Source organism: Camellia sinensis, chromosome 4 (assembly GCF_055761805.1).
Source record: "Camellia sinensis isolate YWXY chromosome 4, ASM5576180v1, whole genome shotgun sequence".
NCBI classification, from domain to species: Eukaryota; Viridiplantae; Streptophyta; class Magnoliopsida; order Ericales; family Theaceae; genus Camellia; species Camellia sinensis.
In genome coordinates this window covers 124,279,585-124,351,673 of record NC_138964.1, presented here as the reverse complement: position 1 = coordinate 124,351,673, position 72,089 = coordinate 124,279,585, and the positions used below count along the sequence as shown (strand labels likewise).

The 72,089-nt window shown below is 37.6% G+C and overlaps 1 protein-coding gene, 1 long non-coding RNA gene and 1 pseudogene across 2 annotated transcripts; 2 read left to right on the top strand and 1 right to left on the bottom strand.

Moving 5' to 3' along the window:
- The first annotated feature begins 23,073 nt into the window (after nt 1-23,073).
- Nucleotides 23,074-23,523, top strand: LOC145824023 (uncharacterized). Its single transcript, XM_082923605.1, has one exon. The coding sequence runs from the start codon at nt 23,074-23,076 to the stop codon at nt 23,521-23,523; it is 450 nt and encodes a 149-aa protein (XP_082779731.1).
- A 1,314-nt stretch (nt 23,524-24,837) lies between these two features.
- LOC145823422 (uncharacterized) lies at nt 24,838-25,473 on the bottom strand. Its single transcript, XR_014365710.1, has 3 exons — nt 25,394-25,473; nt 25,163-25,290; nt 24,838-25,071 (listed from the first exon to the last, which is right to left on the bottom strand). It is a non-coding gene; the product is annotated as an uncharacterized LOC145823422 (long non-coding RNA).
- Nucleotides 25,474-33,118: 7,645 nt separating this feature from the next.
- On the top strand, nt 33,119-44,904 carry LOC145824022 (putative UPF0481 protein At3g02645 pseudogene; annotated as a pseudogene).
- The last annotated feature ends 27,185 nt before the right edge of the window (nt 44,905-72,089 follow it).

The window sequence follows — 72,089 nt, the reverse complement described above, 5'->3', positions numbered from 1 at the left end:
ATGGGTTATTTAGATTGGGCTCCATACTGTTATTGATTTGATTCTTTTGAGAGTTTATTTTAGAGTTTTTAATGATTGTGTAATGCAGAGAAATTTCCTTTCGTTCAGATCAATGTTCCAAGTAAAATTGATTTTGTGTGCATGAGCTCCATACTGTTATTGATTTGATTCTTTTGGGAGTTTATTTTAGAGTTTTTAATGATTGTGTAATGCAAAGTGAAAAATCTAAAAATTCCGGAGATATTGATTTGTGATTATGTATCAATTTTAAGCAGTAAATAACAATCCCAAACAAATAATCAAGACAAATCGACATGACGATTGTAATGTGGAAAAACCATAATTGGAGCGCCTCCAATTGTGATAGAAAAACCACAGGCCAAAACTACAAAACAATTCATTAAGAAGACACAAAGGAATTACACAAGTGTACTCTCAATTACCTACCGAATCCACGCCCGAATCGAACCGACCCTTATGTGCCTCTTCCAGCCCCGTCTTTACCTCGGAATTGTCTTTCCCAACATTGAATCCATAATGCCGATTTCGAATCCACAACGATGAGCCACTTTGAAATCTAACAAAGCTTCAGGCCCAAATTCTCCGAAATCCACCAAAGAACAACTCTCTCTTTTGTATTGAATAAATAAAATAAATAAACCCTTTGATATAATCCACTCAATTCATGATGTAAACTCTCACAAATATTAGAAAAAACAAGTAAAGAAACTTTAGAAGAAAACCCTAATATCCAAAAAAAAAAGATCTAGAAGTCGTACCCTAAAACTTGACTGAACCGCAACTTTTATAACAAACAGATTTGCGATCTCCGCTCGAGCGCAAGAATGAGCGCTCGAGCGGAGTGACTAAAATGCGTGTGACTAAGCAAGGTCTACGTTTGAGCACATGAATGGCAGCTCGAGCAGAAAAAAACAACTCCCAATACTTTTGCAAGCAAATGAAACTTCTGAAACATCTCTACAAGGCACAAATCGGGTTGGATTCGTATCTAAAAACTCATAACCTCACTGAAATAAAAGTTGAATAAAATTATAACTAAAAAGAGTTTTATCAAACAGGATTGTCAATAACAAAAACCTAACACAGAGGAATTTCCTTTCATTCAGATCAATGTTCCAAGTAAAATTGTTTTTAATGATTATTTTAATGAGCAAACACTTTGGGTGTTTTTCAAGTTTTGTTTAAGTTGTTTTAAACTCTTAAGTCATCTGTTTTTAGTTCTTTCTTTCTTTCTTTCTTTCTTTATTTATTTTTTTTAAGTTTATGTATTTATTTTTTGGGGGTTCTAATTTTTAAGTTGTTGCTTATAACTTTTCCTTTTTGGTTCTAATTTTTGGGCTAGTTATAGGATTATGAAAAAGTTGGGGCACTTGCAAGGTCAATTACGAAGATGGAATAGTGAAGTGTTTGGTAATGTGGATGAAAATTTGAAAAAAGCTGAGGATGAATTGCATGAGTGGGACCTAATGGCTGAGTCCAGAGAATTGCAGGAGTTTGAGAAAAGTCGCAGAAGAGAGGTGCTAAGTTCAGTTTGGGACCTGAAGAGAAAAAAAGAAAACATGTGGCAGCAAAAATCCAAGTTGCTTTGGGCTGAAAATGGTGATAAGAATTCAAGGTTTTTTCACATGGTGGCTAGCAGAAGACAGAGGAAAAATTTACTTGATTCTGTGGCAGTAAATGGGTCTTTGGTGGTTCAGCTGGACTTGGTTAACCAGGTAGTGGTGGATTTTTTCAAGAAGTTGTTTTCAGAGGAGTGGGAGAGTAGGCCTACATTAGTTGGTATAAGTACTAAAATAAGTGAAAAAGCAGTAGCTATGTTGGAATCTAAATTTACAGAGGAAGAAATCTGGGTTGCTGTGAAAGAATGTGATGGGAATAAGGCTCCTAGGCCGAACGGGTTCAATCTAGCTTGTTTCCAAAGGTGTTGGTCCATAGTGAAGGATGAGGTTATTCAGGTGTTGAAGGAATTCCACTTAAATGGGAAGCTGGCTAGAGGTGTAAATAGTTCGTTTATTTCACTCATTTCAAAAAAGGACTACCCTGTTGGGTTGGTTGATTTAAGGCCTATAAGTTTGGTCAACTCAGTGTATAAAATTCTTGCGAAGGTTTTATCTAGACGATTGAGGCAGGTTCTTCCACAGATTATTAGTGAAGCGCAGTCCGGTTTTTTGAGTGGTCAATGTATTTTCGATGAAATTTTAATTGCTAATGAGGTGGTGCACTAGTGGAAAAAATCCAAGAAGAAAGGAGTTGTTCTTAAATTAGATTTCGAGAAGGCATATGACTCAGTGAATTGGGGGTTCTTGTGTTCCATGATGTTCAATTTTGGTTTTGGTGAAAAGTGGGTGGGTTGGATAAAGGCATGTATATCATTAGCTAGAGTGTCTGTGTTAGTTAATGGGTTCCCAACTTCAGAATTTTCGCCCCACAAAGGTCTAAGGCAAGGTGATCCTCTCTCACCTTTTCTCTTCAACTTGGTGGCGGAAGGTCTGAATATCTTATTAGAAAGAGCAAAAGAGTTTGGTCTCATCAAAGGAGCTTCAGTGGGTCACAGTCAGTTTAAGGTGTCTCATCTTCAGTTTGCGGACGATACAATTATTTTTTGTGAGGCAAGTTGGGAGGAAATCCTTACAATGAAGAGAATATTGAGATACTTTGAAGTAATGTCTGGGCTTAAGATTAATTTTCATAAGAGTAAAGTTTGTGGGATTGGTGTTGAAGATGAATTGGTGCAGGCATTTTCCAAAAAACTGAATTGTTTAACTCAAAAATTGCCCTTGAATTACCTTGGTATGCCTCTAGGTGCAAATCCCAGGTGTAAGAGAATGTAGTAGCCAGTAGTTGACCAATTCAAGTGTAACGCCCTCAAAATAGTAACATTAAACCCATCAGATAAGACATGCATTTACATATAAACCAACCATATTCCTTTATTTCATTGAGTTTCATTACATAAGTATTACATGTTAACATCAAAACAAAATGCCCTACGGGCTTACAGCTTTCCAAGTTAACACTTGGTTTCAACAAAAGAGTACTAACTCGTTTACACATTAAGCCCTTGGCTTGAAGTTACATGTAATACATCAAAAGTAAAACAACTACACTATGTCCGCCTCTAGCCTCCCAAGCTATGTCCTTGGAGGTGGCATGCTTCCTGCACCTGAAAATGATATTCCCATATAGGGTGAGCCACAGCCCAGTAGAAATACACTAAACCAACCATGGACAATGACTAAAACATTAGCAATTGATAGTTGGTCAACACTGATACAATCACATAAATAACTTATTTATGTCAACGACTTACAAGTCCCAATTACTTTTCATTTTCCCTTTAACAACAGATAAGCATGCTAGCTCTATCATCATTTCCACAGATATGTATAAAAACTATATCTCACATTCAGATAAGCATAAAAACTATATCCACATTCTCAACAGATATGTATAACAACAATATCCTCAGATAAGCATATAAGCTGTATCCACATTCTACAACAGATATGTATATCAACAATATCCACAGATAAGCATACAAGCTGTATCCACACTTCACAAAGATAAGCATATGAGCTCTATCTTCACTTCTCTAGACAAGCATATGAGCTGTGTCTACGGAGTTCATCCCCTATCTCCTCCCAATACCTATCCGGTTTAGAGGTACATCCCCTATCTTCCCCTAAACCGCGGAGTACATCCCCTATCTCCTCCTCTACATATAACGTATATAAACACATTGGTTCTATATACAATCACACAATACACACAATTAATGTATTCTATCAACCGTCAAGTTCCATGACACATTCCATTGATTAGTTTCCGTTTACCTAATCATCATGCATTGTCTACAACAATCTCGACTATCCTCCACCGATAGCCCAAAGCAATTATTTCTCAAACAGAAAATAAATGCACAAATGGATATTCAATCAACATTTCATTTCCTCATTTCTCACCAATTAATTATCCCAATTAATTATACAATGTAATTAGGCCATTTTCCATAATTACCATTTCAACCCTTAGGTTCCATTTTCATCAATGATTCAACAATCATTCCATTTTTCTATGCCAAACATGCATCTAGGTTTATTATGAATAAAACCCCAACTTTTGTAAAATTACACAAAAGTCCCAAACTTTCACAAAATTACCAAACCAAGCCCAACATCTCAAAATACCAAAATTTAAAGACAAAACCCATAGAGAGGAGTAGGTTATCCCTACCTCAAATTCGGAGTCCCAAAGGAGAAGACGACAAAACCCAACGTGCTCCAAAACCCGAGATTTTCAGATTAAAATGAAGCCCTCGACGATCAACAACTTTTTTGTAAAGGCCAAAGGTGAGTAAATCACTCCTACTAGATCAAAACCTAGAGAGAAGGTAGAGTCTAGAGTGAGAGGCTCAACAATGGTGATTTTGGAAAAGTAAGAGAGAGAAGAGAAAGTGAAAAAGTGATTTGAAAAGTCACAATTTCGGGACTTTAACCCGGTCTCCGCTCGAGCGTAAAACACCCCGCTCGAGCGGCCACTCACAGACTTCCGCTCGAGCGGCCAACCTCCCGCTCGAGCGCAGAATGCACTCGCCCAGCACTTTTGCAGAACCAGGCCTCCGCTCGAGCTTCCAACCATACGCTCGAGCGGCACTCAGACAACCCCGCTCGAGCGGCCAATACCACGCTCGAGCGTACAACGCTGCACAGGAAAATACTGAATGGGTGTATTACCCGCTCGAGCGCCAACACCTCCGCTCGAGCGTACAGGCCAAAAATCTGGGCAACTAGTTTTGGTTTCTAAACTCAACCAACCTGAAACAAAACCGCCCAACACATCCTATAACTCAAATACGAAGTAAAAGGATGTAAACAAAATAATAAACAACTACCAACATCCACGGACACATGTCCGGATCACGGTATAACAAGGGTAAACCCGGGATCGCTATAACCTCCCCCCCTTAAAGAATTTCGCCCCCGAAATTAAGCACAAGTTTTCAAAACAAGTTTTCCTTCATTTTAGACAATGTTACAATTTAACATTCAACAATTCGACCCATTACCGGTCATCCCATCCCTTTAACAAGAGACATATCACAATATGTAAACAGCATATGTATTTTGAACATGCATTAACATTATGCACTATCTTTCCAATTTCAACAATATATTCAACACATATAGTGTCACATTCAACTTCCATATGAGGCAAGTTCCAAACATACTTCCAATAATCAAAACATTTTCAATGTTTCACAACTTAAGACATATATAAAAGCTCTTAAGTTCAACAAAAAGTAAAATTTAAATACAAAATTACATATCAACAAACAAGTCCGGATATTTCTCACGGACTCCCGACTCACGTTCCCAAGTGGCTTCCTCCACTCCGTGATGTTTCCACAAGACTTTCACCAAAGGAATGGTCTTGCCACGCAGGACCTGATCCCGCCTATCCAAGACCCGTACCGGTCTCTCCTCATACGAGGCATCCTCATCTACCTCTAAATCAGTCCAATCCAACACATGTGATGGATCAGGCTCATACTTCCGAAGCATACTCACATGAAACACGTCATGCACTCCGGACAACTGCGGTGGTAAGGCTAATCGATAAGCAACCTCACCAATCCTCTCAAGGATCTCAAAAGGACCAATAAACCGAGGGGATAACTTCCCACTCTTCCCAAACCTCATCAGGCCTCGTCTAGGTGATATCTTCAGAAAGACATGATCACCTACCTCAAACGCCAAAGGCCTCCTCCTACGGTCGGCATAACTCTTTTGTCGACTCTGGGCTGTAACAAGCCTCTTACGGATAAGCTCAACTTTCTCCGTCGTCTCCCTAACTAACTCTGGACCCAACAAAGGTGCATCACCCACCTCGGCCCAACACACTGGAGACCTACACGGTCGGCCATATAAGGCCTCAAACGGTGCCATACCGATGCTAGACTGAAAACTGTTGTTGTAGGCAAACTCTACCAATGGCAAGTGCCTCTCCCACGTCCCACTGAAGTCCAGGACACAACCCCGAAGCATATCCTCGAGGATCTGAATAGTACGCTCGGACTGCCCGTCAGTCTGAGGATGATAAGCCGTACTAAAGGTCAACTTAGTGCCCAAGGCACTCTGCAAACTCTGCCACAACCTAGCAGTAAAACGAGGATCTCTATCTGAGACGATCGTCACTGGGACCCCGTGCAATCTCACTACGTCCCGAATATACAGGTCGGCAAGATGATCTACCGAATCTCTCACGCGCATAGGAATAAAGTGCGCCGACTTAGTCAACCGGTCTACAACCACCCAAATAGCATCACTACCCCGCTGAGTCCTCGGAAGACCCACAACGAAGTCCATAGTGACATGCTCCCACTTCCACTCGGCAATAGGCAAGGGTTGCAACAAACCCGCTGGCCTCTGATGTTCGGCCTTCACTTGCTGGCAAGTAAGGCACTTCGATACGAAAACAGCCACATCTCTCTTCATACCCCGCCACCAAAACTGGCGACCCAAATCCTGATACATCTTAGTACCTCCCGGATGCACCGCAAGGCGCGAATGGTGAAACTCTCGGAGTACTTCCTCTCGGCAAGACTCCGGTACAAACAAACGGTTTCGGTATCTCACACTCAGGTCGGGATACACCGTCAAACCCTTCTCAACTTTCCCACTGGAGATCTTCTCTCGGAGGGATTCTACCTCAAGGTCACCTCTCTGTGCCTCTAACACTCTAATCACAAGTGTAGGCTGCGCAACAACAGAAAACAAGGCCGTAGCCTCGACAGATTCGCCCAGTAGCAAATCAAACTCGCCAAGTGCTCCCAACATCTCCCATTCCCGGATGGCTATACAAGCTACATCACTAATGGTTTTCCTACTAAGGGCATCGGCCACAACATTGGCCTTTCCCGGATGATAATGCAACTCAAAATCATAATCCTCGATGAACTCCATCTATCTCCTCTGCCTCAAATTCAAGTCTTTCTATGTAAACAGATACTTCAAACTCTTATGATCCGAGAATACCTTGAACTTCTCACCATAAAGGTAGTGCCTCCAGATTTTCAAGGCAAAGATCACTGCTGCTAACTCTAGGTCGTGTGTGGGATAATTCTTCTCGTGTATTTTCAACTGACGTGAGCCATAAGCTACCACTTTCCCCTCTTGCATCAACACACAACCCAAACCCTCTCGTGAGGCATCACAATAAACCGCATAACCCAACCCTCTCTCCGGAATAATCAACACCGGAGCGGTGGTCAATCTAACTTTCAGCTCTTGGAACGACTTTTCACAAGTCTCACACCACACAAACTTGACTCCCTTCCGAGTCAGCCTAGTCAACGGTGACGCTAACCTGGAGAAATCTTTCACAAACCGACGGTAATACCCAGCTAATCCCAGAAAACTGCGGATCTCAAACACATTCTTAGGCTGTGCCCAATCTTGCACTGCCTCAACCTTGGATGTATCAACAGACACCCCTTCCCCAGATACCACGTGGCCTAAGAATTTGACTTCCCTCAGCCAGAACTCACACTTTCCAAACTTGGCATACAGCCTATGGACTCTAAGTAACTCAAGCACCACTCTCAAGTGTGCCTCGTGCTCCTCCTCAGAAGGCGAATAGATAAGAATGTCGTCCACGAAGACGACCACAAATCGGTCTAAGAACTCCCGGAAAATCCGGTTCATCAAGTCCATAAAGACTGCCGGTGCATTGGTAAGCCCAAATGGCATCACCAGAAACTCATAATGGCCATACCGCGTACGGAATGCCGTTTTCGGAATATCCTCATCCCTGACCCTCAACTGGTGGTAACCCGATCTCAAGTCTATTTTAGAGAAACAACGGGAACCCTTCAACTGGTCAAACAAATCATCTATACGAGGCATAGGGTACTTATTCTTAACCGTAGCCCGATTCAACTTCCGATAGTCAATACACAATCTCAAGGCACCATCTTTCTTTTTAACAAAGAGGGCCGGTGCTCCCCACGGTGAAACACTAGGGCGAACAAAACCCTTATCGAGCAATTCCTGGAGCTGAACTTTCAACTCAACCAACTCTGCTGGAGCAAAACGGTAAGGTGCCATAGAAATCGGCGCTGTACCAGGCACTAAATCAATAGAGAACTCTATCTCTCGGTGAGGTGGCAAACTAACAAGATCTTCGGGAAAGACATCCGAATACTCACAAACCACCCTTGGCAATACAACCTGGGTCTCACCACTCTCACCACTCTCAAAGCTGGCAAATAGACTACTAAGCTCACTTCGCCCTCGCGAATCATACCCCGGTGGCAAAACACTACCAACCCGGTCTCCCAAGAAATGGAACCACTCCCCGCTCAAGGTACATAACGTGACCCTCTGGCGGTAGCAATCAATAACAGCCCGGTATGACGATAACCAGTCCATACCCAAAATAACATCAAAACCCTTCATGGGCATGACAACAAACGGAAAAGGAAGCCTATAATCGGCGACCTCTATATCACATCCTCTAACACCCTATTTCAGGATCAACTCACCACCCAAAGGCGATACCACACAAATAGGAGATGCCAACTGTGCTAACTCCAATTCCAAAACAGATGCAAATGCAGCAGATACAAAAGAATGAGATGCACCCGTGTCTATCAACACATTAGCAACTGAGTTGCAAAACAGAAAAGTACCTCTCACTACTGATGGAGCCGGTACTAAATCCTGCGCGGTAACAGCATACACGCGCCCCGTAGGCCCCTGGTCTACCTGCTCACCTCTCGGAGCAAAAGACTGCTGCACAGACTGGGATGACGAAACTCCCGGATTGGCCCTCGAGGCCTGCACAGACTGAGCTGGCTGAAAACCCTGCGTCTGCCTAGAACCAGACGCTCCTGAAGTGGCACTCAACTGTGGGCAAAACCTCTTCATGTGCCCAGGTTGTCCACACTGATAACAAGTCAAGAGCTGCCCCCTGCCCAAACTCTGACTTTGCGGTCTAGCTGAAGAAGAAACAGCTTTCTGACCCCCACCCTTCTGCGGGCAAACAGAAACCTTGTGACCCAGCTGGCCACACTTGTAACAAGTGAATTCTCCCTGACTGCACCCTGAGCCAACACTCGGCACTGGAAAGGTCGATCGAGAGACTGCACCCTGAGACTGCTGAGGGTTATAACCCTTCTGTCTCCTGCCATCACCCTGACTATCCTGGCTCCTCTTGGAGCCTCTCTGACCCTCATCCTCCTCCTGCATCATAAGCTCCATATGAGCTGTAGCGTCCACTAGGTGTCTATACTCTCGAATATAAGACCCACCAATTCTCAACTTGAGGCCCCGCCTCAACTTCCGCTCAAACTCATAGCAACGGCGTTCCTCAGACGCCACCAGTTCAGGTGCAAACCTAGACAGACTGGTAAAAGTAGCCTCAAACTCGGCCACTGACAAGCCCTGCTGATTAAGCCGGCTAAACTGATCCCTCAGCTTCTCCCTAGCTGCTGCTGATAAAAACCTCTCCTGAAAAGCATTCAAAAACGCCTCCCAAGTACCACCAACACGAGCTTTCTCGTACTTCCACCATTGACCCGCATCTCCCTTCAGTTGGAAGGATGCCAAGGTCACTTTCAGTGCTCCGTCCTCGATGCCAAGCATCTCAAACGTCTTCGTTGTCTGTTCGAGCCATTCATCTGCCTTAAGCGGCTCTTTAGGATCCCCGATAAACTCGTCCGGATTACACCGAAAGAACTCCCTCTTCAAAAAGGAAGGCCCTGTCTCAGCTGCCTGATTCCCAGCTCTAAGAATACCCAAAGCTCCCGCTATCTCTCTAGCCAAGGCACCCATAGCCTGCTGACCTACTGGCTCGGCCACAGTGGCCTGCCCAACCCCCTCTTGTACTGCCGGAATCTCACCAGGTAACGGTACTTCCTGCCTCGCAGGTCTACCACGCCTAGCACCTCTTCCTCGTCCTGACATCCTAATAAAGGCAACACAGAACATTAGCACATTCATAAATGTGCCGAAACTAAACACTCACGTCCTAATACATGGACAACTGCAATTCACTCCACATAAGCACATAAACACATAAGCACTTACGAATTTCATTTCCGGATAATGATAGTCCCGAGACGTTACTAGAGTTCCGGTTAGAAACAGCATTGATCAAGTGCTTTTCCAACAAGACTCCCAGAAACTCAAGGATCCAATCAATATCCCAGAAATTAAATCCCATACCCACATAGTCACATAAGCATGTTATCACTTAAGCCCATAGCATATGATACCACATTTAAGTCTCTATCCAGCGAGACAAACCCATTGTGATCCTAATCACTTCCCACGTACCCAAAGTATTCGAACCCGGTACGCTCTGATACCAAGTTGTAACGCCCTCAAAATAGTAACATTAAACCCATCAGATAAGACATGCATTTACATATAAACCAACCATATTCCTTTATTTCATTGAGTTTCATTACATAAGTATTACATGTTAACATCAAAACAAAATGCCCTACGGGCTTACAGCTTTCCAAGTTAACACTTGGTTTCAACAAAAGAGTACTAACTCGTTTACACATTAAGCCCTTGGCTTGAAGTTACATGTAATACATCAAAAGTAAAACAACTACACTATGTCCGCCTCTAGCCTCCCAAGCTATGTCCTTGGAGGTGGCATGCTTCCTGCACCTGAAAATGATATTCCCATATAGGGTGAGCCACAGCCCAGTAGAAATACACTAAACCAATCATGGACAATGACTAAAACATTAGCAATTGATAGTTGGTCAACACTGATACAATCACATAAATAACTTATTTATGTCAACGACTTACAAGTCCCAATTACTTTTCATTTTCCCTTTAACAACAGATAAGCATGCTAGCTCTATCATCATTTCCACAGATATGTATAAAAACTATATCTCACATTCAGATAAGCATAAAAACTATATCCACATTCTCAACAGATATGTATAACAACAATACCCTCAGATAAGCATATAAGCTGTATCCACATTCTACAACAGATATGTATATCAACAATATCCACAGATAAGCATACAAGCTGTATCCACACTTCACAAAGATAAGCATATGAGCTCTATCTTCACTTCTCTAGACAAGCATATGAACTGTGTCTACGGAGTTCATCCCCTATCTCCTCCCAATACCTATCCGGTTTAGAGGTACATCCCCTATCTTCCCCTAAACCGCGGAGTACATCCCCTATCTCCTCCTCTACACATAACGTATATAAACACATTGGTTCTATATACAATCACACAATACACACAATTAATGTATTCTATCAACCGTCAAGTTCCATGACACATTCCATTGATTAGTTTCCGTTTACCTAATCATCATGCATTGTCTACAACAATCTCGACTATCCTCCACCGATAGCCCAAAGCAATTATTTCTCAAACAGAAAATAAATGCACAAATGGATATTCAATCAACATTTCATTTCCTCATTTCTCACCAATTAATTATCCCAATTAATTATACAATGTAATTAGGCCATTTTCCATAATTACCATTTCAACCCTTAGGTCCCATTTTCATCAATGATTCAACAATCATTCCATTTTTCTATGCCAAACATGCATCTAGGTTTATTATGAATAAAACCCCAACTTTTGTAAAATTACACAAAAGTCCCAAACTTTCACAAAATTACCAAACCAAGCCCAACATCTCAAAATACCAAAATTTAAAGACAAAACCCATAGAGAGGAGTAGGTTATCCCTACCTCAAATTCGGAGTCCCAAAGGAGAAGACGACAAAACCCAACGTGCTCCAAAACCCGAGATTTTCATATTAAAATGAAGCCCTCGACGATCAACAACTTTTTTGTAAAGGCCAAAGGTGAGTAAATCACTCCTACTAGATCAAAACCTAGAGAGAAGGTAGAGTCTAGAGTGAGAGGCTCAACAATGGTGATTTTGGAAAAGTAAGAGAGAGAAGAGAAAGTGAAAAAGTGATTTGAAAAGTCACAATTTCGGGACTTTAACCCAGGTCTCCGACCGCTCGAGCGGCCAACCTCCCGCTCGAGCGCAGAATGCACTCGCCCAGCACTTTTGCAGAACCAGGCCTCCGCTCGAGCTCCCAACCATACGCTCGAGCGGCACTCAGACAACCTCGCTCGAGCGGCCAATACCACGCTCGAGCGTACAACGCTGCACAGGAAAATACTGAATGGGTGTATTACCCGCTCGAGCGCCAACACCTCCGCTCGAGCGTACAGGCCAAAAATCTGGGCAACTAGTTTTGGTTTCTAAACTCAACCAACTTGAAACAAAACCGCCCAACACATCCTATAACTCAAATACGAAGTAAAAGGATGTAAACAAAATAATAAACAACTACCAACATCCACGGACACATGTCCGGATCACGGTATAACAAGGGTAAACCCGGGATCGCTATATCAAGAATAAGCTAGTACTATGGAAAAGGAGATGCCTATCATTTGCAGGTAGATTAACCTTGATCAAGTCTGTATTATCTGGACTGCATGTGTATTTTCTGTCTTTATTTAAAATGCATGTGGGCATTGCTAACAAGTTAGACAGAATTCAGTCTACTTTTTTGTGGGGAGGTGATGAGGTGAAGAGAAAAGTACATCTTGTTTAGTGGGAGGAGGTGTGTAAAAATAAGTGTCAAGGTGGGCTTGGCGTGAGGAAGCTTAGTGAATTTAATGAGTGCTTGTCGATCAAATGGTGGTGGAAATTTGTAGTGGAAGACAAGGCCTTATGGAAAAAAGTGTTGTGCAGCAAGTATGGTTAGCATAGAGGTAGATGGAATCCATTGTCAATAGAGTTAGGGGGGGGGGGTTTGTTTTATGGAAGGATATTCTGTTCTTAGCTGCTCGAAATCCATCTTTGAGGGAGTTCTTTTTCTCTAATTTTAAGATTGTGATTGGAAATGGCATTAGGACAAATTTTTGGGTGGATGTGTGGTGTAATAACCATAGCCTTTCTCTTGTTTTCCCTAGACTTCTTTCCTTATCAATTCATAAAGATGGTTCAGTATCTGATTTTGTGCAAAGGGAAAATGAGGGTGATGATTGGAATCTTATGTTTAGAAGGCAGTTGTTTGCTTGGGAAGAGGAGGATCTGGCTGACTTGTGTGAGTACCTTAGTGTTGTACCCAGTTTAAGGAGTAATGTAAAGAATCAGTGCACTTGGTTGGCTAATCCATTTGGTGTTTTCTCTGTTGCCACTGTGTGGGACTGGATGGCTTCGCATAAAGGGTGTAATCTCAGATTCGTGATGAATATTTGAAAAAATATAACACCTCCTAGGGTACAGTTCATGACTTGGTTCGCCTAGAGAGGTAGGATGAAGTCTGCTGTTTTTATGCAAAGGGTTGGGGTGCTCAAGTCTAATGCAAATATTCTTTGTGTTTTTTGCAAGTCAGAGGTGGAGACTCAGAGTCATGTCTTGCTGTATTGTAGTCGTATTTGGAAAGTGTGGTCTGAGATTATTGATTGGTGGGGTTTGTGTTGGGCCATTCCTAAATCAGTTCAGTCTTTGTTTAGTTGGTGGGCTGGTTTTAAGGTGAAAAAGAAGGTAAAGATATTGTAGAGAATTGTTCCTATGGTTGTGCTGTGGTCAGTTTGGGAATTAAGAAATGCTTGTTTGTTTAATAATGAGCAGCCTCATTTTGCGAATTTGGAGGAGTTGGTGAAGGTTAGAGTGGCATTGTGGGCAAAGTCCAGGTTAAAGGATCTGCATTATTCTGTGCATAACATTATCTCAAATTATGGCAGATTTGTTATTCAGTGTAATGGGGGTGATACTGGTGTATTGACTGCAAGTTGAGGCTCTGCTAGTAGGTTGGGTGTCTGGCTGCGGTTATGGTCTGTTTTGTGGCTGCTGCAATTAAGCTTTAGTGCCTTCTGTTGCTATTGAGAACAAATTTTGCTTCTGCTGTTGCTGATGCTCAGCTAAGGTGCTCGCTGCAACCTGATTGATAAAGGGCATATAGGTGTGGAGTCTGATTTAGCATCAGTGTTAGTATGTTTTGGCTATCTGCTAAGAGATGGGTAAAGGTCTATGCAATTCTAAAAAAAAGGGCCATTAGGGTGGTCTTGGAAAACATAATGGTCTGCATTCTGTATGCTGCTGATATATGATGTTGCAGTTGGAGCCTCATTGATTTGGAGATGCCTTGGACACTGGTTTGCTGTGTAGGTGTATGCTCTTCTACCTTGGGCTCTGATCTGGAGTGCTGAATGATTGAGTGGTTGCTAGTTGTCTTTGAGGTCTGTTCTCAGGTCTACAGAATGATGTGTAGCTGCTGGTTATTGGCTGCTCAGTTCTACTTCAGGAGAGCTAGTGCAGTTTGCAGTATTGGATGCAGATGGTTTGAACTGATATTCAATTTGTTAAGTGCTGCTGCTGTGATGGACTCTTCTGTTATGTGGGTGTTCTGCTTCTTGGATGCTCAGTTTGTTGAGTGCTGCTGCTGTGTTGGTCTTTTATGTGCTGTGTAACTGGTGTATTTGCTGTGTGGGTGTTCTATTTCTTGTTGCTGATGTTTTTTTATTTGAATTGTCCTGTTGTAGTGTTGTTTGCTAGTTTTGGTTTGTCTGGTGAGGTTGTTTTGGGTGTTTGTGGTTGGTTCCTCACCAACCCTTGAAGGTGTGCTAGCATATGATTGGGCGGTCTTATTGGTGCCAACCTAGTTGGGATTGATATGGCTCGCTATGATGCTTTTTGCACTCATCATCTTTTTCCGTTATCTCCTTTATTGATGTATTAGATTTTCCTCTTCATCAATAAAGTTTATTTTCTTTGCTAATCAAAAAAAAAAAAAAAAACTTTGCCTTTTTGTTATCGTTTTATTGGGTGTTTTTAGATTTTAAATAATTTGTTTTCAGCTTTTGTATTTTTTCTGTTCTAACTTTTACCATTTTTTTACTGTTAATTACGTGTTTTTGGGTAATTCAACTGTTAATGCAACTATTTTTTTTACCGATTCTTGGGTGTTTTTTGGATTTTTTTGTTATCATTTTTAAGAAGGTTGTAAGATATTAATTCAACTAATTTTTATCATTTTAGAATTCCATTCTCCCAAACCCACAATTTTTTGAATCAATCTAATATATTTTATTTGAATTCCATTCTCCACAATTAATTACAACCCATCCTCCACAATTAATTAAACTCATTTCGTTCTCACTCTCATGGGTCTCTCATGGGTCATTTGTTTATTAAATCCATTCAAGCACGAAGAACTTTGTTATCCACCCGACATATAATAAGATCTATATTTATATTTGAAATTTGATAAAACAGTAGGTATGAAATGGTAGTGTATGAAGATCTGTGAAGTATTAATTCAACTAATTTTTATCATTTTTAGAATTCCATTCTACCAAACCCATAGTTTTTTGAATCAATTTAATACATTTTATTTGAATTCGATTCTCCACAATTAATTACAACCTATCCTCCACAATTAATTAAACTCATCTCATTCTCGCTCCCACGAGTCTCTCCCGGGTCATTGTTTATTAAACCCATCCAAGCACCAATAACTTTGTTATCTACCCAACATATAACCGGATCTATATTTATATTTTGAAATATTTTTTTTAGTATCTTTATCAAAAAAATGACACAAATTTCAAAAATTTCAACATTATATAAATTACAAACACATTTTGATCCTAACATTATTTATATCGTGCCTTTAGGTTTAGGCATACACTAGTAAATTAATAAGACAAAATGTGCATAATTATGTGTATCGCACGGATCAAATTAATTTTTTTCTATATTTTATATTTTTTTTTGTCTATCTTATTGATGTCTTAATATTAATTTATATTTAATTTTTTATTTATGATAAAATTAGTTATTAAAAATATTTATATTTAATTTAAATTTTATATCCCTATATACAATATGCATGTATAATTCAAAAAGAATATTAACGAAAAAATCAATACTCTACATAATTAATTTATGCATTTTCTTTTTAATCCAATCACAACATATTTATATTTAACCTTTTAAATAAATTTTGTGCAGTTCTATTTCTACATATTTTTATTTTTCAAATAAATATAAAAATAAATAATTAAAATCACTTTAGTTTTATATTACAAATTCTCTTTCTAATTTAACTATTATTTTTAATATCAAAATGAGTGTTTATTTTACTATCTTATAATCTTATATATATATCATATAGAACTATTATATGATAATTACAATTTTATAACATAATAGAACTAAAATTATCAAAATAAATAAATAATTTAACTAAATTTATTATATATAAGTATTCGAGTAACACTTTTATAAAATGATGAGGTTAAGATTATTAAAATAAGTAATTTGAATTTAAATTTTATTTTAAATTAAAATTAAAATTAAAATTATTCTTTTATAACACATATCATAATATAAAATATAATTACATTAATTAAAGTTAATTCCATTGTGATTTTATGTCAGACATCATATTTATAGAAGTGATTTACATATACGTGTAGCGTCCAATTTGATATTAATTGTTTAAAATAATAGAACTCAATTTTTTGGTTAAATTTTTAGAAAATAAATTAACAAATATCAAATAATAAATATTATGGAGCTTTATTTTAAAAAATAATGATTTATCGAAAATGATTGTATATATTGAAATAATGGTAGGTGCGGTCGGTAGAGAGGTAGGTGTGGGAGTCTTTGGATGTGTTTCGGTCATAGTCCTTGGTCAATGGAGTTTTCTGGCATGGTTTTTTCGGGCATAGGAGGTGTGATGGTTTTCTCGGTCGGTTCAATGAAACCCCTACAGCATATGGAGTCACTGTTGTGCGGCTTGCACAGTAACGACTATTGTGCAGCTCATGAGAATTATTTCGGACTTTATTTTCATCATTTGAATTGTTTAATATTTAAAAAATATCAAGTAGAATATACTTGTAAAAAATCAAATTAATCGGATATTTAAAGACCCTTCATCAACTCACATTTGTATTTAGTTGAATACTTATATATTTATTTTTTATATATACAAATTCATGTTATGAATGGTCTATTAATATTCGATCAACTTAATTTTTTACAAATATATTTAACTTAATGTTCTTTAAAAATTGAACAATTTAAATAATGAAAATAAAATTCAAAATAATTTTCATATGCTGCATATAGTTATTGTTGTGCAAGTCATATATCAGTGACCCTGATCCCCGAAACTGCATGGTGGCAGTGATCTTTACACGTGCGTCACGATTTTTGATGTTATGGATCAGTATACTTCCGCCATGGGGGTCTTGTCTTTGGTTTGTGTGGGGTTATTGAAAGAAAAATGAGTGGAGCACTAATTAGTGTTATCATTAATGATGTGATAGTGGGTCTTATCATGAATGATTTGATGTTTTGGTCTTAGTGTTGTATTTTTTTTTTTATTGAGTGTCATGTCATTAATGATTTTTTTAGAATTTTAAAATTAATGATCTCTATCATTGTTGTTATTGAAAAGATAAGTGTTGTAGCTTTTGGTGGAATAAAAGAGCGTGGATTGATGAAAAGAATAGTGATTTGGGTTGAAAAGTAGACTGTGGTTTGTTGAAAATAGGAGTACAGCATGCGTGTTTTTTTTCTTTTGAACGAAAAAGGAAAGGGTTCTAAAGTGTCATTACGGCCCGTGAGCCCTAACCTTGGGATAACTGGTTGCCAGTGCTGCATGCGTGTTGAAAATAAGATTTTTGTTTGTTGAAAATAGGGGTGCAGGAGCAGCATTGGTCTTTTTGTTTTAGGTTGTGTAGGTTGATTTTGTAGAGATTTATGTATTTTATTTTTTTCAGTTAAGTCTTTAATTTTTTTTATTTTATTTTTTGACATGTCATCTTTTTGTATTTTTAATTTTATATTGTTAATAAAAAATTTCTTTGCTTATAAAAAAAATAAAATAAAAGGCATTTGTTGATATTTTTTGAATAATTTTTAAATAAAAATTTATAATTTATAATATTATTGATAATGCACATTCATGAATTCTCCCAAAAAAAATATGCAAAATAATTTTGCTAGAATAAAAATTTGCGATTATTATGATATGTCACATAATTAATTAGAACGCCTTTGAGAATTGAAATTATTAAGATTATAGAGATTTTGTACCTGATTCCCTTTGAGAGAACTGTTTATGATTTGAATTTGTAATTTTTTATGCATTAGTGTGAATAATTCTTACGATCTTATTAGTATAAGTGTAAATCCTACCTTTCAGTCAACCCACCTTAAGTACTTTTTCTTATAATAAAATACTTAGATATTATCGTATAAAAATATTATAATAAATTATAATCGAACACAGCTTAAAGTATAATTAAAGATCCACCACTTTAGACTTAACAAAAAATATAAGAAATTAGTAAAGATCTTTTCGATTAATAACCAAAATAATACACCATGAGTTATAATCAAATCATAATTTGCATATTATAATATTTTTCGATATTTTTATTTTTTTCGGAAAAAAATATTTTGACATAAGTAGAATTCATGATTTTTGGTAAATTTGATTAACATAAATGAAGATTTTGATTTCAGTTTGAGAATACATTTTTTTTTTTTGAAAGAAATTATTTTTGTGAGTATTTAATATGGGTTCACACACAGTAATAGAAATTTTCATCAATTATTAACAAATTTGTTTATATTTAACTTTCAATTATTAAAATTTTCTACACAAAGTATTAATATTCAAAATTATTTTTTTATTTTAAAAATAAATTTTTATATATCACACGGGTCACCTACTGCTGGATATGAGATACCGCGTGTTGTACCTATGAAGAGAAGTGATTATGAAGGGAGACGTAGACTTTCCAATATGTATAACATGTTCAAACCTGTGTTTCTTTACATGAGAAATGCATTTCTAATTAATTAGGTAGATATGGTGTAGACGCTTAGGATCTATGGAAGTTCGTCATTTTACTTTTATATATAAAAGACTCACTACCTTACCTCCCCATCCTCAATTAAGGGTTATTTAGGTTGTCCTAAATAAGTGTATTTTTTGTCTTTTTAGATTAAAAAATTGAAAAGAAAAATATGGATGTTTAGGTTAACTTTTTGACTTTTTATGAAAAAATATGTATTAAAAAATTGAGATTTTTATTGATAAATCCATTCTAGAGTTGTTATAACCCATTAGGTCCACAAAAGAATATGATAACCTGATTAGTCCCATAAACTTTTCTTTTTATTCCATAAGGTCCATTTTCCTAATTTAACATATTTTAGTGGACTATTTTGCCCCCATATATATATATGTATGTGTACAGTGTTATACGCATTTACATATTATGTGCCTGTTTACGTGGCTGTTTCCTCGGTGATTCAGTTTGGCAGTTTCCATTTTACGTTTCTCTTCATCAATCCAATTCCAAGAGATACGTTTATGTTTTGCATACTCGTTCGAAGGATTGGTGGTGCTAGGGTTTCATTGTTGGTGTTCTAGTCTGGTTCTGGTTCTGTGGTTTGCGACTGAAGATGACGAAGAGGTAGCTGTTCGGCTGTCACATTTTCCGAGCTTTAAGTAGTTCGAATCAGTTGTGTTCGACTTTCTGGAGGATTGTAGGATTGCAGGATTGCATGGTTGAGGTTAGTATCAATTTGATTGTGAATAAATGTTCAGTTCATTTGTATGATGAAGCAGATGCTCTGTTTTTGGATTGATGTGAATTGGATGCGCTGGCTTTTCAATTATATGCTTCTTACGTCGTCCTGTGGAGGGGAGTACATTCATATTATGTGAAGAACAGTGTTAGTTCTCATTTTAGTTAGTTGTATGCGTCATGAGGATCTGTGTATATGATTTGATTATCAGTATATATGGCAATGTGAATGTTGACATTTTGCTAATGTGGATTATGTGAAGAATGTGGATGTTCTCATTTTAAATTGATGTTTACTTAATGAGGCTCTGTGTGTGTGATATAATTCAGAGTGTATGTTTCAATGTAAATGTTCAGATTTTGTTAATATTATGTGAAGTTTGTTGGTGTTCTCATTTTTACTTTGATGTTTGCAATTTTGGCATCTTGTTAATATAAATGTGAATGTTCACATCTTTGTATGTGTGAATTATAGATTTAGCACCTGAACTGTACACGTAGTAATTTTTGATTATTTGCACAATGTGATTTTTGATGTCGATTTTGATTAAATGTGTAGTTCTCATTTTACTTGGACGCATGCGTAATGAGGATCTCTGTAGATGATTTGATTATCAGTATATAAGTCAATGTGGATGTTAACAATTTGTTAATGTGGATTATGTGAAGAATGTGGATGTTCTCATTTGAAATTGATGTTTGCTGAATGAGGCTCTGTGTGTCATATAATTTAGAGTGTCTGTTTCAATGTAAATGTTCACATCGCGCGAATATGATGTGAAGATTGTTGATTTTGTCATTTTACTTTGATGTTTCCTTAATGTTGACATGTTGTTAACAACAATGTGAATGTTCACATCTTCGTATTCTGAAGCATGGATTTAGCACTTCGGCTGTACGCGTTCTCATCCATTTTCTGCACAAAGTGAATTTTCATATTGATTTATATTAATGTTCATTGCTGTCGTTTTTGTGTTTTTATAGGAGATGGATACCTTTATGCTGTTGGTGTGTACATATGGTTGCAGTACAACTGTAATAAATGTTGCCCGCGCAATGTGTTATTCTCGTTTGGTGGAGTGTTTGTGTGAGAAATGGGATGAGTTGTCTGCTGGTTCTATTTCACTGTTCTGTAAACTACCTGGGATTAGGAAGTGTGATTTGGACAATGAGGAAGAATTTCAGAACATGTTACTGCTTGCTAAATCAATGGGGGTACAACATGTAGAAGTTGTGGTTGAGTTGAAAAGTGGTATTGTTCAGTCGACTAGTTTGGGATTGGTGCGAGTGGGGGTTGAGGAAGAAATTGATGCATTACGAAGATTTTGCCACCATAACGAGAAGGTGTTGTTGTCAGCCTCTTGGGCAAATGGTATTACGCATGTGGGACAACGGTTTGTTGGAGGTGCACAAGAATTTCGTGACGTTTTATGTAAGTACGCCATCCAATGTGGGTTTCAGTTTACATATGTGAAGAACGAGACAACAAGAGTTACTGCTGTGTGTGCGATGCGGGAGGAGAGGGGCTGCTTGTGGGCTATACATTGTAGAGCACAACGAGCAAATGATTTTTTCTACATCAAGAGTTTTAGTGATGTGCATACGTGTGGTACGGATGTCCGAACATCGAAGAATCCACGAGTTAGTTCGGATTTGGTGTCGAGTACCATATCTGAAATTGTGAGGGACAAGCCGTTCACTCGGCCGTGTGATGTTGTTACTATTTTGAAGAGGGATTATGGGCTAGATGTGAGTTACCACGTCGTATGGTTGGCTGTGGAGAAAGCAAAGGCTAGTATTCATGGAGATCACTCATTATCGTTTGACCAGCTGCGGTGGTATTCGGATGCGGTGATGCGGTACAATCCGGGGAGTTATGTCAATATTGACTATGATGCGAGTAGTCAACAGTTTCGTCGTTTCTTTGTGTCACTCGCTGCGTGTATTTCTGGGTTCAATTCTTGTCGGCCTTTATTATTCTTGGATGGAACATTCCTCAAAGGAAAGTACAAAGGTCAGCTACTGGCGGCAACGGCAAAAGACGGAAACAATGGTTAGTAATTTTTTTACCTCTATATTCATGTCAATATTCACATTGACATGCATAGTATGGACAAATGAGTGATGGAGAAATTATAAGCACTGTGAACATTGACATTAGTATGCACTGATGTGAATGTTCACATCTGTGTCTGCTGATGCCTGTAATGTGAACATTCACATTATTTTACATTGATCCATTCACAGTATTGTACATCTGTGCCTGCTAATGATAGTTATGTGAACATTCACATTCACATCAGTGTATACTACTGTCAGTTGATCTGTTAATGAGCATTACTGTGATTGGTCATATTATCAGTTGCTGAACAATCAAAAATGAATTATTGATGGGCGTTAATGTGAATGTTCACATTATCAATTGCTGAATTATTGATGGGTGTTGTGTTGTAGGTCTGTTTCCTATTGCATTTGCGGTTGTTGATTCGGAGACCACGGCGAATTGATCGTGGTTCTTGCATGAACTTGGGAAGGTTGTTGATGGTAACCGGCAGATTACTTTTATTTCGGATCGTAATCTTGGCCTGTTAGAAGCTATGCCGAAGGTGTTCCCATCGGCTCATCACGGTTATTGCTTACAACACTTGAAGAGCAATTTAAGAGATCGGATGAAAGGAATTGATAATGGCTTCAGGGATCACCTAGTAAGTAGTTTGGGTGATTGTGCTTATGAGCCAACTGTGGTAGGGTTCCATGAAAAGCTTGCAAAATTAAAAGAGGAGGGTAAACAACGAGCACATGATTTCTTCAAGGACTTGGCACCTGAGCACTGGGCAAATTCATACTTCAGGTAATAACAGTTTCATAAAGTGTTCCATTGGGCAAGCCAAAATGGTAGCGATGTGAATTATCAGTTACGATTTGTAAAATCTTCCAATTGTGTTTCACGTTCAATGTCAGCGATGTGAATGTTCACATCTGATAGCAATGACTCATTTGAATGATGTGAATGTTCAAACAAGTTGTCATATTTTGCTGTTGTTAACATTCACATCATTCTGTCATTTAAGTTGATATTAGTGTTCACATCTGTGCATCGTGTAAGTTGATGTTAATGTCCACTGCGATTGGTGTTAATGTTCACATCAGTCAACGTGAGTGTTCAAACCTGTTAACTTTCGGGGTGTAAAATGTTTGTGATATTGTGCAGGGGCATGCGTTATGGGGAGATGACTTCCAATGCGGCGGAGTCATTTAATAACTGGATTAAAGAAGCGCGTAATCTTCCTATCACTCAAATGGTGGACACAATTCGTACTCAGTTGATGCGGCAAATGTCTGCACGGCGTGACCAAGCAAACAAATGGAATGAGCTTATTTGTCCTATATTTGAAGCAAGGCTTATGGATTCGTTCAATCACAGCAGGTCTTGGCAAGTTAGCAAAGCCAATGAGAATGTGTTTGAAGTTCATTCGATACCATCTGTCACTGTTGATGTTGCGAGGCGTACATGTTCGTGCTTCAAATGGCAAATTAACGGATTCCCATGTGACCATGCTGTTGTTGCCATTCAGAAGAGCCGCTACAATCTCAATGATTGTGTGGAACATTACTTTCATGTACAGACATATCGTGGAGCGTATTCGGGTGCCATATTCCCTATACCATCGGTGGAGAAGCCGTCTTTTGATCCCATGGACTTCACTATATACCCGCCAACTGTGAAAAGACCACCCGGAAGGCCGAAAAAGAATAGGATCCCATCAAGGGGTGAGAAACTTAAGCAAATAAGGTGCGGGAGATGTGATAAGCTGGGGAGCCATAATCGGAAGTCATGCAAGGAGCCGATATAGGATGTACATTTTTCATTTTAACGTTGTGTTTTACATTGGATTCTTATATTCATTTGTGCCTTTTCATTTTCTTTTTCTGTACGAAACTGATTTTTTGTTAAAGTTGTAATGATAAATACATGATGTGGACATTCACACTTACGTAAACAAATCATATTATGTGAAAACTTGCACATGGGTTGGACGTTTTTACCTTATTGTTGTCAATGTTGACATGAATACAAGATGTGATGTGAACTTTCACATTCATGAATATTGACATGGTGTGAACATGTACAACTGTTATGAATGTAAAGAAATGTGAATATTCACACCTGTTCATGTTACCCGTAATGATGTCATGCAAACAATGTGTACATTCCTGCACAAGGTATGTGTGTTATATTGAAAAGTAGTTCCACAAATCGCATCAAATATGCTCATCAAAACACGGCATTATGAATATCATAAGTGATTATGAACATTCACATCAGTGTTGAAACTGTGAACAGTCATAGCTGTAAACGTTAGTGCATATGAATATCGTAAGTGAATGTAAACATTAGTGCATATGCATTTGAATATCATAAGTGAATGCTCATCACAACACGGCATTATGAATATCGTACGTGAGTGTGAACATTCACATCAGTGTTTACAATTGCTATGAGCAACCACAAATGTGAATGTTCACACATGTGTATGTGATCCATACTGATGTCATGTAGACCAAGTGTACATTCCTGCACAAGGTATGTGTGTTACATTGAAAACTGGTTCCACAAATCGCATCAAATATGCTCATCAAAACACGTCATTATGAATATCATAAGTGATTATGAACATTCACATCAGTGTTGAAACTGTGAACAGTCATAGCTGTAAACATTAGTGCATATGAATATCGTAAGTGAATGTAAACATTAGTGCATATGCATTTGAATATCATAAGTGAATGCTCATCACAACACGGCATTATGAATATCGTACGTGAGTGTGAACATTCACATCAGTGTTTACAATTGCTATGAGCAACCACAAATGTGAATGTTCACACATGTGTATGTGATCTATACTGATGTCACGTAGACCAAGTGTACATTCCTGCACAAGGTATGTGTACTAAACAACAGTCAGGTTCAAACACTTGCAGAAATTTTTCTCACAACAACACATCAGTATGCATATCATACGTGACTGTGAACATTCACATTAGTGGTACAATTGTGGACATTCACATATGTAAAACATAACAACACCAAAAGTAGTTCAAAATTCGCAGCTGCCTTTTCCCTATTAACAGATGTTGTATCACTGTTTTACAATCAGTTGCTGTGTCAAAATATCAACGCTTTCCATATTAACATTCAAATCGACTGTTGGTTAGTTCGTAGGTGGACACCCCCCACCTATAGGTTTTAAGGAAGCTCTGATTTCTTATGATTCAAAAAACTATGCACTAACAAATCTCGTAGTCCACACCATTCTGCACTACTGAGGCTGCCCACAATTTCTTCATGATATACGTGCGCCCGCATGATGTAACATACTGCAGGTCCGCAGTCCACTCTGTAAATGTGAAATGGTTTTGATTAGCAGTTGACAGGAATATTTGCATAATGGTTGTGGAGGATTTGAAAAAAAATTTAGTGAGGCTTACGAGTCGTCGCCTTGTTGAGGACAGACATCAACACTTTTGGTTGGTTGTGCTGGATTTTGGCCTGCTAACTTAGTGTGTAGCGGTGATGACTCGCCAATAACGGTCACAACATGCTCAATGTAGTTCCTCTGTGTATGGAATTTCACATTAGGGACCAACAAACATATGTGTGTGTACAGTCATTTAATGCACGAGAACAAGTCATGTTTGTGTTGAAAAATAGCCACTTACAATTTCCTGTGCTTGGTCGATATGCGGGTCATGTATGCCTGGTCTTGGGCGCAACGAGTTGTAATGCTTCCACAAATTTTTTTTAGCATCATACACAACTATCGTCCAGTGGTACTCATGATGCAATGGGAATAGTAGGTATCTCTCTCCTTGGTAGTTTCTGACATGTGCGTCAATGTGTTTACTCCTTTTGCGAGGATGGTACTCTCGTATCACTTTCTGTACACATTTGACAAATAATTAATGGACTGTGAAGTTTCACAGTCACATTACAAGTAAAGGAATGATGGATTTTACCAAACACATGCTCGTGAAGATCAATGAGGCTTCATCTGAAGTTGGGTTGACCACCTCTTGTTGTTCATGCAACAGTTCAGCATATGCATCTATGAGCTGCACAAACATGGGGTCATATTATGAATATCGTACGTGAGTGTGAACATTCACATCAGTGTTTACAATTGCTATGAGCAACCACAAATGTAAATGTTCACACATGTGATACAACATCAGTGTGTGTGTGGCTGTGTGTGCATATGCATGAAGACTGAATTATATTTGTAATGGCATACATTGCTGTGTATTGATTCCTCCTTGATAAGGTTGACAATGTCATCAAAATACACATGTGTAGCCTTCGAATCTCCTTTCCACACCAGCAGCCTGTGCATTATTAACAAACCAATGTAAATATTCACATTGCATATATCTCAACAACCCAAAAAAACTGAACACAGTTAGGAATATAGACTACTACGGAATGTGAATGTTAACATTGGATGTTTGCACAGTCACTTACTCATCGCCTCCATTTTTTTGTAAAGCTTGGACCTTTTGTTTGTCATGTTTGGACATCTTGGCCCAGACTTTGAACTTCTTGGTGAAGGATAATTTTTTTGGCTGCTTCGCTGCTGGGTGTTCCTCCTCATCTTCAACCATTTCGACTGGATGGGGCTGCTTTTGGCCAGGTAAGTCTGGGTATTGGAAGTCAGGCAGGCGATGTTCTTTGCGATCTTTTTCCTTTATACGCTTGACCCTAGAAGGTGGGCTGATATTGTGTTGCATTGGGCTAGGGGGTTGCCTTTCTGACATAGCTTGTGTGACAATGTGGACTGACTGGTCATCGTAAAGATCCTGAAGAATTGTTTTATCGCATTCTAAGTCGATGACCAGCTACGTTAAGCGTTTGATTTCTTGATCCTTCTGCTCCATGGACTTCTTCATTTCGATATTCACGTTGGGCGGGCTGGACTGGTTAAACAATCTATGTTCAAGATCAGCTATGACTCTTGCCCTCAACTCCCATGAAAATTGAAGGTGTTTGTACTTTGCTTCCCATTGCCTGATGACGCCCCAAGCCTTCCGATTTTCTTGGATAAGGACATCAATGATATCAGGTTGGTTTGTGTCTGGTATTACAATAGCTCTGTCATAATGTTGGCTGCTAAATGGAATGTGAATGTCCTCATCACTGTCCTTCAGGTCTACCCCATCCCCAGAAAAGTGGGAGCTGCTGCCACTGTGTTGTTCTCCCTTGATGTCAGAAATGTTGGGACATTTTCTGCCTGGTTCATAAATTTCAGGCTCCACCTTCAATGTTTTACGCTTGAACTTCTGTAATTCTGTTGGGATTGCAAAGAGTTCACCGGCATTAACCTGGAAATGAAAAAATTATGTTAATTAACGCATATATTTGGGTGGTGTTATAATGTGAATGTTTGGATCACTAGTTGAAGGCCCTACCTCATTAAAACCCAAATCTGCTAAGGAGATGGTTTTCATCTTCTTCTGCAAAGCAGTCAGATCCCACTTCACACAGCGAGGAAAAGCATTGGGTCTGTGAGGTTGGAGGATGGTTGTGTGCTCACACAACCAGTACTTCAATAAAACAAGAAACACATATTGTTATTTAGCATTTGCAGAGTAATGGCAACCTATGTGAACATTAATCACAGTGGCATTGTTGTGAACATCCCAGTAGTACATTATCATTGAATGTGAACATTCACATCTGCGAATCGTGAACGATGTGGCACTGCTGTGAACATTCACAGAGTTATGTTATGAGTCAATGTGATCAGTGACATTAACTACTTCAGATGTGAACATTCACAGTAGTGAAAACATAATTGCCTACAGAGCAGTGTGGTAAACATTCAGAGTGGTACATTGTCATTGAATGTGAACATTCACACTGTTCACATTTGAATCACTGATGTGAATGATGACAGAAACATAAGTGCTTTGGCACTGTTGTGAACATGCACAGTAGTATGTTATGAGTGGATGTGATCGGTCACATCAGTTGGTCAGATGTGAACATTCACATATGTGAAATACAATTGCATATGGACATTCACATCAGAGGTGCAGATGCCAATGTTGACAGTTGGCTTAGATGAAAAACACTGGAGGACATTTCAATCTTATTATTGGAAAACATGGGTACTTACCATCAATAACATGACACAGCCGGTGACTTTTGCTGGATTTTTGTCATTTTGGGAAATAGACGATGTCAACATTGTCCTAATTTGCTTGGCCCAATCATATTGTTGCATGCTTTCCAGTGGGACCATATGTGCGTAGTAGCCCCATCCTATTGTCTCTCCGCTTGTTGAGAAAAAAAGCTTCTGGCAAGCATACATGCACACTAGTCGGGCAACTTCTTCGTTGTCATCTTTCTTTTTTCCTTTCAATGCCTCGGTCAAAAGGGTTTGTATCCATTTTGAAGTCAACCGGCTTACGTTTTTGCATCTTCTGTTTACAATGCCAGTCTTTGGTTTCGCACCGTATGTTATGTCCATTGGCTTGCTGCCACAGTCCACACCGAAAATCAGCTTGATGTCGCTGTTGTGTATTTTCATCTTCTTCTGCCCAATGTAGAAGGCATCTTCTGAAGCTTGGTACATTTGTAGTACATGCACAACAACATCATCATACTTCATGCATTTATCCAGGTCGATTTGATTGTTTCTCAATGCATCAAACAAATTCCAAAAAGGGGTTTGCCGAAGGCAGCGAAGCTGTGCTTCTGTGAACTTGGTGGTTTTCATTAATTTGACCAGTCCTGTCATATTAGATCTGTAGTTCACATGGCGCTTGTCGACATTGGTGCAAGTATTTGTTTTTGGGGTTTCTTCCTTCGCATGGGACTCATCTCTTTTTCTCTTTCCGGTTTTCTTGTGTGCGACGTCTGCAAAATGGAGCATTTAAAAAAAAATTAAGTGAAGGCTCATGTGATTAGCATAGTCGAACAGATGTGAACATTCACAGCATTTCCACTGGTGTGCATGTTCACAGTTGTGTGCGTTGGTGTGAATCACCAGAGTTTGTGTGTGGTTGTGAACATTCACATACGTACATGAATGTGTATTTCGACTGTGTCACGACAAACACAATGAACATATCGTGTCAGTGTGTGGTAAACAATGCATTTTTATACAACCATGAACACCGTTGAAGAGCATGTATAAAATTTTCAGGCAATGTGAATGTTCACAGCATATAGGAGCAGGACCAATAATATCTGATTGTCCTAAAATCGTCAGGGAATGTGAATGTTCACAGCATATACCAACAGCACAAATAAAATCTGAGTCTCTTAAAATTTTCAAGCAATTTGAATGTTCACAGCATAGAACAACAGCACCAATAATATGATTGAAGTAACAAATTCATGCAATGTGAATGTTCACATAGTAAAACATTAACACCACCAACATCTGACTCTCCTAAAATTTCCAGGAAATGTGAATGTTGACAGCGTAGAACAAGAACACCAATAACATATGACTGTCCTACATTTTCAGGCAAATTTTTCAGACAATGTGAATGTTCACAGCCTAGCCCAAAAGCACCAATAATATCTGATTGAACTAAAAATTTCAGGCAATGTGAATGTTGGCATGGTAGAACATTAACACCGCCGACATCTGACTCTCCAAAAATTTCCAGCAAATGTGAATGTTGATAGCATAGAACAACAACACCAACAATATTTGTATTGTGTAAATTTCCAGGCAAATTTTACAGACAATGTGAATGTTCACAGTAGAACAAAAGCACAAATAATATCTGATCGAATTTAAACCTTCAGTCAATGTGAATGTTCACATCGTATATCATTAACCCCACCGACATCTGACTCTCCTAAAATTTGAAGGAAATGTGAATGTTGACAGCATAGAACAACAACACAAATACTATCTGAATGTCCTAAATTTTTCATGCAAATTTTCAGACAATGTGAATGTTCACAGCCTACCCCAAAAGCACCAATAATACCTGATTGAACTAAAACTTTCAGGCAATGTGAAAGTTCAATAATATCTAAATGTCCTAAATTTTCAGGCAAATTTTACAGACAATGTGAAAGTTCACAGACTAGCCCAAAAGCACCACTAATATCTGATCGAACTGAAACCTTCAGGCAATGTGAATGTTCACATCGAAGAACATTAACACCACCGACATCTGACTCTCCTAAAATTTCCAGGCAATGCGAATGTTCACAGGCTATAACAAGATAAACCAATAATATCTTATTGTCCTACAATGTTCAGGCAATGTGAATGTGCACAGTTTCCAACAACAAGAACAACAACAGAATTGGCCAAACTGTGTCAATGCCTGTGAATTTTCACAGCATACAACAACAACACCATTAATACCTGATTACGCAAACATTTTAACTCTATGTGAATGTTCATATCTGTTACCAACAGCAACAGAAAAAGAACTGGCCAAAAATTTTTTGAAACCATGTGAATGGTCACAGCATTGAACAACAACGGGGTAACATCTGGAATAATTTGATCATCAAACCATTTCCAAACAATGTGAATGTTCACATTTTTCAATAACAACAACTACAACTAGAACATTGTCGATTGTTGACAGTTGTGAACACAATGTAATGGCAAGTGTAATGTTTTTGAGTGCAAAAATGAAAAAATTTAGGGATTACGATTGAGGGGTTCAGAATAAATGAATGCTTACGTTTTTTGCCCATTTCGACGACAAAGACGTTGAGACGAAGGGACGATTCGACGAAGAAACGTATACAGTTTTCTGGGTGTACGAACGGCGAAGAAGATGATGAGACGATGTGACGATCAAACGAAGACAGGCTTCTCGGCGTATGGATGGGGAGAAGACGATGAGACGATGCGACGATGCAACGATGGAAGGAATACAGTCTTCGGGGCGTCGAGGCGATGTGGAATATGGTTTGGATTTCTGGACTGTAGAGGTACTGTGCGTGATTTCTTGCGCAAGAATAGAGAGGGGAAGAGAAACGGTTATTAGATTCAAAGAGAGAGAGAGAGGGGCGCGTGTTTTTTTAGGGCTTTTTTGGTCTTTTTGTATAAAATGGACCTAATGGAATATTATAAAACAGTATGGGTTTCCTGGAACTCCACTCTGAGATAATGGATTTACTAAAAAAGCTCTCTAAAAAATTGTATAAATTAGTGTGTAGAGAAAAATTAGGATTGGAAGTTGTGCAGCCGTAATTTTTGACTTTTGGTGAATAGTGATAACTTTTTAACTTTTTGAATAACTTTTTAGCTTTTTACTTTTTTCAGAATTGCCAAACTTGGCCTAAGTTTCTTTAAAGTTTTCATTAATTCCCCTATTATAGAAACATGCAATTGTACGCATCTTATTCTTTTCAAACTTTGATAAATTTGATTAACATAAATGAAGATTTTGATTTCAGTTTGAGAATACATTTTTTTTTTTAATTTTTGAAAGAAATTATTTTTATGAACATTTTATATAGGGTCACACACAAAGTAATAAAAATTTTCATCAATTATTAACAAATTTATTTATATTTGATTTTCAGTTGTTAAAATTTTCTACACAAAATATTAATGTTCAAAATTATTTTTTTATTTTAAAAATAAATTCTTGTATATCACACGAGTCACCTACTAATAAATATAACATACCACGTGTTATGCTTATTAGGGGTGAGCAGCGGATATACTGATTCGTCAAAACCGACCGAACCGAACTGATCCGCCGCATTTTTGACAGATGCGTGATGACGAGCGGATGGTTGTGGATTGATTTTCTCCAATCCGCCAATTTGGCGGACGGATGGCGGATTTGAGCTTCCTTTGGCCGCAACCGAACCACTAAACTGCGAACACCCTTAATAATTTATAAGACTTTGTGTTTTCAATTTGTTTAAATATTTTGTTTGTGTTTTCAATCGAAAAAGAGTTCAAATATTCTGTTGAAAAAAAATTTTCAACTTGGATATATTTTTTGAATTGAAAAAAATAAACATATTATTTATCTATATTTTTTGGTTTTTAATCTAACTCTAAAAGTGATAAATAGAAAATATAACATATGCTAGTTGGTTTTTGTTTTAAAAAATATATATAAATGTAACAGTACAGAGACATACAATCTCTACTATTGCTCTGCTCATGGTTTTGATGGTTTGAATTGTTTTTATATTTTAAGAACCACAGATTGTAATATTTTATGTGAATGAGACGATTGTGATATTCTAAAGTTTCAAACTTTCTTTCTTTGGATGATGCATGCAGTAATTGTAATACTTTTTTTAAGTTATTGATTGTAATATATTTTTTTTTTTTTTGAGGAAGTGCATAAGTTGAACTATGTTGAAAATTTACGAAATTTCAAACCGCCAAACCGATTCGCATCCATCCGCCAAACAGCCAATCCGCTCAATCCACATCCGCCGAATTGGCGGACGGATGCGGATTGATTTTCTCCAATCTGCCAATCTGGCGGACGGATGACGGATTGGAGGTTTCGTGGCCGCAACCAACCCGAGCCCGCCCCTAATGCCTATGAAGAGAAGTGATTATGAAGGAAGACGTTGACTTTTAAATATATATAACATGTTCAAACATATATTTCTTCGGGAACAGGGTCCCTGCTGTGCTCAAAGCACAGCAGTGACTGTAGTGTCTCCGTTTGAATTATATTATGATATTATTTTTATGATCTATACTATTTATATTGTAGGGTTTGTTGAGTACTTCATGCCTACCAAAAATCATATTAATCGGATATCAATAACTATATGATCAAATCGCATATTGTTTATGCTATTTCTCAAAAGAAAAACTTATTATTTATTTTTTTTGTTATCCATCATATAGTTGTTGATAGCCGATTAATATGATTTTTAGTAAGTATGAAGTACTCAACAAACCTTACAAAATAAACAGTTTGGATAATAAAAATAAAGTCATAATACACCTCAAACGAAAGCACCAAAAACACAACAGAGACCCCTTTTCCTATTTCTTCACATGAGAAATGCATTTCTAATTAATTAGGTAGATATGGTATAGACCACTTCAGGATCTACGAAAGTTCGTCATTTTACTTTTTATATATAAAAGACTCACTACCTCACCTCCCCATCCTCAATTAAATTTCTTTAAAGTTTTCATTAATTTCCCTCTTATAGAAACATACAATTGTACACATCTTATTCTTTTCAAACTCTGCAGTAGCAAACGTTTCAGCTTTTAAAAAAATTATTCTCAACTCCCTTGTCCTCCTTCCAACAAACCAAAGAACTACCACACACGATACATAAAATTGCATGTATCTGTTTTTTCTCCGACTGCAATAGTGAGAGCCACGCATTTTAGAAGGTTTCACTCTCAACTCCCTTGTCCTACCTTTTACAAACCAAAAGAACAACCACCCAAAGAAGCCTACATGTCTTATGTTCAACCCAACATGGTCTCAAACTCGAACTTTGACGAGGATCAATGGGTTATTCAAATCCGTCGAACCCTAGACGAAGAGCTCGAAGACGGCACTGAAATCCCTGTCAGCATCTTCAATGTCCCCAAAACCCTAATGGTTTGTGATCCGGATTGTTACATTCCACAAGAAGTAGCATTAGGTCCTTACCATTACTGGCGTCCTGAGTTGTATGAGATGCAAAGATACAAGCTTGTTGCAGCTAAAACAACACAAAGGCAACTTCAAAACATCAAGTTTCACCACCTAGTCGACCAACTAATGACGTCCGAGGCAATGATTCGAGCTTCATACCATAAGTACCTGGATATCAATGGTGAAACCTTGGCATGGATGATGGCCGTTGACGCATCATTCTTGCTTGAGTTCCTTCAAATCTATACTATCAAGTGTTAGGGAAAATCGATGTGATTCCCCACAAGTAAATCAATCAATGGGAATAAAAACTAATGCGGAAAAATTAAATCAAAGGCAACACAAGAATTTTTACGTGGTTCCCTCAATGTGAGGTACGTCCACGGGATCGAAATCCGATTCCACTATCAACCAAATAAGTTCCAAACGATTACAAACGAGACACTAATGATCTCACAAAAATCACCCTTAGGTGAATTCCAAATAATCACAAATAAATAAGAGGAAAGACCTCACCAAATAGATAAACCAAATCTTCTGAACCAAAGTTGAAGAAGACCCAAAATAACGAACCAAAACTATGCTCCAAACAGCAACAAACCGAATGAAACAACTCCACCAATTTCAAGCACTGTTACCGAAGCAGTGTGTTAATTCGGCAGCCAACACACACCATCACCAATTTAATTCCACTAATTGATTTTCCAATCTATCTCACCACCTACGGCACACACTAAACAATATATATATATATATATTGTTAATCTAGGGTTTTGTAATCAAAAACCTAATTGTATCTAAATTGGATTGGGTTTCCTCAAATATAATATATAAAAATATATTATACCTAAATCAAGTTAAATTGAAACTCTTTTACTAAACCAATTGGGTCCCACACTCCAATAAGGAGGTATACCCAACAATTCTCCCCCTACCGACTTAGGTGGAGAGATCAACCATACCCGCCAAAGTTCTACACTTCAAATGTTTGTCCCTCGGCAAAGTCTTTGTCAACATGTCTGAAATATTATCATCTGTGTGAACCTTTTCGAGTTGCAACAATTTCGAATCTAACACATCACGAATCCAATGGTATCTCACATCAATGTGTTTCGATCTCGAATGAAAAGTAGAATTTTTACTCAAGTGAATAGCACTTTGACTATCACAATAAAGCACATACTTTTCTTGCTTTAAACCCAACTCTTGCAAAAATTTCTTCAACCATAACTCTTCTTTGCAAGCTTCCGTAATAGCAATAAATTCAGCTTCGGTAGTTGAGAGAGCAACACATTTTTGTAATTTAGATTGCCATGCCACAGCTCCCCCTGCAAAAGTCATCAAATACCCCGAAGTAGATTTCCTAGAATCAACATCACCCGCCATGTCAGAATCAGTGAACCCATCAAGCATCGGCTTACCATCTCCAAAACACAAACACACCTTCGAAGTCCCTCGAAGATACCTTAGAATCCATTTTACCGCTGCCCAATGTTCTTTACCCGGATTAGAGAGAAAACGACTCACCACACCAACGGCGTGAGCAATATCCGGCCTTGTACAAACCATAGCGTACATCAAAGAACCAACTGCTGAAGCATAAGGAACTTTCTGCATCTCTTCCTTGTCTTTCTCACTTGTAGGACATTGATTCGAACTAAGCTTGAAATGACCCGCAAGTGGACAACCAACCGGCTTTGCTTTATTCATGTTGAACCTCTCAAGAACTTTCTCAATGTAGCTTTCTTGAGACAACCAAATCAGCCCCTCTTTGCGATCACGAACAATTTTCATACCAAGAATTTGCTTTGCCGGTCCCAAATCTTTCATAGCAAAAGACTTACTCAACTCCAATTTCAACCTGTTTATCATGATAGAATCTTGACCCACAATTAACATGTCATCAACATAAAGCAAAAGAATAATAAATTTACCATCTGGAAAATTTTTCACAAACACACAATGGTCCGAAGTGGTTTTAGAAAAACCATTATTCATCATGAAAGAGTCAAATTTTTTGTACCATTGCCGCGGGGCTTGCTTGAGACCATACAAACTTTTCTTCAATTTACAAACAAATTTCTCTTTCCCTTTTTCCACAAAGCCTTCCGGTTGCTCCATGTAAATTTCTTCTTCAAGGTCACCATGAAGAAATGCGGTCTTCACATCAAGTTGCTCAACTTCAAGGTTCATACTTGCAGCCATGCCAAGTACAACCCGAATAGAAGACATCTTTACAACCGGTGAGAAAATTTCATCAAAATCAATACCTTTCTTTTGCCCAAAGCCTTTCACAACAAGACGTGCCTTGTACCTCAGATTCTTGCCATCATTCTTCAATTTGAAAACCCACTTATTTTTCAGAATTTTCCTCCCCTTAGGCAACTTCACTAAATCATAAGTGTGATTTTCAACTAAGGAATTCATCTCCTCTTCCATGGCCTTTTTCCAATCACCTTTCTTTGCATGCTCAATTGCTTCTTGGTAGCTCTCCGGCTCCCCTTGATCAGAAATCAACACAAATTCATTGGGAGGATACTTTCTTGAAGGTTGTCGGTCCCTTGTAGATTTCCTCAACTCAAGTTGTGGTGGTAGTTCTTGAGTTGGATGCTCTTCCTCAATTTCTAACTCAACTTCATTAGAATTAGCATCATCCTCTACATCTTCAATAGGTGGCTGCACATCTCCCCCGTTTTCATCATCAACTGAAGATGAAGGAGATAAATCCATGTCAATGAGATCACTAGCTTTTGGCTCCGGTTGATCACCTTTGCCAAAGTCTTCAATTGTTTGGTCTTCAAGAAACACAACATCATGGCTTCGAATGACTTTCTTGTCGACCGGATCCCACAATCTATAACCAAATTCATCACGCCCATAGCCAAGAAAAATACATTGTTTTGACTTGCTATCAAGCTTGGACCTTTCATCTTTTGGAATGTGAACAAAGGCTCGGCAACCAAACACTCTCAAGTGCTCATAAGACACATCTTTGCCGGTCCAAACTCTTTCTGGAACATCACCATTCAAAGGATAGGAAGGAGACAAATTGATCACGTCAACCGCTGTCTTCAACGCCTCACCCCAAAAGGATCTTGGCAATTTAGCTTGTGAAAGCAAACACCTTGTTCTTTCCACAATTGTGCGGTTCATCCTCTCGGCAACGCCATTTTGTTGAGGAGTCTTCTTAACTGTCTTTTGGTGTCGAATACCTTGGCTGCGACAATACTCATCAAATGGCCCAATGTATTCACCACCATTGTTTGATCGGATGCACTTCAATTTCTGTCCTGTTTCTCTTTCAACCATGGCCTGAAAATGCTTAAATACTTCTAGAACTTGATCTTTAGCTTTTAGTAGAAAAGCCCAAACTTTCCTTGAATAATCATCAATGAAAGTAACAAAATAAAGTGCACCACTATGTGTTCTAACTTTTAAAGGACCACAAACATCCGAATGAATTAACTCCAAAACATTTTCTTTTCTAGAAGTAACATTTTTATGAAAAGAAACTCTATGTTGTTTACCGGCCAAACAATGAACACAAGTTTTAAGATGTGTACCTTTCAAACCGGGTAGAAGCTCTTTCTTGAACAATACTTACAGCCCCTTTTCACTCATATGGCCAAGCCGCTTGTGCCATAATTCAGTAGAAGTATCTTCTTCAAGTGCATTGACAACACCTTTACAAATTTTTCCTTGCATCGAATAAAGTGTATGAGTCTTCTTACACTTAGCCACCACCAAGGAACCCTTTGTGAGCTTCCATATTCCATCACCAAATTTGTTGTTGTAGCCTTCATCATCTAGCTTCCCGGTAGAGATCAAATTGAGGCGAATGTCGGGAACATGCCTCACATCTTTAAGCAACAACTTGCAGCCCAAATTTGTTTCCAAGCAAACATCACCCATGCCAATAATTTTGGACAAACCTTCATTACCCATTCGAACAAAACCATAATCTCCTTCGGTGTAGGTAGTGAAGAAATCAACTCGAGAAGTCACATGAAAAGAAGCACCGGAATCAATCACCCAATTGCTCTCTTGGCCCACAAAATTGATACAATCATCTTCACAAACGACCATGAGATCACCATTGGTAGTAACTGCCGTTGTGTCTTCTTGGTTCTTGTCCACACTTTTGTCACGCCTTTTCTCCTTATTCTTGAGCTTTCGGCATTCCCGCTTCATGTGCCCTTTCTCATGGCAATAATAGCACTCAATGTCTTTCTTTGAAAAAGAACCATCTTTCGATTTGTCACGGCTTTGATCACGACCATGAGGAGTCTTACTCCTCCCCCTTGTTTTGCTTCGGCCTCTCACAACGAATGCTTCCGAATGAGAGGAACCTGCTGATTTTCTTCTAGTTTCTTCATTCAACAGGCTACTAGTGACTTGGCCCATTGTGACAACTCCATCGGGCGCTGAATTACTGACGGTCACAACCAAAGTCTCCCAACTTTCAGGCAAAGAACTAAGTAGCATCAAAGCCTGCAACTCATCATCAAAAACAATTTTCATAGAAGCAAGTTGGTTAACAATACTTTTTATTTCATTCAGATGTTCCGGAATAGGGCTGCCCTCTTTATATTTTAAATTAACCAACTTACGAAACAAAAAAGCTTTATTTGTGGTTGATTTCCTATCATAAAGGCCCTCTAATTTTTTCCATAAATCATGTGCTGAAGTTTCAGTAGCAACATGATGAAACACACTGTCATCAATCCATTGACGGATAACACCAACGGCTTTTCGATTAAGCCTATTCCAGTCATCATCTTTCATACCCTCGGGTTTGCCACTATCACCCTCAATGGGTCCATACAAATCTTTACAAAATAATAGGTCCTCCATTTTAGTTTTCCAAGTTACCCAATTGCTTCCATTGAAGCTAGACATACGACCCACATTCCCCTCCATTGATTTACACAAATAAATAAACTCAAATAGACCGTAAGCTCTGATACCAGTTGTTAGGGAAAATCGATGTGATTCCCCACAAGTAAATCAATCAATGGGAATAAAAACTAATGCGGAAAAATTAAATCAAAGGCAACACAAGAATTTTTACGTGGTTCCCTCAATGTGAGGTACGTCCACGGGATCGAAATCCGATTCCACTATCAACCAAATAAGTTCCAAACGATTACAAACGAGACACTAATGATCTCACAAAAATCACCCTTAGGTGAATTCCAAATAATCACAAATAAATAAGAGGAAAGACCTCACCAAATAGATAAACCAAATCTTCTGAACCAAAGTTGAAGAAGACCCAAAATAACGAACCAAAACTATGCTCCAAACAGCAACAAACCGAATGAAACAACTCCACCAATTTCAAGCACTGTTACCGAAGCAGTGTGTTAATTCGGCAGCCAACACACACCATCACCAATTTAATTCCACTAATTGATTTTCCAATCTATCTCACCACCTACGGCACACACTAAACAATATATATATATATATTGTTAATCTAGGGTTTTGTAATCAAAAACCTAATTGTATCTAAATTGGATTGGGTTTCCTCAAATATAATATATAAAAATATATTATACCTAAATCAAGTTAAATTGAAACTCTTTTACTAAACCAATTGGGTCCCACACTCCAATAAGGAGGTATACCCAACAATTCTCCCCCTACCGACTTAGGTGGAGAGATCAACCATACCCGCCAAAGTTCTACACTTCAAATGTTTGTCCCTCGGCAAAGTCTTTGTCAACATGTCTGAAATATTATCATCTGTGTGAACCTTTTCGAGTTGCAACAATTTCGAATCTAACACATCACGAATCCAATGGTATCTCACATCAATGTGTTTCGATCTCGAATGAAAAGTAGAATTTTTACTCAAGTGAATAGCACTTTGACTATCACAATAAAGCACATACTTTTCTTGCTTTAAACCCAACTCTTGCAAAAATTTCTTCAACCATAACTCTTCTTTGCAAGCTTCCGTAATAGCAATAAATTCAGCTTCGGTAGTTGAGAGAGCAACACATTTTTGTAATTTAGATTGCCATGCCACAGCTCCCCCTGCAAAAGTCATCAAATACCCCGAAGTAGATTTCCTAGAATCAACATCACCCGCCATGTCAGAATCAGTGAACCCATCAAGCATCGGCTTACCATCTCCAAAACACAAACACACCTTCGAAGTCCCTCGAAGATACCTTAGAATCCATTTTACCGCTGCCCAATGTTCTTTACCCGGATTAGAGAGAAAACGACTCACCACACCAACGGCGTGAGCAATATCCGGCCTTGTACAAACCATAGCGTACATCAAAGAACCAACTGCTGAAGCATAAGGAACTTTCTGCATCTCTTCCTTGTCTTTCTCACTTGTAGGACATTGATTCGAACTAAGCTTGAAATGACCCGCAAGTGGACAACCAACCGGCTTTGCTTTATTCATGTTGAACCTCTCAAGAACTTTCTCAATGTAGCTTTCTTGAGACAACCAAATCAGCCCCTCTTTGCGATCACGAACAATTTTCATACCAAGAATTTGCTTTGCCGGTCCCAAATCTTTCATAGCAAAAGACTTACTCAACTCCAATTTCAACCTGTTTATCATGATAGAATCTTGACCCACAATTAACATGTCATCAACATAAAGCAAAAGAATAATAAATTTACCATCTGGAAAATTTTTCACAAACACACAATGGTCCGAAGTGGTTTTAGAAAAACCATTATTCATCATGAAAGAGTCAAATTTTTTGTACCATTGCCGCGGGGCTTGCTTGAGACCATACAAACTTTTCTTCAATTTACAAACAAATTTCTCTTTCCCTTTTTCCACAAAGCCTTCCGGTTGCTCCATGTAAATTTCTTCTTCAAGGTCACCATGAAGAAATGCGGTCTTCACATCAAGTTGCTCAACTTCAAGGTTCATACTTGCAGCCATGCCAAGTACAACCCGAATAGAAGACATCTTTACAACCGGTGAGAAAATTTCATCAAAATCAATACCTTTCTTTTGCCCAAAGCCTTTCACAACAAGACGTGCCTTGTACCTCAGATTCTTGCCATCATTCTTCAATTTGAAAACCCACTTATTTTTCAGAATTTTCCTCCCCTTAGGCAACTTCACTAAATCATAAGTGTGATTTTCAACTAAGGAATTCATCTCCTCTTCCATGGCCTTTTTCCAATCACCTTTCTTTGCATGCTCAATTGCTTCTTGGTAGCTCTCCGGCTCCCCTTGATCAGAAATCAACACAAATTCATTGGGAGGATACTTTCTTGAAGGTTGTCGGTCCCTTGTAGATTTCCTCAACTCAAGTTGTGGTGGTAGTTCTTGAGTTGGATGCTCTTCCTCAATTTCTAACTCAACTTCATTAGAATTAGCGTCATCCTCTACATCTTCAATAGGTGGCTGCACATCTCCCCCGTTTTCATCATCAACTGAAGATGAAGGAGATAAATCCATGTCAATGAGATCACTAGCTTTTGGCTCCGGTTGATCACCTTTGCCAAAGTCTTCAATTGTTTGGTCTTCAAGAAACACAACATCATGGCTTCGAATGACTTTCTTGTCGACCGGATCCCACAATCTATAACCAAATTCATCACGCCCATAGCCAAGAAAAATACATTGTTTTGACTTGCTATCAAGCTTGGACCTTTCATCTTTTGGAATGTGAACAAAGGCTCGGCAACCAAACACTCTCAAGTGCTCATAAGACACATCTTTGCCGGTCCAAACTCTTTCTGGAACATCACCATTCAAAGGATAGGAAGGAGACAAATTGATCACGTCAACCGCTGTCTTCAACGCCTCACCCCAAAAGGATCTTGGCAATTTAGCTTGTGAAAGCAAACACCTTGTTCTTTCCACAATTGTGCGGTTCATCCTCTCGGCAACGCCATTTTGTTGAGGAGTCTTCTTAACTGTCTTTTGGTGTCGAATACCTTGGCTGCGACAATACTCATCAAATGGCCCAATGTATTCACCACCATTGTCTGATCGGATGCACTTCAATTTCTGTCCTGTTTCTCTTTCAACCATGGCCTGAAAATGCTTAAATACTTCTAGAACTTGATCTTTAGCTTTTAGTAGAAAAGCCCAAACTTTCCTTGAATAATCATCAATGAAAGTAACAAAATAAAGTGCACCACTATGTGTTCTAACTTTTAAAGGACCACAAACATCCGAATGAATTAACTCCAAAACATTTTCTTTTCTAGAAGTAACATTTTTATGAAAAGAAACTCTATGTTGTTTACCGGCCAAACAATGAACACAAGTTTTAAGATGTGTACCTTTCAAACCGGGTAGAAGCTCTTTCTTGAACAATACTTACAGCCCCTTTTCACTCATATGGCCAAGCCGCTTGTGCCATAATTCAGTAGAAGTATCTTCTTCAAGTGCATTGACAACACCTTTACAAATTTTTCCTTGCATCGAATAAAGTGTATGAGTCTTCTTACACTTAGCCACCACCAAGGAACCCTTTGTGAGCTTCCATATTCCATCACCAAATTTGTTGTTGTAGCCTTCATCATCTAGCTTCCCGGTAGAGATCAAATTGAGGCGAATGTCGGGAACATGCCTCACATCTTTAAGCAACAACTTGCAGCCCAAATTTGTTTCCAAGCAAACATCACCCATGCCAATAATTTTGGACAAACCTTCATTACCCATTCGAACAAAACCATAATCTCCTTCGGTGTAGGTAGTGAAGAAATCAACTCGAGAAGTCACATGAAAAGAAGCACCGGAATCAATCACCCAATTGCTCTCTTGGCCCACAAAATTGATACAATCATCTTCACAAACGACCATGAGATCACCATTGGTAGTAACTGCCGTTGTGTCTTCTTGGTTCTTGTCCACACTTTTGTCACGCCTTTTCTCCTTATTCTTGAGCTTTCGGCATTCCCGCTTCATGTGCCCTTTCTCATGGCAATAATAGCACTCAATGTCTTTCTTTGAAAAAGAACCATCTTTCGATTTGTCACGGCTTTGATCACGACCATGAGGAGTCTTACTCCTCCCCCTTGTTTTGCTTCGGCCTCTCACAACGAATGCTTCCGAATGAGAGGAACCTGCTGATTTTCTTCTAGTTTCTTCATTCAACAGGCTACTAGTGACTTGGCCCATTGTGACAACTCCATCGGGCGCTGAATTACTGACGGTCACAACCAAAGTCTCCCAACTTTCAGGCAAAGAACTAAGTAGCATCAAAGCCTGCAACTCATCATCAAAAACAATTTTCATAGAAGCAAGTTGGTTAACAATACTTTTTATTTCATTCAGATGTTCCGGAATAGGGCTGCCCTCTTTATATTTTAAATTAACCAACTTACGAAACAAAAAAGCTTTATTTGTGGTTGATTTCCTATCATAAAGGCCCTCTAATTTTTTCCATAAATCATGTGCTGAAGTTTCAGTAGCAACATGATGAAACACACTGTCATCAATCCATTGACGGATAACACCAACGGCTTTTCGATTAAGCCTATTCCAGTCATCATCTTTCATACCCTCGGGTTTGCCACTATCACCCTCAATGGGTCCATACAAATCTTTACAAAATAATAGGTCCTCCATTTTAGTTTTCCAAGTTACCCAATTGCTTCCATTGAAGCTAGACATACGACCCACATTCCCCTCCATTGATTTACACAAATAAATAAACTCAAATAGACCGTAAGCTCTGATACCAGTTGTTAGGGAAAATCGATGTGATTCCCCACAAGTAAATCAATCAATGGGAATAAAAACTAATGCGGAAAAATTAAATCAAAGGCAACACAAGAATTTTTACGTGGTTCCCTCAATGTGAGGTACGTCCACGGGATCGAAATCCGATTCCACTATCAACCAAATAAGTTCCAAACGATTACAAACGAGACACTAATGATCTCACAAAAATCACCCTTAGGTGAATTCCAAATAATCACAAATAAATAAGAGGAAAGACCTCACCAAATAGATAAACCAAATCTTCTGAACCAAAGTTGAAGAAGACCCAAAATAACGAACCAAAACTATGCTCCAAACAGCAACAAACCGAATGAAACAACTCCACCAATTTCAAGCACTGTTACCGAAGCAGTGTGTTAATTCGGCAGCCAACACACACCATCACCAATTTAATTCCACTAATTGATTTTCCAATCTATCTCACCACCTACGGCACACACTAAACAATATATATATATATATTGTTAATCTAGGGTTTTGTAATCAAAAACCTAATTGTATCTAAATTGGATTGGGTTTCCTCAAATATAATATATAAAAATATATTATACCTAAATCAAGTTAAATTGAAACTCTTTTACTAAACCAATTGGGTCCCACACTCCAATAAGGAGGTATACCCAACATCAAGGAAGGTAAAGCGTGCATGCTAACAAGAATTTCATCGAGTATGTCACATTTTCTTGATATTGAAAGGAGGAAATCAGCACATAATGCCATTCTTAGAGATATGGTGATGCTTGAGAATCAAATCCCACTATTTCTGCTAAGGACGATGTTGGAATTTCAATGTTCGTCATTAGACTTGGCTGATCAATTGTTGCTCTCCATGTTAATGGGGTTCTGTAAAGAGCTTTCTCCGTTTAAGATGATTAAACAATTGCCTAATTTTGATCAAGTTACGAATTGTGCACACTTGCCAGACCTTCTATACCGTGTGATCTTGCCAAAATGGGAACAAGAATTCGATGTTAACACTGATGAAGTTGATGATCAAACTGAAGTTAAAGAGAGCAACGAAAGATCCTTTGGGAAGTCAGTTTATGTCAGACAACTTCTCGATGCGGTTTGGAAGCTCCTTTCGAAGCTAAACACTGGGCCGATACCTTTTCTCAAAAGGGTATTATTTTCAAAACCTGCGAAAGTCATATCGAAGTTGCCCTTGAATATCATCTCTGAGCTTCCTGGATTTAAACTTTCGAAAGAACCCATTGGATTCTTATTCTCCCCCAAGGACCAAGAAGACAACCCCGAAGATCAAAATTCTTTGAACAGCACCATTAACAAACCTCTACTAGTGGAGGAAATCTCAATCCCTTCTGTTACTGAACTCTCGAAAGTCGGTGTATCTTTCATACCCAGTAGTAATGACAACATCTGCTCCATTAGTTTCGATGTTAAAACAGCTACATTGTATCTCCCTACTGTTAGTCTAGAGCTAAATACAGAAGTGGTCTTGAGAAACCTAGTAGCATATGAGGCATGCAATGCATCAGGGCCATTGGTTTTTTCTCGTTACACTGAATTGATGAATGGGATTATCGATACCGAAGAGGATGTGAGATTACTTAGGGAAAAAGGGATTATTTTGAACCGTTTGAAGAGTGATAAAGAGGTGGCCAACCTATGGAATGGGATGAACAAGTCTGTTAGGTTGACTAAAGTGCCCTTCTTAGACAAAGTGATTGAAGACACCAACAAGTATTACAATGGGAAGTGGAAGGTTAAGGTGGGAAAGTTCATGAAGCTTTACGTGTTTGGCTCATGGCAGTGTCTTTCATTTTTGGCATCTATTTTGCTCTTGTTGTTGACCACTTTCCAAGCCTTTTGCTCAGTGTACAACTGTTCTCGTTTATTTCATGTCAAGAGCATTTTGTGATTCAATGAGAGTCTATCTCTATCATAGGCGATGGAGGTTTTGATTGGTTCATAGTTTAGGTATATATACTTGCAATTAATTTGAATATCTTTTATAAATTAATTTTTGTATAAGATTTTCAGCCTCTGTTTGGCAAGTGAGATTGGAGGCTTTTTTGGCTATTTTAGCCACAAAAAACAAAATAGGCTATTTTAGCCATAACAAACAAAACATCACATCCAACCCATAATCATTACATTCTTCTCTCACAAAAAAACTCAAAAAAGCCAAAAAGCCAAATAGCCCTTCCCAAACCAAGCTTTTAAGCCCAGACTAAAATAGCCAAAAAAACCAAAAAGCTAAAAAGCCAACCCACTTCCCAAACCAAGCCAATGTAACAATTGAATCAGTTGTATTTCTTTTAAACAAATGAAAATCTATAGACACTGAAAAATATATTATAAAAATAAAATGGATGACATATAAATTTCCTATTATGAGTCACATTCAACATAAAATGAGTCTTTAGCGCCACAATCCTCCCAAGCTAATCATTTGACGGAGGTATATCATCAGTATTTGAAAGTTGGTTTTCGCTTAGGATGAGATAAATCCCAATAGAGATAAATTTAATAATCTATATGATACTTAACAAAGCTATATGGTGAATGCATATGAATGTCATTATCAAAACATGCATTTTCTCTTTTAAACAATGCAACGCTATGTTTATATCCCAATTAATAAATCATTCTTTCCAAAATAGAAAATAGGACAGTAACACACTGGGAATTTCTAGATACGTGTTTGCAAGTAGGCTATATGTTAATCATGTGGTTTAATTTTGATGATGTCTAAAATATGATAGGATAATTTGTGATTTTTAAATATACATATTTTATATTCTTTGACACAAAATATTTTCTATTTATAATATATGTTGTATGATATATTTGTTATAAATATTTTTAAAATATAAGTTACTATGCTATATCTGATTTTACAAAAATATTTTAGAAAACTTACTATTCACGTGTTGAAAAATCCGATTGTCCACTATTCATCTTTTGACAAATTTGATATTGATTGGTTATCTTCTTTTGATAAAATTGATATACCCACATGGGTGGTGGGTCATTTTTTACTAAAGTGTATTTAAAATCTCTACGAAAATTGTAAAAGGAGTATATATTTTTAGACATGATATAAATATTATTTAAAGAGATTTTACTATACATAATTTTAATTTTAAAGTTATTGTGCGGTAAAATATTTTAATAGAAAAGTTAGTATGCAGTCACTGTGTACCATTTGATTTTTCTATGAAAAGTTTGAAAATTTAGTCTAAATTATTTATCGAAAGCGACTTTTGGCTATATTTTTCCACCCTCCGCCTACAAAATTTGGAAAGGAAAATTGCCCATTGCTCTATGTGTCAGAGGCATCAAATTCAGCATGAGGAGCGCCTCTCCTCCAACAGATATGAGCATCTCTTCTCTTCCTCCAATGGATATAATTTTATGATATATACGGAGTATTTTGGTTGGAGAAAAATAAGTTGTAAAGAAGTGAAGAAAAGAAAAATATGTGATATTGAAATATTTTCAAATATTGTATTGTACTTCATTGTGTTATATTTTCTGTGAAAAAAATTATTGAGAGTTTGAGCAAAATTGTAAAAGGGTTTTCTATCTCTTATTCATATTATTCTTGTAAAAAGAGAGAGTTTTTGTGAGTGATTTTTTGAGATAAAATCACTTGGTTCATTGTGACTAGGCACCAGATTCTAAACTAATCGGAGTGTGATTGAGATTGGTCACTTGTTGTAAAGGTTAGTAGCACTCGTAAAGCTAGTGGTGTAATTACTGTTTGAAAAATAGTAGACAAATTCTCGAGGGGGATACTTAGAGAATGGACGTAGACTTGGCGTGTCAAACCACTATAAATCTCTATGTTTGATTTCTCTTCGCTTTGCTCATTTTATTTCAGTATTTTATTTTATATTGTTGAGCATATTTATTTATTTATTTATTATTTGATTAATTTTTAATTTGGCAATTTATTTAGAAACCCAATTCACCCCCTTTTGGTTTGCCTATCTAGGATAATAATTTGTATCAGAGTAAGTGCTCTTATTTATTTTTTGACTTAACCGTCTAAGAGTAGATCATGGCAACCCATTTTGATGTTAATTTTACTGAAGGTCAATTGCCCTATAGACCACCATTGTTTGATGGCTCAAATTATACAACTTGGAAAGCAAAAATGAAAATTTTCATTCAAGCTTTTAACAATGAGCTATGGAGAATTATAATCAATGGTCACAAGATACCCTCCAAGACCATTCAAGGGCGAATTTTGCCCAATGAAGAACTCGAATGGGATAATAATTATTTGAGAAGCATTCAAATGAATGCCAAGGCCATGAATATTTTATTTTGTGCTTTAGATTCTAATGAGTTTAATAAAATTTGTACATGTGAATCGGCTAGGGAAATTTGGAATAAATTAGAGATCTAGTAAATATTATACTAATGTTGAATTGATAAGAAAACTTCTTAGATCTTTGCCAAAAAATGGGAGTCAAAAGTGACTCTTATTCAAGAAGCAAAGGATTTAACAAGATTGAGCATGGAAGAGCTTTTGGGGTCTCTCAAGACCCATGAACTTGTAATGATGAATAGAAGTAAAAATAAAATTCAAGCCACATGGGCAGATAGCGATGAAAGTAACTTAGAAAACGATGACAGTAACAATTAAGTTGCTAATCAATGCCTAATGGCATTTGGAGATGATGATGAGGTATGTAATTCTAACAATAAATCTTATTATTTTGATGAATTACAATCCGCATTTGAAGAATTGTATGATGAATTTTGAAAACTTAGCATTAAAAATATTGCACTTAAAAAATTGTTTTCAAATTCAACAAAAGAAAATGAATATTTATCTAATAAATTGAAGAGTTACAAAAATATTTTTTAAAGATAAATGAAGAAAATGATATTTTGAAATCAAAAGAATCTCCTATCTTGAAAAATGAATTAAATAATTTGAAACTTGAAAATGATGTTTTTAAAAATGAAAATAAAATCTTGAAAAATAAAAATGAAGTTTTTAAAAATGAAAATGATATTTTGAAAAAGAAAAATGATTCTTTAAAAGAAAAAAATAAAAATTTAAATAAAATAATTTTCAAGTTTACCCAAGGAAAAGAAAATTTAAATAAATTATTTGGAAATCAAAGATGTATTTTTGACAAAGCTGGTATTGGGTACAAACCCCACAAGAAACAAATGTTTTATAGAAATTTCTTTGTTAAAGAATCATTATTTAATAATCCTAATATTGTATGTCATTATTGTAATAGAAATGGTCACTCAATTTCATCATGTCAATTTAAAAAGAGAATACATGGAAAAAAAAATGATATGGGTTCCAAAATCAAGTAATTATGAAATTAACATTCACAGACCTAAAAAATTTTGGGAACAAAAATAAAAAACTTGATTTTTTTATTTATTTTTTTTTTTTTTTGTAGGCATGATTAAAGGTGAAATTTGGTAGAAGAAGATGGTATTTGGATAGTGGATGTTCAAAATATATGACCGGAGACAATATTCACCATATCTTCACGAATGAACAGTAATTACGCAACGTTTAGCAACAACAATAAATAATTGGTATAGATAATTTTGGTGAAAGTTGGTTTTCATATTTCAAAATATTTCATATTAATAATAAAATATTTACTCTCTTGCATATATGAAGTACATACATGTTTATGTTGCATACTTTCCATACCATGTCATTAAATCACAGATGAGTCATGTGAAGGTAGAGGAAAAAGAGAAGAAAATAAAATTATTACTATTTTGATATTCTGATATTTTTTTTAATAAAAAAAACAGAGATTTTTTTTTGTATGCACAAAAATGTTTAAAAAAAATTATGATTTAATTTCAACTTTAATTATTTTGATTAAGCCACATTATTATTAAGATGATTTTGATGATGTAGTATATTGATATTTTTCATGTGAGCTAATATTTGTTTTATGTGTTACATTTTGAAAAATTCGAAAATAGCATTCTAAACTCTTAATTGATCATGACGCTCATATTTTGAGTACGCTCATATTTTGAGTTTTATCTATTTTTATTAAAGATAAAATAGGAGAGTGAAATATAACAATATTTATTATGTGCTTACTTAACTTGATATGATTACTTTTTATACACTGTATATTTTATGTGATTGTTTTATGATTGTTATATCTGCACAAAATCACCATAGAAAAAGGAAGTACCAACTTAGGGAGAGAAATAATTTTGCTAATCATTTTTATGTGATTTTTTTAATTATAAATTCTCTCTCTCTCTCTCTCCCACTTGTCGTCTCGTTCTGTAACGCCCCCAAATTATTACAATAAAACTATAGCGACCCCGGTCTTTTCTCTTTAAATTATTGTATCCGGACTTAGGATCCGTGGATCCTGTCATTACTTATTGGTTGTTGTTGTCCTTTAATCTCTTTGGATTTGAAGTATAGGTTGTGTTGGGCGGGTCTGTTACAGGTTGGTTGATTTTAGATGCCAATAGGTGATGCCCAGATTTTGGCCTTCACGCTCGAGCGGAAGTTTTAACGCTCGAGCGGTCCCTTCGTTGTTGCTTCTCCGCTCGAGCGGGAATTTTGACGCTCGAGCGTGATTTTCCATCTCCCAGTATTTTGCTCTGCAGTTCTTCCGCTCGAGCGGTAGTTTTTACGCTCGAGCGTGATCCCTTGTTTTTGCTCCTCCGCTCGAGCGGGGAGTTTGACGCTCGAGCGGGTACCAGCGCCTGCAAAACCTCTGGAAGGGTGCAATCGACGCTCGAGCTACTTTCTTCACGCTCGAGCATGATTCTGTGTCTTACGCTCGAGCGGGGATTTCTACGCTCGAGCGTAGAGTCGATTATATCAGTCCGTGATTTCACTTTTTGGATCACTTTTTGACCTACTTTTCCTTCATAACTTTTTAAAAACCGCCCCTGGAGTGTTTTTATCTCTCTCTCTCCCTCTACACACCTTCTCTCTTTCGATTGATCTACTTAGAGTGAGTTTCTACCTTAGATCCTTTATTAAAAAGTTAGAGTGAGTTGAGGGCTTCGTTTTAATCTGAGAAACTTGGGATTTGGAGCACGTTGGTCTTTGGTCTTCATCTCCATCTTCTCCATACGGGTTATTTTCTTCGAGGTAGGGATTTTCCTACTCCATTTTATATGCTTTGTTCTAAGTTTGGTATTTTGATAGGTTGGGGACACTTTGAAAATTTTGGGAAAAAAACCCTAGTTGAATTGCTAAATTGATTTGAGTAATTAATTCAAGGAAATTGAGGAATTTGGTTAAATCCATGAAATTGGGGAATTTATTGATTAAATGGTGTAGTTGTTATATTTATTTTTCGAGTCTAGAAATAACTGTTTTGGGCTATCGGTGGAAGATAGTCGTGCTTGTTGTAGACATTGCATGCGGATTAGGGAAAATTGAAACTAATCAATTTGTTAAGTCATAAATTTAGACTATTGAATTAATACAGAAATTACATGTATTGATTGAGCATTGCATATGCATATTGTTTGCGAGGAGATAGGGGATGTACTCCACGGTTTAGGGGAAGATAGGGGATGGACCTCTAAACCGGATTTTTGTTTGGGAGGAGATAGGGGATGGACTCCATTAGCACCATTTTTATGTGTGCTTATTATATTGAAGTGTTTTTACATGATTATTGATACAACACTAAAATGTGTATCAAATGGGAAGTATGAAGTGTTTTGATATGAGCATGAGTCTCATTTGTTTTGTTGATATTGGAAGTAATGTGAATATGATATATAATTCACTGTTGTAAGTTTGGCCAGGTTCTGAGCCATGTTGATAATAATGGAAAGTGAAATGTGTCTTAGACATTAGTGTCATGAGACTGTTTAATGATAAAATTGATTATCTTGGTTAACCATCTATTGAATGCTATAGCTTTATTCAATGCTTATATTTGGTTTAGTATTTTTCTACTGGGCTGTGGCTCACCCTTTATGGGAACATCATTTTCAGGTTCAGGTGATAAGCTACCTCCACGGACTTAGCCTGGAAGGATTTGATGTTTGGGATTTTGAAGACTTGTGTTTAGTTATATGTTTTATTTTGCTATTTTGAGATTTCATGTAAACATTCAAGCCTAGGGCTTAACTTGTAAATGAGTTAGTACTCATCCTTTTTGTGTCCAAGTGTTAGCTTGGAAAGATGTAAGCCCTTAGGGCATTTATTTTGATGTTGCAGGATGTTACATGTGATGTCTTTCAATAAGAATACTCTGATGAATAACTCAAATGATTCGTTTTCTTTTATAAATGCATGTTAATGTTATGGTTATTATGGGTTTATTTTGAGGGCGTTACAACTTGGTATCAGAGCGTACCGGGTTCGAATACTTTGGGTACGTGGGAAGTGATTAGTATCACAATGGGTTCGTCTCGCTTGATAGAGACTTAGATGTACTATTATGTGCTTATATGATAGCATGTTTATGTGATTATGTGGGTATGGAACGTAGTTTCTAGGATGCTAATTGGACCCTTGAGTTTCTAGTAGTCTTGTTGGAAAGGCACTTGATCAATGCTGTTTCCAACCGGAACTATAGTAACGCTTCGGGACTATTATTATCCAGGAATGAAATTCGTAGGTGCTTATGTGATTATGTGCTTACGTGGAATGAATTATTTTTGTCCAATGCATTAGGACGCGAGTGTTTAGTTTCGTCACATTTATTAATGTGCTAACGTCTTTGTTTGTTTCCTTTATTAGGATGTCAGGACGAGGACGAGGACGCGGTAGGCGTGGTAGGCCGGGTAGGCAGGAGGTACCGGTGCCAGAGGAGATTCCGGCAGTTCATGAGGGAATTGGCCAGGCCAATGTGGCCGAGCCAGTAGGCCAGCAGGCTATGGGCGTTTTAGCCCGAGAGATAGCAGGGGCATTCAGGGAGTCAGTAGGCATTCTTAGGGCTGAGAATCAAGCCCAGGTTGTTGTTGCGGATGCAGGACCTTCCTTTCTGAAGAGGGAGTTCTTCCGGTCTAATCCGGATGAATTTGTGGGTGATCCTAAAGAGCCGCTTAAGGCAGATGAATGGCTCGAACAGACAACGAAGACGTTTGAGATGCTTGGCATCGAAGGCGAGGGGTTGAAGGTGACCTTGGCATCATTCCAGTTGAAGGGGGATGCGGGTCAGTGGTGGAAGTTCACTAAGGGGCGTATAGGAGGTACATGGGAGGCTTTTGTGAATGCTTTCCAGGAGAAGTTCTTATCTCCAGCAGTTAGGGAGAAGCTGAGAGACCAGTTCTGCCAGCTTAAGCAGTCGAGTTCTTCAGTGGCCGAGTTTGAGGCTGCATTTACTAGTTTGTCCAGGTTTGCACCTGAATTGGTGGCGTCTGAGGAACGCCGTTGTATTGAGTTTGAGAGGAAGTTGAGGCGTGGCCTCAAGCTGAGAGTTGGGCGAACTATGATTCGGGATTATGGGCGTTTGGTTGATGCTGCAGTCCACATGGAAATCACGATGCAGGAGGAGGAGGAAGGACAGAAGGGCTCCAAGAGAAGTCAGGATGGTCAGAGCGATGGTAGGAGGCAGAAGGGTTTTAATCCCCAACAGTCTCAGAGTAGCTTTTCTAGATCGACTTTTCCTGTGCCGAGTGCTAGTTCGGGGAAAGGCAGTCAAGGAGACATTACCTGCTTCAGGTGTGGTCAGCTGGGCCACAAGTCTCCAGTTTGTCCTCAGAGGGGAGGAGTGCAGAGAGCAGCATCATCTTCGGCTCGATCTCAGAGCCAGAGTCAGGGTAGAGGCCAGCCACTCTCGTGTTATCAGTGTGGTCAGCCAGGGCATATGAAGAGGTATTGCCCGCAGTTGGGTGGCACACCTGGTGCATCTGGTTTGAGGCAGATTCAGGGTCAACAGCCAGCTCAGTCGGGTCAGGCCTCGAGGGCCAATCAGGGGGCTTCATCGTCTCAGTCGGTGCAGCAATCTTATGCTCCTAGGGGTGAGCAGGTTGATCAGAGGTCATCTGGGCGCGTGTATGCTGTTACCACGCAGGATCGTGTACCGGCTCCATCTGTTGTGAGAGGTACTTTCTTGTTTTGCAACTCGGTTGCTAATGTTTTGATTGATACGGGTGCATCTCATTCCTTTGTGTCTGCTGCATTTGCATCTGTTTTGGAGTTGGAGTTAGCACAGTTAGCATCTCCTATTTGTGTAGTGTCGCCTCTTGGGGGTGAATTGATTTTGAAACACGGTGTTAGGGGTTGTGATATAGAGGTTGATTACCATAGAATCCCATTTTCCTTTGTAGTTATGCCTATGAGAGGTTTCGATGTTATTTTGGGTATGGACTGGTTATCGTCATACCGGGCAGTTATTGATTGCTACCGCCAGAGAGTCACTTGTTGTACCGTGAATGGTGAGTGTTTTCATTTTCTGGGGGACCGTGTTGGTAGTGTTTTGCCACCGGGGTATGTTTCGCGAGGACGGAGTGAGCTTAGTGGTCTACTTGCTAACCTTTCGATTAGTGAGGACGGTGAGACTCAGATTGTGTTGCCAAGGGTGGTGTGTGAGTACTCGGACGTTTTTCCCGAGGATCTTGTTGGTTTGCCACCGCATCGAGAGATTGAATTCTCTATTGACTTAGTGCCCGGCACGGCGCCGATTTCTATGGCACCTTATCGTTTTGCCCCAGCTGAGTTAGTTGAGCTGAAGATCCAACTCCAGGAGTTGCTAGATAAAGGCTTTATACGTCCTAGTGTTTCGCCTTGGGGAGCACCGGCCCTCTTTGTTAAAAAGAAAGGTGGTGCTTTGAGACTTTGTATAGATTACCGAAAATTGAATCGGGCTACGGTTAAGAATAAGTACCCTATGCCCCGTATAGATGATCTGTTCGATCAGTTGAAAGGTTCCCGTTGTTTCTCGAAGATAGACTTGAGATCAGGTTATCATCAGTTGAGAGTCAGGGAGGAGGATATTCCAAAGACGGCATTCCGTACGCGGTATGGCCACTATGAGTTTTTGGTGATGCCATTTGGGCTTACCAATGCACCGGCAGTATTTATGGATTTGATGAACCGGATATTCCGGGAATTTCTAGATCGTTTTGTAGTCGTCTTCGTGGACGACATCCTTATCTATTCACCTTCAGAGGAAGAGCACGAGGAACACTTGAGGGTGGTGCTTGATTTACTTAGAGCCCATCAGCTTTATGCTAAGTTTGGGAAGTGTGAGTTCTGGCTAGAGGAGGTGAAGTTCTTAGGCCATGTAGTTTCTAGGGAAGGGGTGTCTGTTGATACATCCAAGACGGAGGCAGTGCAAGATTGGGTACAGCCTAAGAGTGTGTTTGAGATCCGCAGTTTTCTGGGATTAGCTGGGTATTATCGCCGGTTTGTAAGGGATTTCTCCAGATTAGCTTCGCCTTTGACTAGATTGACTCGGAAGGGAGTCAAATTTGTTTGGAGTGAGACTTGTGAAAAGTCGTTCCAGGAGTTGAAAGTTAGACTGACCACTGCTCCAGTCTTGATTATTCCGGAGAGAGGGTTGGGTTATGCAGTCTATTGTGACGCCTCACGAGAGGGTCTTGGTTGTGTGTTGATGCAAGAGGGGAAAGTGGTTGCCTATGGCTCACGTCAGTTAAAAGTTCACGAGAAGAATTACCCTACGCATGATTTAGAGTTAGCAGCTGTGATATTTGCCTTGAAGATTTGGAGACATTATCTTTACGGTGAGAGGTTCGAGGTATTCTCGGATCATAAGAGTCTGAAATATCTGTTCACACAGAAAGACTTGAACTTGAGGCAGAGGAGGTGGATGTAATTTATTGAGGATTATGACTTTGAATTGCATTATCATCCGGGAAAGGCCAATGTGGTGGCCGACGCCCTTAGCAGGAAACCTGTTGGTGACATAGCTAGTATAGCCATCCGAGAGTGGGAGATGTTAGGTGCACTTGGAGAGTTTGATTTGCTTCTGGGCGAATCCGTTGAGGCTGCGGCCTTGTTTTCTGTTGTTGCGCAACCTACACTTGTGACTCGAGTGTTAGAGGCTCAGAGGGGCGACCTTGAGGTAGAATCCCTCCGTGAGAAGATTTCTGGTGGGAAGGTTGAGAAAGGTTTGACGGTGTATCCCGACCTGAGTGTGAGATATCGAGACCGTCTGTTTGTGCCGGAGTCTCATCGAGAGGAGGTACTCCGAGAGTTTCATCATTCACGCCTTGCAGTGCATCCGGGAGGTACTAAGATGTATCGGGATTTGGGTCGCCAGTTTTGGTGGCGGGGTATGAAGAGAGATGTGGCAGCTTTCGTGTCTAAGTGCCTTACTTGTCAGCAAGTGAAGGCCGAACATCAGAGTCCAGCGGGTTTGTTGCAACCCTTGCCTATTGCCGAGTGGAAGTGGGAGCATGTCACTATGGACTTCGTTGTAGGTCTTCCGAGGACTCAGCGGGGCAGTGATGCTATTTGGGTGGTAGTAGACCGGTTGACTAAGTCGGCGCACTTCATTCCTATGCGCGTTAGAGATTCAGTAGATCATCTTGCCGACTTGTATATTCGGGACATAGTGAGGTTGCACGGGGTTCCAGTGACGATCGTCTCCGATAGGGACCCTCGTTTTACTGCCAGATTATGGCAGAGCTTGCAGAGCGCCTTAGGTACTAAGTTGACCTTTAGCACAGCTTATCATCCTCAGACTGATGGGCAGTCCGAGCGTACTATTCAGATCCTTGAAGATATGCTTCGGGGTTGTGTTCTTGACTTTAGCGGGTCATGGGAGAGGCACTTGCCATTAGTGGAGTTTGCCTACAACAATAGCTTCCAGTCTAGTATCGGTATGGCACCGTTTGAGGCCTTATACGGCCGACCGTGTAGGTCTCCTGTTTGTTGGGCCGAGGTGGGTGATGCACCTCTGTTGGGTCCGGAGTTAGTGAGGGAAACGACGGAGAAGGTTGAGCTTATCCGTAAGAGGCTTGTTACAGCCCAGAGTCGTCAGAAATCTTATGCCGACCGTAGGAGGAGACCTTTGGTGTTTGAGGTGAGCGATCATGTCTTTTTGAAGATATCACCAAGACGGGGATTGATGAGGTTTGGGAAGAGCGGGAAGTTGTCCCCTCGATTCATTGGTCCTTTTGAGATCCTTGAGAAGATTGGCGAAACTGCTTATCGTTTAGCTTTGCCGCCGCAGTTGTCCGGAGTACATGACGTGTTTCATGTGAGTATGCTTCGGAAGTATGAGCCGGATCCATCACATGTATTGGATTGGACCGATTTAGTAGTTGATGAGGATGTCTCGTATGAGGAGAGACCGGTTAGGGTCTTGGATAAGCGGGATCAAGTCTTGCGAGGCAAGACCATTCCTTTGGTGAACGTTTTGTGGAAACATCACGGGGTGGAGGAAGCCACATGGGAACGTGAGTTGGAAGTCCGCGAGAAATATCCGGACATGTTTATTGATTTGTAATCTTGTAGTTAGATTTTGTAATATTGTCGAACTTTAAAGCTTTTTATATATGTCTTAAGCTGTAAAACATTTAGAATGTTTTGGTTAATGGAAATATTTTGGAACTTGCCTCGAAATGGAAGTTTAAGGGAACATTGTATATATTGAATATATTGAAAATTGTTGAAATTGAAAGAAAATTGCATAGTGTTAATGCAGGTTGAAATATATGGTTGTTTTTCATATTGTGGCATGCCTCTTTGTTAAGAGATGGAATGGCCGGTGTTGGGTCAAGTTGTTTATTAGTGAGTTATCATATTGTTGGAATTTGAGAAAAACTTGTTTTCGAAACCTTGTGCTTAATTTCGGGGACGAAATTCTTTTAAGGAGGGGAGGTTATAGCGACCCCGGTCTTTTCTCTTTAAATTATTGTATCCGGACTTAGGATCCGTGGATCCTGTCATTACTTATTGGTTGTTGTTGTCCTTTAATCTCTTTGGATTTGAAGTATAGGTTGTGTTGGGCGGGTCTGTTACAGGTTGGTTGATTTTAGATGCCAATAGGTGATGCCCAGATTTTGGCCTTCACGCTCGAGCGGAAGTTTTAACGCTCGAGCGGTCCGTTCGTTGTTGCTTCTCCGCTCGAGCGGGAATTTTGACGCTCGAGCGTGATTTTCCATCTCCAAGTATTTTGCTCTGCAGTTCTTCCGCTCGAGCGGTAGTTTTTACGCTCGAGCGTGATCCCTTGTTTTTGCTCCTCCGCTCGAGCGGGGAGTTTGACGCTCGAGCGGGTACCAGCGCCTGCAAAACCTCTGGAAGGGTGCAATCGACGCTCGAGCTGCTTTCTTCACGCTCGAGCATGATTCTGTGTCTTACGCTCGAGCGGGGATTTCTACGCTCGAGCGTAGAGTCGATTATATCAGTCCGTGATTTCACTTTTTGGATCACTTTTTGACCTACTTTTCCTTCATAACTTTTTAAAAACCGCCCCTGGAGTGTTTTTATCTCTCTCTCTCCCTCTACACACCTTCTCTCTTTCGATTGATCTACTTAGAGTGAGTTTCTACCTTAGATCCTTTATTAAAAAGTTAGAGTGAGTTGAGGGCTTCGTTTTAATCTGAGAAACTTGGGATTTGGAGCACGTTGGTCTTTGGTCTTCATCTCCATCTTCTCCATACGGGTTATTTTCTTCGAGGTAGGGATTTTCCTACTCCATTTTATATGCTTTGTTCTAAGTTTGGTATTTTGATAGGTTGGGGACACTTTGAAAATTTTGGGAAAAAAACCCTAGTTGAATTGCTAAATTGATTTGAGTAATTAATTCAAGGAAATTGGGGAATTTGGTTAAATCCATGAAATTGGGGAATTTATTGATTAAATGGTGTAGTTGGTATATTTATTTTTCGAGTCTAGAAATAACTGTTTTGGGCTATCGGTGGAAGATAGTCGTGCTTGTTGTAGACATTGCATGCGGATTAGGGAAAATTGAAACTAATCAATTTGTTAAGTCATAAATTTAGACTATTGAATTAATACAGAAATTACATGTATTGATTGAGCATTGCATATGCATATTGTTTGGGAGGAGATAGGGGATGTACTCCACGGTTTAGGGGAAGATAGGGGATGGACCTCTAAACCGGATTTTTGTTTGGGAGGAGATAGGGGATGGACTCCATTAGCACCATTTTTATGTGTGCTTATTATATTGAAGTGTTTTTACATGATTATTGATACAACACTAAAATGTGTATCAAATGGGAAGTATGAAGTGTTTTGATATGAGCATGAGTCTCATTTGTTTTGTTGATATTGGAAGTAATGTGAATATGATATATAATTCACTGTTGTAAGTTTGGCCAGGTTCTGAGCCATGTTGATAATAATGGAAAGTGAAATGTGTCTTAGACATTAGTGTCATGAGACTGTTTAATGATAAAATTGATTATCTTGGTTAACCATCTATTGAATGCTATAGCTTTATTCAATGCTTATATTTGGTTTAGTATTTTTCTACTGGGCTGTGGCTCACCCTTTATGGGAACATCATTTTCAGGTTCAGGTGATAAGCTACCTCCACGGACTTAGCCTGGAAGGATTTGATGTTTGGGATTTTGAAGACTTGTGTTTAGTTATATGTTTTATTTTGCTATTTTGAGATTTCATGTAAACATTCAAGCCTAGGGCTTAACTTGTAAATGAGTTAGTACTCATCCTTTTTGTGTCCAAGTGTTAGCTTGGAAAGATGTAAGCCCTTAGGGCATTTATTTTGATGTTGCAGGATGTTACATGTGATGTCTTTCAATAAGAATACTCTGATGAATAACTCAAATGATTCGTTTTCTTTTATAAATGCATGTTAATGTTATGGTTATTATGGGTTTATTTTGAGGGCGTTACAACTTGGTATCAGAGCGTACCGGGTTCGAATACTTTGGGTACGTGGGAAGTGATTAGTATCACAATGGGTTCGTCTCGCTTGATAGAGACTTAGATGTACTATTATGTGCTTATATGATAGCATGTTTATGTGATTATGTGGGTATGGAACGTAGTTTCTAGGATGCTAATTGGACCCTTGAGTTTCTAGTAGTCTTGTTGGAAAGGCACTTGATCAATGCTGTTTCCAACCGGAACTATAGTAACGCTTCGGGACTATTATTATCCAGGAATGAAATTCGTAGGTGCTTATGTGATTATGTGCTTTCGTGGAATGAATTATTTTTGTCCAATGCATTAGGACGCGAGTGTTTAGTTTCGGCACATTTATTAATGTGCTAACGTCTTTGTTTGTTTCCTTTATTAGGATGTCAGGACGAGGACGAGGAAGAGAAGAGAGAGAGAGGAAGATGAAAAAACGGGTGAAAAGATATAGACAAAGAGAGGAGAGAAAAAAAAGCGAAAAGAGATAAACGAGAGAGAGACAGAGAGAGATGCGCGAGAGAGATAAAGAGAAGAGAGATAGAGAAGAGAGATGAGAGAAATAGACAGAAGAGAGATGGACGAGAGACACAAAGAGAAAAATAGAGAGAGAGATAGATAGACAGACAGATAGAGAAGAGTGATGAGTGAGAGAGAGAAAAATAAGAGAGACAGAGACACAGAGAGAAAGAGACAGACAGACAGTATAGCGACCCCGGTCTTTTCCCATTTGATTATTGTATCCGGACTTAGGTTCCGTAGATTCTGTCATTGTATAATTGGTGTTGTTGTCCTTTATTTTCTCTTTTGGAATTATAGGATGTGTTGGGCAGGTTTGTTTCAGGTTGGTTGGGTTTAGAAACCAAGTGTTGCTGTCCAGGTTTTTGGTGTTTCGCTCGAGCGAGGCGTTGGTCGCTCGAGCGAGATGTCGTTTTGGTTCTTCGCTCGAGCTGGGGTTTGGGTCGCTCGAGCGAGAGTTGGCGTCCTGTATGGACCTGTAGCTTTGCATTCTTGGCTCGAGCGAGCTTTTCTTCGCTCGAGCGAGTTAGTTCATCTTTCGCTCGAGCTATAGTTTCTTCGCTCGAGCGTGTGTCTGTTTATAGACCTGAGGGTTTGAGTTCTTCGCTCGATCGAGCTTTCTTTCGCTCGAGCGAGCTTTTGGGTTGTTGGCTCGAGCAAGGCTTCCTTGGCTCGAGCGTAGTTTCTCTGTGTCTGGTCGCTCGAGCGACCAAGTCTTCGCTCGAGCGAGCCTGTCCAGTATATATTTACAACAGCGGGTTTTGATCAGTCCTTTTCATCTTCTTTTTGATTCCAAACCCTAGGTCCGACTTCTCTCTCTCCCTACTCACCTTCTCTCTTAGATTTGATCCATTTAGGGAGTGTTTCTACCCTAGATCCTTCATTAAAAAGATAGAGTGAGGCAAGGGCTTCCATTTAATCTGAGCATTTGGCGATTTGGAGCACTTTGGTATTTGGGCACTCATCTCTTTCTGCACCATTTGAGTTGTTTTCTTTGAGGTAGGGATTTCCTACTCCATTTTATAGGTTTTGTTCTAAGTTTTGGTATTTTAACATGTTGGGGATACTTCGGTAAATTTTGGGAAAAACCCTAGTTGTATTATTGAATTAATTTGTATAAGTAATTCAAGGAATTGGGAAAAGAGGGTTAAATTCATGGAATTGGGGAATTTATTGATTAAATGGCGTAACTGGGTAATTGGTATCATTTATCTATTGAATTGTTGATATAGTTATTTTCAGTTTAGAAATAACTGTTTTGGGCTATCGGTGGAGGATAGTCGTGATTGTTGTAGACATTGCATGTGGATTAGGAATAACTGAAACTAATCATATTGGTTAAGTCATTAATTTTGACTATGGAATTGATACAGAAAATACGTGTATTGATTGAGCATTGCATTTGCATACATTGTTTTGTGTGTGGGAGGAGGTAGGGGATGTACTCCACGGTTTAGGGGAAGATAGGGGATGGACCTCTAAACCGGATTTTGTTTGGGAGGAGATAGGGGATGGACTCCATTAGCATCACTTTTATGTGTGCTTATTTATATAGAAGTGTTTTATTGATACAGCACTAAAATGTGTATCAATCTGGAAGTATGATGTGTTTGATTTGAGCTTGAGTCTCATTTGTTTGTTGATATTGGAAGGATGTGAATATTATATATGTGATTCACTGTTGCAAGTTTGGCCAGGTTCTGAGCCATGTTGATAAAATTGGAAAGTAAAACGTATCTTAGACAATAGTGTCATGAGACTGTAAAATGAAGTAATTGATTATCTTGGTTAACCATCTGTTGAATGCTATTGCTTTATTCATTGCTTATATGTGGTTTAGTGTATTTCTACTGGGCTGTGGCTCACCCTTTATGGGAACATCATTTTCAGGTTCAGGTGATAAACTACCTCCAAGGACTTAGTTTGGGAGGGTTTGGCTTCTGGGTTGAAGAAGACTACTTTTAGTTAATTGTCTTTAATTATTAGTACATGTAAACATTCAAGCCTTGGGCTTTTTCTTGTATTGAGTTACCAAGTGTTGGCTTGAAAAGATGTAAGCCTGTAGGGCATTTTATTCGATGATACATGTAATACTTTATTTGGTAATACTCTGATGAATGAATTAATAAATTGTCTTCTTTAAATAATGCATATCAATGATATATAATGGGTTAATTTTGAGGGCGTTACAGACAGACAGAGAAGAGTGATGAGAGAGAGAGAGAGACAGAGACAGAGAGATAGGAAGATGAAAAAATGGGTGAAAAAGTTCCGTGTCTAAAGTCTCCTTTTCTAGTAGTAAGTTGTCTCTATCATTCATGGGTAGAATAGAGGCGCGGATTTGAGAATTGTATATTTTATATAAAAATCAAATTGAAATATTTTATACAATCACACCTATTTAGGGAGTGTGATTAAATATATATATATATATATATATAATTACACTTATTTAAAAAGTGTGATGAAAAAGTACTAATGTATATATAATCACACTTTAATTAAAATGTGTGATTAAAAAATATATATATAATCACACTTATTTAAAAAGTGTGATTAAAAAGTAGTAGTGTATATATAATCACACTTTAATTAGAATATGTGATTAAAAAATATATAAATAATCACACTTTAATTAGAATGCGTGGGTAAAAAATATATATATAATCACACCTATTTAAAAAATATGATTAAAAAGTAGTAGTGTATATATAATCACACTTTAATTAGAAGGTGTGATTAAAAAATATATAAATAATCACACTTTAATTAGAATGTGTGATTAAAAAATATATATATAATCACACTTGTTTAAAAATTGTGATTAAAAAGTAGTAGTGTATATATAATCACACTTTAATTAGAAGGTGTGATTAAAAATATATATATATATATATATAATCACACTTAATTGAAAAGTGACATAAAAAATAAATATTATCACACTCAATCAAATTAAGTGTGATTAAAATATCAATCTAATTTTTTTTATCACACTTCCAATAAAAATGAGATCTTTTTTTTTTTTGTCAAAGTGTGATCTTTAACTATTTTTGTAGTAGTGGAGAAACAGAGAGAGCAAGAGACTGAACTTATTTGGGTCTATGTACATATTGATAGAAAATAAATTGGGCGGTAATGTAAGAGTGTATTCCCACCAAAAACATGAATCTGTGTTTTTGAAATTGTTTAACTTTATTGCCGACAAAATGTTTTTTGGTCCCTAAAAATAAGTATTTTGCCGACCACATTTTTGGTCGGCAAAGATCAAAAGTAAAAAAATTTCATTAATATTTGGCGACGAAAATATTAGTCGCAGAAAAGGTACCTTCGCCGACAAATCTTTTTAGTCGCCAAATCTCAATCAACGGCGACTAAAATATTTGTCGCTAAATGTATTAATTTGGCGACTAATTTTTTTGGTCGCTGAAAATAAGTTTTTGGCGACCAAATTTTTGGTCGCCAAAGAAAAAAATAAGTTTTGGCGACCAAAAGACCATAGTAGTCGCAAAAAAAAATACCTTCGCCGACAAATATTTTTAGTCGCCAAATCTCAATCAACGGCGACAAAAATATTAGTCGCTAAAAGTACTAATTTGACGACTAATTTTTTTTGGTTGCTGAAAATAAGTTTTTGGCGACCAAATTTTTGGTCGCCAAAAAAAATGTGACCTTCCGCGACCAAATTTGTAGTTGGTCGGCAAAAGCATACCACTTTCTGCGACCAACTCATTTTTTGGTCGCCAAAATATAACATTCTGCGACCAATAATATTTGGTCGCCAAAAATAATGATCATTCGCGACTAATTAATATTTGGTCGCCAAATGTCATTTTTTTGCGACCAAAATTTTTTTGGTCGGCAAAAGTGGTCGGCAATTGTGTAAATTCTTGTAGTGCCAGTTTTCTGACTTTCTTGTTGGACTTTTCATCCATTTTTATACTACTTTCGTTAAAATACCCTTTTAATTGTGTGATGTTTTGGAAGTAAAGTTTTTAGTTAAAAAACTCTTTTTTTAAAAATTTATTATAAATTATTTTTTTTATGTGTATATATATTTAAAAAAAATAAAAAAAAATTACTAAGAAAGTCAATCATCAAACAAAATTTAGTGATTATTGCTTGCCTTAATCCTTTCCAACAACCTTTTCTATTATGTTTCCATTTTATTTTATTTTTAAGTATTGCTTCTAAAAATTAGACTCAATTTCTAGATTCAGTAATGTATTAAGAAAATAATTTATTGACAATTAAATAATTTAAAAAGCAGACCTATATATCATTTTTTTTTCCAATCCAATTGTGATGTGACATTCCTTTGACACCCCCAGTGCACACAGACAAGTGAAGTTAGCTTAGCCATCTCCAGCCCTTACTCAAAGTTTTAACTTTGGTAAAAATTTGAGAAAAACTTCATTTGAAATTAACCACTCCAAAGGATAAATTCATATTTTTTTAAAGGTAAATTTGAGTAAGAGCTTTAACAATAGCAGACCAGTAAGTTTGAGAGTTACAAAATATTTGTGAAAATTTTGAATGAATATTTGAGTATCCCTTAAATGGGGAAAAAATTTGAGTACAACACAATTTGGTATAAGATTAATCTACTTTTGGCTACAAAAATTGTCACTTTTTGGCTACAAGAAATGCCAAATTTAAATTTACTTTGGATTAATCTACTTTTGGCTACAAGAAATGCCAAAAGTGACACTACAAGAAAGAACAACTTCGGCGACTACTTTCGCCGACTAAACTAAATTTAGTCGCCAAAGGTATACCAATTAGCTACTAAAAATTTGTTTGTCGACAAGAAATGCCAAATGGAGAGTTGGATTTTCCTAAGTTCTATGAGGACAGCCATACTTCCAAGAAAACGAATGACCGGATCCATCCGAAATGCGGTGAGCTGCATATAAGTTTGTAACAATGAAATAATAGTATTCAATATGACTTGACTTAGTACCCAATAATACATATATATTAGTTAAATTCTTTGTCTTATTTATTTGCAATGACAGCAAGAGATGGTCAATGTACAAGCGGCTGCCATCGAGTCGGGGACGCCATTGACACAGGAGGAGCTTTCAAGGCAAGTACTTGGACAAAATAAAAGGTACTTGCTTGGATTTGGGAGTGGCCCACAACCCTCTACCATAGCTGCATCACGAGCACACGATAAGGACATAGAAGCAATGCGAGCTGAGGTGGAGGCACTTTGTGAGGAGCGACAAAAAGATCATGACGAGTTAATGAAAGAGCGAGAGGAGCGCGAGAGATGTTACAATGAGATGTTGAAAGAGCGAGAGGAGCGCATTAAATTAGCCAATGAGATGTTGAAAGAGCGGGAGGAGGGACAAAAAGCGAGGGAGGAGACAAATGCAAAGGTCGAACATCTTAATAACGTAGTCGCCAAATTGTCACAACTCTTGGGAATCTAAATTGGGCATCCGACGTTTGTTTTTTTGGTAAGAACAATATCATTAATATTTAATTTTGTTTAAATATGTTCGCTTTAAGAGTTGAAAATGTCATCAATTTGGGAGTTTCTAGTTTGTAGAATGTTGCCTCCTTAATTGGTGCAAAGTTTAGTCTTGAATATGAAACGGTCACTATGAGAACTGCTTTTGGTTAAGGTAGATTATGCGCGAAAAATATGACATATCATTAGGGCTGACTTTAATATGCACTAAAATGCGAATGGTTCACAGTATATGAAGGATTTGCATAAATCTGTAGGGCTAACCTATCATTAGGGCTGACTGATTTATGACTGAAATATGCACTAAAATAAAGACCTATTATAAGGCTTTGTACTCAGCAACTGTCCCATAAATCTCTACTTATATAGAGAGCACCCAAATGAATGCCTATTAGCCAAGTCAATGAAATATTAATTTGATACTGTATACATATCTTGGCATCTCATCTTCATTAATCAATACAATAGACTACTGCAAATGAAGATAAGCTAATGAAGATAGACTAATGCAAATGAAGATAGACTACTACAAATCAATACAATAGACTACTGCATACATATCTTGGCATCTCATCTTCATTAATCAATACAATGCCTATTAGCCAAGTCAATGAAATAGTTATTTAAAGTTTCATTCAACTCTCTACTAGCTAGAAGTTTAAAGCTTACTTATGAGTTTTTAGAAATTAATAAAAACTCAAATCTCCTAAACTACCAAAATGTTGTTTATGCAATTGATTTCTTGTGTAGTTACTAGAGTTTGGTATTGAGTTCACTAAAACATTGAATGTCTATTTAACACATTTACGTGATTAATATTAACCATAGTAGTAACATGTTAAAATCTGATAAAGTAGCATGTTGTTTTGAATAAAGTAGCATGTTGTTTTGAACAGTGGTATTTTGAATATTAACTCAATCATTACATCATGTCGAAATCTGATAATATTACATAGTTCTTTAAAATATATAGATTTTGTGCCTTCAAGTATACATAATGTTGAAATCGGATAATATTACATAGTTATTTGAAACATATAGATTTTGTGCCTTCAAACATACATAATGTCCAAATGAAATTAATATTACACAGTGATTTGACATATATAGCTTTTGTGCCTTCAATCATACATAATGTAGTAAAAAGGACACCTACGTTGGGAGTTAGAATTGAAAATGTCATAAACTTAGTCGAAAAAAGGGGTTCGGGGGGCGAAAATGCAAAAGAGCCCCCAAACCACTGTTTGTACATAACGAGAAGCTTTCCGGTGACAAATGTGACATGTAGGGACAGAAGGTACGTAAATAGGACACCTACGTTGGGAGTTAGAGTTGAAAATGTCATAAACTTAGTCGAAAAAAGGGGTTCGGGGGGCGAAAATGCAAAACAGCCCCCGAACCACTGTTTTTACGTAACAGGAAGCTTCCCGGTGACAAATGTGACATGTAGGGACAGGTGAAATGTAAATAGGACACCTACGTTGGGAGTTAGAGTTGAAAATGTCATAAACTTAGTCGAAAAAAAGGGGTTCGGGGGGCGAAAATGCAAAACTGCCCCCGAACCACTGTTTTTACGTAACGGGAAGCTTTCTGGTGACAAATGTGACATGTAAGGACAGACAGTACGTAAATAGGACACCTACGTTGGGAGTTAGAGTTAAAAATGTCATAACAATAGTCGAAAAAAGCGTTTGGGGGTCGACAATGTGTTTACATGGTAGAACATGAAATGCCCATGTCGTGGGTAACTATTTTGGTAATACTATAGTTTGTTTAACTCTTTCCTTATTAGTTAAATGCGACACAATATTTTTGGTAAATTGTTTAGTGCTTTTGTTGACTGTGGCCCTTTTAATTGCCATAAACACAACTTTTGGCATTAATTCATAGAATCGATGCTCGTCTACCAATTCATGTTTGGGTGTCTTTCATTAATTAATAGCTATTACTGTACTTGGCTTTTAATGTTTGAAATTAATACAGTTGCTATATAGTGTACAAACTAATGATTTTTTTTTTTTTTTGCAGATCGTTTTGGACATACAAATGTGGATATATAATTTTTTGACAATTACGGGAGGGCATTATTTTTATACCTCTATCCGTATATATAGTGGTTCGTACAAATTACTTTTTTGGTGTGGTAAATATCCGATTAAATTTGGCATGGTAGAAATTAGCATAGCACGTGGTACAAAATAGTTTTGGAGCAGTATCGATTAAATTTTTATTGTGGTACATATGTTCTTTTTGTTAATTAATTTGGTTATTCCTGTATTATGTATAGATTTAAATTATTGACGTTGGATTAGACTTGGAGTGTATGGAATTTGTATTATATATAGAATTGGACGGTCAAGATTAATTTCTTGGATGCTTGGAACTGAAATGTGTGCACGTTGTTGAATGCTTTAATGGTTGATAATATATTTTAGTGTAGATGGATTATATTATTTGTACAGGGTACAGGTTGTGCTAATAATGAATACAGGTTGTTTACAATTTTTTTTAAAAAAAAAAAAGACAAAACAAAAAATTATTTGGCCACCAAATGTTTTGGTAGGCAAATAGGTAATCAAAAGTTTTGGCTACTAATAATTTAGTAGCAAAAACATAACCTAAAACGTTTTTGCGACCAAATAATTAGTAGCTAAAAAATTTGAGAATGAGAGAAAGAAACTATTGGCCACTAAATTTTTTAGTCACGGAAAAAAGGGTATCATTTGGTGACTAAAACGTTTAGTGGCAAAAAGTAAAGAAATGAATCTTAATAGGTTTTTGGCTACGACCAGTTTAGTCGGCAAAAGTCACCACGGCTAATGACATGGTGGCTAAAAATATGTATTCTATTGGTGACGTAAATATTTAGTCTCTAATAGTTGGTCAAAATTTTACAATAGAACTTTTAGTGACTAAACATTTAGTCGCGGAAAGGTCACGTTTGCCGACTAACGAAGGATTCGTAGCTAAATGTTCACTTTCGGTGACCACTATTTTCGTAGGAAAAATGAACACCTTCCCCGACTACATGAGCGTAGTAGGCAAAAGTCACATTCGACGACTAACGGTTTTAGTGGCGAAAAGATACCATTTGCCTACTAAAAGAAATTTAGTAGGGAAATGTTTCATTTTTTGGCGACCAAATGAAGTTTAGTCGCCAATACTATCGCCGACAGGGTATACGCAACGAACTTGGCGACATAAATATTTGGTCGGTAAATGGCTTCAGCGACCAAATTTCGGCCTTTTGCCGACCAATATTTTATTAGCCAAAAGTGACAATTCTTGTAGTGACATTTCTTGTAGCCAAAAGTAACACTACAAGAAAGAACAGCTTCGGCGACTACTTTTGCCGACTAAACTAAATTTAGTCGCCAAAGGTGGCAAATTGCCAATATTAGATTAATGAGTGTTGTGTTTCTGGTGATTTTTATCCAAATTTAAATTTGATGTAGGTTTGAATAAATAATTGAATATGCCCTTAGAGCATCTCCAATGCATCTGTTATTTGAGTTGCTATTGCTATAATATAGTAACTTGATTAAAAAAAAAAAAAAAAAAAGGAGCTAATGTAGTGCCATTTAAACGGGTCAAATTTTGGTATTGCTATAATTTATGTCAAATTTGGCAGAAAGTTTGACAGATTGCCAAATCTGCCAACTCATCAACCAACCACCATTTATCTCTTTTTCTCTAAAAAACAATAAAAATCAACATAACAAAATATTTACTATACAGGAAAGAAATAAACCTTCTCGTATAATCCTGTTGACCAAGTCCGCGCTCTTCCGTACGACGTCGCTTTATCACCTGAAACCACAAACGTGAGCTAGCCGGCGGGTGTGTGCCGGAAACCTCTCCGATGCCTAAGTCAGCAAACTTGACAAATAGACACAGCTCTGTGTATTCAGAAAGCAAAGTTGTGTGTTACCTCCCCAAAGGTGATGTTTGTGAGCTTTTATAGGTTTCATGTGGCACAATCCTAGTAGGACTTCTACTCCTCTATGCAGAGTCCTCCTAGGATTCATACTCCTGAAAGATAATGCTTATCCTTCAACACCCCCCTCACTGCTTAAACCAAGTGAGATGGTTCTATCATGGCCGAACTCCAATACGACCGAAGTAAACACGACTATGCATAGCCGTAGAATGAGCCGAACTAATTCTTCCTTTTACTTCTCTTACGTCGGCTTCTCATGCACAGCATATGGCATGGTTGGACCGAACTAACAAATCGTGACCGGTATAACTCCAAGACCGGTCTAACTCAAAGGTACCGTTAGACCGATCTAACTTCGTTCTTACATCGGACCGGACTAGCTCCGCAGTCTTAGGACCGGACTAACTCCAAAATATCGCATGACCGGAGTATCTTCCATGGCCATTTCACGGCCCTTTATACTGAGGCCATAATGTCCATCTCAGAGCTCGGCCCAATTTTCACCAAAATTACCCTCTCATTTACTAATATTCATATACACAACGAAAAATATATATGAAGATATGTATACATACATACATATTATGGCCCCTCTTAAGAAAAGATTATTTTAGTTGATTTTTTGAGTTTTTATGAAAAGATGTGCAAAATAGAGCGAGTGATGTGATCGTGTATTTTGTCTTTTGGCTATGAAGATATGTATATATTCATACTTGCAAATTTGGAAGAGGGAAAAGGTAGGAAAAAAAATTCAAAAAAATACAAACTAATTAGGTGAGAAAATATGAACAAAAGTAGAAAAATTATAATTTTCATATGATTTTATCTTTTTGTAGAAGTGAAAATAATTTTTTTTAATTCAAAAATACATTTTTAGCTTTTATTGTTGTCGGCACTGTGCAACATCGACACCCATGTCAACACTAGTATCGATAACATACAACTCGATTTCATGAGTTTCATACTAGTGTCGACTCTGGAAACTCATGAAATTGAGTTATGGTGTCGACACTGGAAAGATGTAGAGAGGAAAGTGATTATGCCAAAATATAGTATTTGTGTATTGGAGTAGGATTCTTATAGTTTGATATTTTGATATTGTAGCAGTGTTATAATTTTTTAGTAATGGAGATGGCTTCTCTCCAGTCCACATAATGGACGAGGAGCATACTGTTGGGCCCGTGGGGCCTACCATGAGTTTCGTTTCGATGATTTGAACCATTCAATGTGTAAAGCTCGTCGAGTACTTTATGTCTATAAAAAATCATATTATTATCGAAACGGAATCTGCGATGAGCCCTACAGGCCCAACAATATGCTTAAGTCCAAGATAGACCTCTCCTTTAGTAATAACATGCCAATATAGCAATTGGGCTTAGAGATGCTCTTAGGGATGTATTTTTAGCTCAATCAGTATTCAATACTATTTTTTTTAAGTTGTTTTCCAATCTTTAGATTGTGTCAATTTGATTCTCAATATATAGAAGTGTTTCAATTTAGTCCACTAATGTTTAAATTACATCTATTAATAGAGTTATGATATCAGTTTGGTTCCCAATGTTAATTTTCAAGAATAATTTTTTTTTCCACTTTTCTCTCTTTTTTTTCTTCTCCACAAATTCGTACACGAATCCAAGATCCAAATTCAATAACAGTAAATAAAATGAGAATGAAAAGGACAAAGGCCCAATAAAAAAAGTTCTTATCAAGAGCCCTCCAAAAATATAACTGTTTCGCCAAAAAGCCTGAGGAGGGGGAACTCCTTTTCCTAAAGGCCAAGCATGTTGTGTTTGGTAGAAAAATTTAGAAAGGGAAAAAAAAAAAAGATAGATGAAATGTGAAAAAATATACCTACATTTTTTTCTCTTTTCAAATTTTTTCTTAAATCTCTCAACTAAATACAACAAAAAGATTTTTTGTTTTTTTAGATGGGTACAATATAAAGGTTATAATTAGTTATAAGGATGGACAAAAAAAATATTATTTTAACATAAGGTATCAGCAAATACTAATTTATTAAGGGACTAAAATTTTACATAAATCGCACTCTACACCCTACAAAAAAAGTTTTACTTTGCATCCTATACTTCTGTAAAAGCTCTGGTTAGCAACTTGGAAGATAAAAAGGTGTATTTTGCAATGCTTGTTTGTTTAGTTTGATTTTTTAAAAACTATTTTTAGATGATAATCAATTATTTGTACTTTTTATATGCACCTAATCAAGATACATTTAAAAAGTAAAAAAAATTGACTAAAGTATTAAAAAAATTGATGAAAATTCGAACAAAAATCTATGTGCATTTTTTGTTCGGATTTTTGTTTGTTTTTAGTGAGTTTTTTTTTCTTCATATTTTACTTTTTAGATGCATCTACTCTTGATGTATCTACAAAATAAAAAAAAATGGATTAAAATATGAAAAAAGTTTAGCAAAGACAACCGAAAATTAGTTTAAAAATAGTTTTTGAGAACTGTAACCAAATAAAAATTTTTGTAAAAATTGCAGCACACACCTGTAGTTTTCATTATATTTAAAAAAATTTAAAAATTAAGAGTGCAAAGTCCAATTTATACAAAATTATAGGGTGCAACATGAAGCATTTATTTTACAAGGGGCAATGCTTAATTAACAAAAGTATAGAATGCAAAGTGTCAATTTTAATTTTACAAGGAGTAAACTGCAACATCAACCAAACTATATGGTGCAAACTGTCATAAACCATCTAAATAAATATTTAAAGGGTAAATTATACTGACCTCGATATTTAGAAAAAATAAAGAAAAAATTATGTAAATAGTCCCTGCACTTTACACGATATATCAATTTGGTTCTTGTAGTTTTAATTTGCTCGATTTTGCCGCTTAATTTAACGGATTGTTTCATTTTAATCCAATAAATAACGGTTGTTAAGTTAATTTAACAGAAAGTCAAATAATGTGTCAATTTGGTTCCTATATTTTTCACATTATGTCAATTTAATCCCTGTCAAAATCTAGAAAATTGAAACTACAGGGACCAAATTGGTACGTCGTGTAACGTACAGGTACCAAATTGACATATTATTTGACCTTCCATTAAATTAATTTAACAACCGTTATTTATTGGACTAAAATGACACAATTCATTAAATTAAGGGACAAAATCAAGCAAATTAAAACTACAGAAACTAAATTGACACATCGTGTAAAGTACAGGACTATTTGCATAATTTACCCAAAATACAATAAGTTTCACAATTTTGACATAATTGTGTTGAGCTCCCTTGGAATTTTAATTCATATAATACTTTGCCCTCTTTTCATCAATAATTTATCAGTTATATAAATAAAAAGAAATAATATTGTCATAT

Bases quoted from the DNA above. Each gene is read 5' to 3' on its own strand.
- LOC145824023 (XM_082923605.1), top strand. From the start codon at position 23,074: ATGGATTCGTTCAATCACAGCAGGTCTTGGCAAGTTAGCAAAGCCAAT.